At 46.6% G+C, this 72,089-nt stretch overlaps 1 protein-coding gene across 1 annotated transcript; it reads left to right on the top strand.

Moving 5' to 3' along the window:
* Positions 1–6,048: 6,048 nt before the first annotated feature.
* On the top strand, positions 6,049–56,483 carry LOC137539076 (ZP domain-containing protein-like). The gene is made up of 12 exons (XM_068261549.1): positions 6,049–6,098; positions 10,598–10,729; positions 20,474–20,612; positions 26,832–27,426; positions 30,075–30,216; positions 33,212–33,370; positions 39,957–40,009; positions 44,438–44,613; positions 46,487–46,878; positions 50,067–50,163; positions 52,428–52,611; positions 56,185–56,483. The coding sequence occupies exons 4-12, from the start codon at positions 27,051–27,053 to the stop codon at positions 56,322–56,324; spliced, it is 1,719 nt and encodes a 572-aa protein (XP_068117650.1). The 5' UTR covers positions 6,049–6,098; positions 10,598–10,729; positions 20,474–20,612; positions 26,832–27,050; the 3' UTR covers positions 56,325–56,483.
* Positions 56,484–72,089: the final 15,606 nt, after the last annotated feature.

Raw genomic sequence — 72,089 nt, forward strand, 5'->3', positions numbered from 1 at the left:
CACGGTGGCGTAGTGGTTAGCTCTCTTGCCTTGCAGCACTGGGTCCCTGGTTCGAATCCCAGCCAGGGCACTATCTGCAAAGAGTTTGTATGTTCTCTCCGTGTCTGCGTGGGTTTCCTCCGGGCACTCCGGTTTCCTCCCACATTCCAAAAACATACAGATAAGTTAATTGGCTCCCCCTAAAAAAAAAAAAATTGGCCCTAGACTTACACTACACTACTTACACTACATAATATAGACATATGGCAATGGTAGGGATTAGATTGTGAGCTCCTTTGAGGGACAGTTAGTGACAAGGTATATATACACACTGTACAGCGCTGCGTAATATGTCGGCGCTATATAAATAATAATAATAATAATAATAGTGGTAGTAGGAAGGCTAGTGATAGGTGTAGCGGTGGTGAGTTTGTGTTAGGTGTAGTCTAAGGCAAATGCAGGGGGGAGATTACAGCTGCCCAGAAAACCTTCTGCGACATTTTAGGGGCACCCGGTGCGACGGCTAAACTTTGCGCGTGATCAATAAAAGTGTTGGACGTACTAACTGCTTAGCACCCTAGTTAAGCATGCCCAAAGCTTTTAGGCGTGCTAACCGAGTTAGCACCCTATTGTGAATCGAGCCCCTTGTATTCAAAACAGATGAAAACTGTGCACTAAATCCTAAATTCAGATTAAAACAGAATGGAAACTGAAATAGCACATGGATGCAGCTAGCCATAAGTAAACTTACATCTCCATACAGCGGGAGGAGGTGGCAGCGCTTCTCAAGGCAGACTGCATCTGATTGACTAGCTATATGGATGTGCAGAGCCTAAATATAGGCAGGTTACACAACTTGCATTCAAAACAGATGCAACAAATTAAGGATGTTGGCTTCCAAAAACAGTTTGCGTGCAGTGTTCCATACTAGACTCTTCCACCGCGTTGAGGTAGCCTCAAGGAAGAGACCCTAACCTCTAATTAACAAAAAACATAGTGTGAACCTGGAGGCAGCTGGCCATAAAATGATTTACACATTTTTTGGGAAACACACACACAGACACACACAAACACACACACACACACACAGACTTACACACAAATACACACTGACCCACACACACAAACACACACAGACAATCACACACAGACTCATACACAGAAACACACACAAACTCACACACAGAAACACACACAAACTCACACACAAATACACCCAGACTCTTACACACACACACAGTACACACACACAGTACACACACACACACACACACACACACAAATACACCCAGACTCTTACACACACACACAGTACACACACACAGTACACACACACACACACACACTAATACCTTATCCTCCTTTCATTTTCGGCCTCTTTTGCTTGGTAGGAGAACTCTGGTGCATCCAGGGCCCTTCTGGAAAGGTCTCTACACGCCAAGCAGTGCCCTGTGTACTTCCAGGAGCATATTCAGGGAAGGCATTGGTAACTTACAAGAGATAGGAGGAGCAGGGGAGGAGCAGGAGCAAATGATCTAGACTTCAACAGCACCACATGGAACAGCTGTAGGTATAGAATGCTCACTGTGGGGGTGGGGCTTAAGCCAGATAATTGAGCGGCCACAGAACTGGAAACAAGCGCCAGACAGCAGCTGTAATGACAAGAGCTCCCCCATCCACTCTGATTAAATGTGCAGGTGGCGGCCTGGGGGGAAATCTCCCCCTTTCCCTCTGGGCCAATCCGCAACTGTCTGTAAGCTTCCCAGTGCCTGGCCTAGGGCCCCGGCAGTTCCAACCCCTGTCCCTGTACATACCCTGGACGTGCAGGAAAAAAACTCTTCCAGAGGTAACATAAACAGACTGTTAGAATAAATCTGCAACTCTCCAATGGCTCCAAAAAGCCTCCACTTTTATTTATAAGCAAAACAGGACAGACAAAATGGCTGAAGCGTTTCAGACAATTATGTGCCCTTACTCATAGCCTACGCAGGTATGAACAAACAAGGTATATGTACACAAGTAAAAACTCCTCCCACAGGAAGTGAGCCCATCCCTAAACGGGAAAGGGGAAGATGTTAACATACCAGACAGAAGAATTTGTGAGGAAGGAGGGAAGAAAGATAAATACAATCATAAAAATCAATACATCATGTTCAAATCCCAGCGCACATTTAAACTATCGGGCATACGGGTACCATGTGGAATATCCAAGCCACTTCACAGACAAGCAATTTGTGATTGTGATACAAATCCCCCCCCCCCACACACACACACATTTGACAATTAATCTTCTCCATACCCTTGAACGTGAAAGATCACATCTCTCCTCCATGTGTGAAAAAGAAATGTTTGGAGACATTCTCTGTGGTTGTTGCTGGTTGTAAGCGATCTTCTGTAGTGCTTGGATATTTTGACCCTCAGGAGCCTACTTGTGCAGCCCACGTCCTGCACTCGACATGGCGTGCAGGACACAACAAAAACAACGTATTTAGAATTACTTTTATTCAAATGGTAAGACGTACTTCCCATGACATGTACAGCACAATATCGGCACGTCGAGGCCCCACATCTGTAAGATCTCGCAGTGGTGAACTGAATAATAATTTTTCTTATATTATTATATTCTCTACTTAAATTGGCGACAAATATGGGCAGTGGCGTAGCAATAGGGGATGCAAAGGTTGCGACCGCACCGGGGCCCTTGGGCTAGACGGGCCCACTAGGGATCCACCTTCATCCATCTTAATAGATTTTTATTGGGGCTATGCTGATAATTAAAACCTCTATTTGTGCATTGAATAGTGGTAATCCTGAAAGGGAACCTTAACTTAGAGGGATATGGATGTTTCCTTTTAAACAATACTAGTTGCCTGACTATCCTGCTGATCTTTGCCTGCAATAGTGGATGAATCTAGTGGATGAATCACACACCTGAAACAAGCATGCAGCTAATCCAGTCTGACTTCAGTCAGAGCACCTGATCTGCATGCCTGTTGAGGGGCTGTGGCTAAAAGTATTAGAGACACAGGATCAGCAGGAGAGTCAAGCAACTGGTATTATTTTAAAAGGAAAAATGTATATCCTGTTCAGTTTAGGTTCCCTTTAACAAGCTGTTTTCTTACTCTGATTACACCTCACTGACACTGCAGCTGTCCTTGGTAGGTTTTGGGGCTCTATATCAATAAAGTGCTTGGGGCCCAATTTAAAACTCCCAATGGGGCCCCAAGCTCCTTAGTTACACCACTGAATACGGGAGCATATGAGGTGACGTATTGCTGTATTCCCTGACGTAACAGATGTTGGTCATATTCCTTGCTCAAGTAAACATCAACTTAAGATAACCCCTCCATGACAACTTCTGATCCAAAATGGCGAATTCTCGATGCAAGGATTGCTCTGTGGAGCAACATTTAATTCTTGGACAAGGGAGGGTCAATAATTGTTCTTGGGAGAAAAGATTATTGTTCAGAGACCCTTGGGCAACTTAATAATAAGGATCCCTATTTGGTATTTTCCAGTGACCCTACAGCGACTTTCAGGGATTTGCTTGAGGATCTCCTCTCCATTGGAGAGGCTGTGGGAGTTCTCTCATATATGGCAAACTTTTTGAAGGTTCGTGATTCATTTTTTCTGGTTTTTCACTATTTGCCTAAGACGCATAATAGGGTGGCCCTCCGGTTCCCAGAGTGGATGCTTACTAGAGCGAGACATATTGCCCACTCTAAAGATTTGACCAGCATGTAGAAAAAAATTATAAAAAATTCACTCCTGATACTGTTCTCTGATGACAAAGTGCATCAGGTGTTGGAGGGCGGTTGCAGGTATGCCTCCAGACAGGGGCCTTCTCTTGGTTCCATGCTGTCACCTAGTCTCTTGGTTCCATGCTGTCATCTAATCTCTTTTTTTCTTCACATCAGATATGTCTGACTTGGCTTGCCACATTGGGGCCTTATAGATGTGGGGCCTCGATGTGCCGCTATTGTGCTGTACACGACATGGGAAGACCAAGTACGTCTTAAAGTTTGAAAAAAAGTTTTCCTATATGACAGTATGTTAACTGTAATTCTCAATATGTTGTTTGTGTCTCCTGCACGTCATGTCGAGTGTAGTACAAGGGCTACACAACTAGGCCCCTGCGGGTCTGAATTTCCGAGCACTACAGAAGATCGCTTAAAACCACCAGCGACAATATGTCGAACGTCTCCAAACATTTTTTTTCACACATGAATGAGACATGCAATCTTTCATGATTAACCTCCCTAGCGTTCTGGACGAGCTGAGCTCGTCAAGAGACGCTAGAGGGCACTGCTCAGGCCCCGCTGGGCTGATTTTGATAATCTTTTTTTTCAAACATGCAGCTAGCACTTTGCTAGCTGCGTGTTTGCCCCGATCGCTGCCGCTTGCCACCGATCCGCCGCTACCGGACGCGAAAGAGGCCCCCCTCCACAGACCCCGTGCGCAGCCTGGCCGATCGCCGCCAGGCTGCGCTTTGGGGTGGATCGGGAGTCCCAGTGACCTTACGACGTCGATGACGTCACTCCGGTCTTCGCCATGGCGACGGGGGAAGCCCTAAAGGAAATCCCGTTTAGGTGTGGAGAGAATTACACATCAAATTTATGGGGGGCGATTTACGCATATTAGAAATTGCTTGTTTGTGAAACGGCTTCCATTTTCTGCTTAGGTACCCATCTGCTCGATGGTTTAAATGCACCTTGGAATTTGAACCTGATCTATTGATTTTTTTTATTGTATTTATCTTCTCCCCCCCCAACAGATTTTTTGTCTGGAATATTGACATCTTCCTCTTTGTTTTTTAGGGATGGGCTCACTTCCTGTAGGAGTTTTTTTTAACACAAAGCAGGTGTTTTTGGCACATGGCAGTGCGGAACAACCAAACTAGGTGCCGCCATCAGAGGTGTAGCTAGGGTTTTCAGCACCTGGGGACATAGACAGTTTTTGCGCCCCCCCTACTTGGACAAAATGTGTGTGGCCATGCAGCATAATGGGGACATGGTCATGGGTGGAGACAAATTTACAAATGCTGTTTAGATAGCCAGATGTACCCCCATCCCCCCAAAATATAGCGATATGTGCCCCCTTCCCCCCATTTAGATAGCCAAATGTGCCCCCTTCCCTTGTTCAGATAGCCAGATGTGCCCCCCTTTAAATTTCCAGATGCACCCCCATCCCCCATTTAAAAAGCCAGGTGTGCCCCCTATAGATAGCCATGTGTGCCCCCCTATAGATAGCCAGGTGTGCCCAGCTTTTTCTACTGCTGCTAATGCTTCTGTACTCCTCTACAGAGGGAGGCAGAGAAGCAGAGGCACCTTGGGCACTCCCACGTGCCTATCATGCATGTGGGGTGTGACAGCTCTGCTGAGCCCCCTTACAGTGCTGCGCCCGGGGACATGTGTCCCCCCTTGCCTACCCATAGCTACGCCTCTGGCCGCCATAGCAGTAATGTTATACTGCGCGAGCCGCATAAGGGTAATATAAACGCGTTGTCTTTGTGCAATTGAGAATACAAATCTAAACTAATTGTGTGGCATCTTACTGATGGTAAGACCTATACTTAATGTCATCTTAACCTGGTTTTGAATATGTTATGTTTTAGTTCTTGCACTTATTTAATTATCCCTTTACCCAACTGTGTTTTGGGTGGAAACTCGGGCCCACTGCCTTTGAGTTATACTGTTACATTACAGTTGACCCCACCCACATACTGTCATGGCCACACCCATCTTCCATCTCAGAGTACCCGGATCTTTCAGGATCTTAGCAATGCCCATGGTCAGAGTTGAAGAGATGGGATGGGAGTTGTTCTACCTATAAGGGCCTAGCATTTAAATCCAGTCCTTACCTCATTGGTCCCTTTTTTCAAAAATAAATAACTTCAATGTTTTCTAGGTTGAATTTAAATACAAAGTTGCTGCTGCTGATGGATATCCAGGCAATGTTTATATGTGGTGCTTTGATTACTGCTCCATGTATTGGGAATATGACCATGGTATTACACCACTGGATAACAGCACTTGGTATGCTTGGCAAAAAAATTCCTGGTTTCAATCAGAGGGATTCCTCCTTGTAGAATTTTACACAGACACATATTTTCATTTTGGGTAAGTTATACCTGATAAATTTTATTCTGTTTTCTTAGTTTTCTAAAACATGTATATATTGGCTAAAATTGTACATAAGCAAACATCCTAATTTCTCCAAACAGCGGCCTTTAACCACTTCTGAATCTCTGCATATCTACACCCCTTTAAACTTCACTTGCGGATCGGGGTGTAGATATGCACATCTAATGTGTACTGTTCACAGTGCACAGGAATAAAGTGTGGGGACATCTAGTGGCCAAATGTCAAAATACACCTACATAACCTGTAGTAGGGAAGTTGTTCTAAAAAAAACATAATCAATAGTAGTGATAACCGAAAACAATACCACTGTCAGTATTCATGCTTGTCACCTGTCACCTCGTATTAAAAAAGCCCAAACATTACATGCAGAATTAATCATGCTGAAGAATCATCTTCACTACAGTGGTCCTTTAAATATATACTATAATTAAATAATATTATGTAAGAAATCATGTTTTGGTTTATATTTTAAGTACGTAAACAAATTTATACCAAACACTCTTCACCAATCTTCACTATTAAAAAAGAATCAGAAATGTCCAACCACAGTTCTGTATTCATAGTCAACTCCAATTCAAGTGTTCAAAAAGTTGCAATAGATGGTCTATTGAACGGAATACTTCAGTCATCTTTAAATTTGCTCTGTGTGTGAACACCATTAACATAGCTTCTCTGCTCATAATTGATTCAGAGACAATGTTTGTACTTATTCAGTTTTTGGTTAATTAATTGCTTGTCTAAAGCTGTGTAATGTCTCCAAAATGTCTAAGAAAACCTGATAAACAGTATTTATTTTAAAGGGAGTCTGAAGTGAAAAAATAAAAAAAGCTGATACTAACCTAAGGAGGGGGAAGGCCCTGGGTCCTATAGAGCCTTCCTGTTCCTCTCCTGGTTTTGTCGTTCCTGTGCTGGCTCCCCCGATAGCAGTCTCCAACCGATGGGTCAGAGACTGCCCTCTGCCTCTGCAGGGGGAGCTTCACAATGTCTTCAAGAGCCCGAGTGCTCCCGAAGTTGGGGCGCTCCATACTGCGCATGCGTGAGTGAGCACTCGGTCTCCCAAAAACTTCCGAAGCTTCCCCCGCAGCAGCAGAGAGTAGTCTTCGACCCATCAGTTGGAGACTGCTAACATGAGTGCCAGTGCAGAAATGACAAAACCAGGAGAGGAACGGGAAGGCTCTATAGGACCCAGAGCCTTCCATTTCCTTAGGTAAGTATCTTGTTTTTTATTTTTTTCACTTCAGACACACTTTAATGACAGACTCACTTTAATGAATAACTTTGACCCTAGTTTGTACATAATAGTAAAATTGAATCTAGACACAAACAAGACCCGCAAAGCCTGACAGGGATAGAGTTTCTTGGCACTCTCAGTATAGTCAAGATTTGTATGGGCAGTAAATACAGTAATGAGATACAAAGGTCCCGTCAGCCAGTGTCTCTATTATTCAAAGGCCCACTTCACCCCTAGAAGTTCACTGTTAACAATATCATACATTTTCTCTGAAGGTTACCAAAGTACATAGAGAAAACTGCCCCACACCAAGCTCAGAAGCATCAACCTCAATGATAAAGGAACATTTGACATCAGGGTGAATAAAAGCGGGCGCTGAACAAAAGGCTTCCTTCAGATCCCTGAAGTCCTGAGAAGCTTGAATTGTATCAGCAGTTGCTTTTTTTTGAGAGATCCAAAAAACCTTGTGGAAAATCCCTTAATAAGGTTTTTTTGTAGTAATTGTCGAACCCCCTAAATCATAAAAACTTCAGGTCCTGAGACTGCGGCCAGTCAAGGACTGCAGATAACTTGGCTGCAGACTTTGAGATCACTTAACCCAAATAGGACACTTGCTGGACTTCAAAAATACATTTTTTGGGTTTGGCATAGAGCGGATTCCCCCCTTTAATCGCTGCAGCACAGCCTTCACTTGCAGACGATGCTCATAGATAGAGGATGAATACACCAAAATGTCATCAAGCTAAATTACCATGAACTTGCTGTCGAAATCTCTAAAAACATCATTAACAAATTTCTAGAATACAGCTAGAGCATTGCATAAACCAAAAGGCATGACCAGATATTCATAATGACCGTCTTGTGTGTTAAACACAGTTTTCCACTTATATCCCCTTGTTCTATGCAAATTAGATCATATGCTCCCCTCAAATCAAGTTTGAAAAATACTCGAGCCCCTAAAACCCGACTAAATAGATCTTCAATCAGAGGAAGGAGATAATTTTTATTGTTATTTTGTTTAACCCCCTGTAGTCAATGCAAGGCCTACGAGTCGACCACTATCTTTTTTTTCAGCAAAGTAAAACCCTGCCCCAGCTGGGGACGTGGATAGTCTGATAAAGCCCTTGGTTAAATTCTCTTTTATGCAATCACTTTATGGCCTGTTTTTTTTTCTCCTTGGGGGGGGGGGGGATTCCTAATCTTTTGGGCTGCTTCAGTAGCGTTATCATGGCCTGAATACAACACATTCTGCCACTAAGATTAGGGCAGGGTGGCCTTGTGGCACATTGAAGACCCAAGCTTATGGATCTCCTTGAATTAAGGAGACAAAGGGCTTGATTCACAAAAGAGTGCTAACTGTTAGCACGGCCTTTTTTGCGTGAATTTTTGCATTTTCGCAAACGCGTTATCGAAAACGATATCGGTTTCGCGGTAAAATTCGCATTTGCACGCAAAAACGTTATCGGTTCGCGCGAAAATTTGCGATCGCGCGCAATGCGAAAATTCACGCGAAAACGGCCGTGCTAACAAGTTAGCACTCTTTTGTGAATCAAGCCCAATGAATGCTACCTGTTGGGTTTCAGTCCCAGAAGCTTTAGGTCTCCCATAAAAGTACATGAGGTAAGCGTTCATGAAATTAGTGAACTTTGAACGATTACCAGTGAATTTTACAGGCAGGGGTAATTTAGGTTCAGCAGCTAGAGCCATATGAGGAGTTACTACTGGACCAGCATTAGGTGGATGATCAGGCATATTAACAGTAGAATGATTGACTTGTGTGGCATCCCCTTCAGTCACAGCTTTGGTCAGCTGATCAATTTTCTGCTGCATATCTTCCAAATTCTTTTTTAGGCCTGTGATAATGTAAGATATGGGGGATTTCCTGCCTTCAATATCAGTATCTACGTCACAATCTCCTGCACACCCTTTAGCCAGTGTGATGCATCCCCGCTCAATCGAGGGATGATCAGTGTTTTGTCCCAACGGTCAGTTACACCCAAGCCTTTTAAGTGTGCAAGATATAGACACTGATGAAACAGAAGGCAGAAGTACCACCAAACCAAACCAGACAACACAGACAACGATAAAGACAGTCCAGGGTCATACACTGAGAGATAATCTACAAAACCAGGGGATATCAGAAAAGTGGCAAATCAAGGCACGGTTTCAGTCCAGGCAGCCACTCACAAGAGTAGTAATGTCCAGGCAAATGATCAGTCCAGGCAGCAATTCAAAGAGTAGTCTGAGTCCAAACAAAAGTATCACAACAGTAGATCAATCAGATTTAGCGCACCAAACAGCTAGAGAAGCTAACAATATCATGGATAGTTAAATCTGAGTACAGGCAAACTTTTATATCAGCACTCACCAATCAGTGGCTGGCCACACACCGTATCCACGAATCAGATGCCCAGTCTTACTTCCTGGTATGCTCTTACAGCAGGCAGTACGCAATGTACGCTGGCTCCTGAGTGCATTGGTAGAGCACATTACTCTATGCACTCGTCTCCTGGAGCTGTCAGAATGCACAGGTGCACACACTCTGGCAGAGACGTCAAGACTGATGTCACAGATCAGCTGCTAGATGTGCAACTCTGTCTGCCACCAGAAGCCACAGAATCACAGCGGGCCCGGGAAACAGGTGAGTTCATGACAGCATTTTGATTATCAGTGTAAGAGCACTCCCTCATTCCTTCTGTGGTGCAATGTGATTTTTATCCAAGCAAAAATGTAGCGCATGCTGCCTTTTTCCTAGGTTTGCGTTAAATTAATTGGAACACAAGAAAATCACAAAATAAATGTGGCACTAGGTGATTTTCTTGCGATTTCCCTATATGATATTAAATCCATCCACCCATCACTGGTGAAAGGTGGAAATCGAAACTGCATTAAAGCGCATTTGCAATCATGATTTGCTGTGAAAAAAGGGCTGTTATTCTTCACTTCTTTTTTGGTAGTTATTAACTGAACCAGGGACAGTGGAGTTCTAATAACACACAGCTAGCATTCCTTTGTCTGGTGGAAGTCAGAAATAAACTCAAGACATTTTGGAGACTGTACACACATCCAACTGTGAGACTAATGTAGCTAAACTGTTCGCTAAAGGAAGTGAATTAGTAGTATTAAAAAAAATAGTATTATAAAAATGTACCAAATAGAAAAGAAGAAATAACATCACAAGTTTAATAAAACTAAAAAGGTGTCCTGAAATATCTGTATAATTTATCTCTGCTCCCATTTACAGCACAAATGAATACACTTGTGGACTTCATTATTGTTATTATTGGGCGCTTCCAGCTTTTGTGGATTTGGGAAAGAGATCTGACAATAACAGACTAAATAATCCCCCTGTGACTACTTCGATACCAGTTATAAGGTGATGTATACCACCACATTGACCAGTTTTTACTGTAGCAGACATGCAATTAGAGTAAAGCTCAACACACACCATACAATCTTGGTTGTACAGATTTACCAAATCTATGTAGTATAAGGTCCATTAGATTGAAAATACCTTTAATGATTGATTGGATAAGCTCTTATACTACATGAAAGTGATAAGATTGAACAACCAAGATTGTATGGTGTGTGTTGAGCCTTAGGCTAAGTTCACGGTGGACATCATGTTGCCTGTAAAAGCCGTAACAGAACGGGAAATCGCACTGCACTTGCCTTGCACACAGCCAATGAGAAGTATGCTTCATTATCACTATTAGCGCATGTGTTTTATGGTAACGCACTGCATGCAGTGCGTTGGGGTGTGGCGCGCTGTTGGACTGCACTCAGGGGCATAGGGGGGAGCATCCCCTGTGGCTGCGGGGGGCCAAGAGGTGTGGGGGGGACAACTACTAACCTTCCCTTTCTCTGACACTCCAGATCATTGTTTTTGTGACTACACATGTTATGGGTATGATGATCCTGATTGACATACATCTTTTATGGCCCTTGTATGATAAACTCCCATGTTGTGTGGATCACCAAGGGAGACAAGGGAAGGGTTGTGAACATTAAGGGGCCCCATCAATGTTTTGCTGGGGGCCCTGGCTGCACCGATGAAAAGCATTAGGATAAAATGGGGGCCTGGGCAAAATAGCGCTTTGTGTTCAATGCTGATGGTCACCTGGCTTTTTTATTTAGATTTGGAGGGGGCTAAAATCCACCAGGCCCCACCAAGCCCCTAGACTCCCTCTAGGACCTAGGCAGCTGCCTAGGTTTGCCTTGTGAATGTAGCCTATGTAGCACTCAGTCACATACATATACAAATCTCACCCTTACCTTTCATTTCTTTACCTTCACGCTCTCTATGTCTACTCTCACCACTTGCAGTCATTTATTGTGTTTTATGGCCCAGCATCTCCCTTTATAGAACACTTTTCAGCATGGCTTCTCTAGTTCCACTCCATCAATAAACCCTCTATCATTATGATCAACGTCAGTTTCCCCATAGACACTAACGACCCTGCTTCCACTACATTTATTTTGTTAACCTCCTCCTCTGTCTCCTCCCAGTGGCCAGTCCCTCAACCCACAAAGATAGCCAAACCCGGGATTGTGTCTTTTTTTGGTTCTGCTCTATCAAAAGCTTAAAAAAGTATACATTTTTTTTCTTTCAGATCACAACGGTCACAATCAGTTCTTCCCTTTCTTCACCTCTCTCCTCCACACTGTGCACACCTTTGTGTAGAAATACAACTGCCAAGCATTTGTGACACTGACCCTGAGGCCGGTTTCAGACTATAAACTGGCATTAGCAATGCAGGCGCACCGAATCGCACCGTCAAAAACTGGCCTTCAGAAAACACCGTGCTATTGCCCAGTGATCCCTGTCTGGTCATTGGCCAAGCAAGAAGTGATGCGCGAGTGACACGTGCTTGCCGTCACTTCCTGCTTTGGGTATGCGGAAGTGCACGGAAGCATATTGTTAAAATACGCTTCCGTGCATGTGCGCCGCGATGTCATGTCGGTGTTTGTTTCAAAATCCACGCGTCGCCGTAGACTAACATGGCTTCCAGGCCACAGCTTAGGATGCGGCAAAAATGTCACTTCCGTCGCATTGCGTCGCAACGTAGCAGTATGAACATCTCCAATGACTTTCATTGCACGGTGGTGGGGCACAGTAAAAATACCGCACTGCACCACCTCGTTGTGAAAGGGCCCTCAGACATGTGCCTCTGAAGAAGCTGTCTTAACTGCCGCACACATTAGGTGGCCATGGGGTACGATGTCTGGCTATTGCTCCTCCTTGGTAAGCTGCTCCATATGATGGTTTTTCACACTGTGATTTCTGTTGTACTGTAGCACCCTTTCTTTGTCATACACTTGGGTTTCTTGTTCATTTCCTGGTTTGCATGGTTTACCATTATTCTTCTCTAGTTATTTTGCACTTTCATGCAGGAACTCTGCAATACACTGAATATAGCCTGCTATTTATACCGCTGTGTTGTCTTTCATTGAAACTAGCAGCACTTTCTTTAATAACTACCTCTTTGCACTCATTACTTTTTTGTATGCATTACTACTCTTTGTTAATGCATACTGTTTTTGTGCAGGAACAAATAGCTTTGTACGCACTATGCACTTTAATATTATGATTTACTTTACCTAGGAGGTTGTGTAGAGGATTTCCTCTGACTAGTGTAGAGGAATTCATCTAACTGTTGACATAGTCTGACAACCATCTGCACAGCTGCTGATTAAAGGGAGTCCCCAACTTATGAACACCCAACGTATGAATGACACGCCAATACCAAAGGCCCACCGACACACTGCAATGTCAGGGACTCCCAGTCCTGTGCTCTCCCAGCACTTGTCTCGCGTACTTCGGGCTCCTCAGTGATGAGTGACCTCTTCTTACTTGCACGGCTCCCCCTAGTGCCAGCTTTTACCGCATATCGCATGTATTGACGCAGTCAGGAGAAGCCAGCACTAGGGGTAGCTATGTGGGTGAGAAAAAGGTCGCTAATCGCTGGAGGCGCCTGAAGCAGGTGAGAGAAGTGCTGCTGCTTCTGCTGTGCATATTCTGCACTCTGTACTGGGTTGGGGAAGAGCAAGACAGGAGGGTGGACATAATGAGGCAAAAGGGGGACACAGTAAAAGCACAGGGGGCAGAGATGGCACAGAGGGGGACACTGGAGGCACAGGGGGATGGAAAGAGGCACAGGGGGAGAGAGGAGACACAGTGTGGGGGGACAGAGGTGGCACAGGGGGACAGAGGTCGCACAGAGGGGGACACTGGAGGCACAGGGGGGCATAGAGGAGGTACAGTGGACAGAGATAGCACAGTGTTCTGTACTTAAGAATGGATTCAGGTTAAGAACGAATCTACAGTCCCAATATCGTTTGCTACAGGTACTACCTGTAAAATACTTGCCAGTGATTTTTTGATTTTCCCATAGTATGCTGTCTTATTGATTTTCATTGTTTTTAATTGTTGTGATGAATTAATAAATAAGAATTAATTTTGAAACTATCATATGATTTGGTGTGGAATGGTTTACATTTAAATTAGGTCATTCTGCACATTCCATGAATTTCTATAGTGTAATATTTATATTTCCCTGGGGCTTCCTTTAGCCCCATGTGGTCTGTGGGCTCCATCGGCGTTCTCCCCGGCTGCCCGATTGTCCTGTGATCACCTCAGGTAATTTGGACAGTCGCACTCTAATGCGCATGCGGCCAAGTGATGCATGCCCAGAATAATACGACTGGCCGTGACTGGCCAAACTACAGGAGCAGTCGAGTCCTAATCCCTAAATGTCCAGTCACTCATTCTAATTTTCTTTTCTGTAATGGATTTTAGTGGCTTCACCAAACATCTTTGGTAACAAATCTCCCCCCCCCCCCCAACAACTTAATCTATCTTAAGACCACTAAGACCACTTATCATCTTCTTCAGGCCTTAAAGACTTTTCTATCTAACATCCATTCTAGCTTTCCCCCTTTGCTTTTAAACTGCTGGAACAGTACATCCATTCAGATTTGTAATGATGCCCTTTAGTCTGTATAACAGTCCTGACTGAAGTGACCAATAATCTCCTGTTAGCAAGATCCAAAGACTGATTGTCCATAATCACACTTCTAGTTTTTTCTCTGCCTTTGACACTGCTGACCATTTTGTACTTCTGCAGACTCTTTCATTAGTAGGAGTCAAGGACCTAGAGCATTTGTGGACTTCCTGCTAGCTGTCCAGCTGGTCTATACCCATTTCAGTTTTTAGCATCACCTCTACACTGATGACACCCAGATCTATCTCTCAACAATTGACCCTTTTACACTGTTATTTAAAGACCTGACCATCTATTCGCTACAGTATTTCTGTATTAATATCATCATATTTTCTGAAACTCAATATCAGTAAAATAGCAACTATGATCTTTTCACCATTCCTTTCCACTCCAATATCTGAAGACACTATAAAACTAGAGAACCTTCCAATATCCTCAGTTTCCAATGCCTGCTCTCTTGAGGTAATATTTGTTCACTTTTGAACCTCCTGTTACCTCATTAACTACCTGCCATTACTTCCATCTCAGAAATATTTCCCATATTCACCCCTTCTTCACACAAAAAGCAAAAAAATGCTTGCCTCAGCTCTGAACTATTGCAACATCCTATTCATCCTATCAACGTATACTGCCACCTTTCCAGTCCTTACTAAACTCTGCCATTCATCTCATTCCCTTGTCTTCTTGCCCCTCTAATGTTGCCCCTTTTGGCAAAATCCCTCTATTGGCTGCCTATTACCCAGAGGATCCATTTCAAACTTTTCCAAACCCCTTCATGAGTTGTCCGTGCAATACATTTTCCCACTAATTTCCTAATTTCTAGATACCACTCCACCTCACGTGACATCTTCCTATCCTTCATTATCTCCTATCTCCTCTCACTCTCCATCAAGGACTTCTCACAAGTTTCACCCCTCTTTTAAAAAAAATATCTTCTAAAACCTTGGCCCATATGGAATTTACTTTTTCTCCCAGGTTTTCTCCGAGGTGGTATTTTCACACCTGATCGTTAGAGTTGGGCCGAAACTCCGATTTTAGGTTCGCGAACCGGGTTCGCGTACTTCCCCGGAAGGTTCGGTTCGCGTTAAAGTTCGCGAACCGCAATAGACTTCAATGGGGATGCGAACTTTAAAAAAAAAAATGTATGCTGGCCACAAAAGTGATGGAAAAGATGTTTCAAGGGGTCTAACACCTGGAGGGGGGCATGGCGGAGTGGGATACACGCCAAAAGTCCCCGGGAAAAATCTGGATTTGACGCAAAGCAGCGTTTTAAGGGCAGAAATCATATTGAATGCTAAATGACAGGCCTAAAGTGCTTTAAAACATCTTGCATGTGTATACATCAATCAGGTAGTGTAATTAAGGTACTGCTTCACACTGACACACCAAACTGTTCACTGAACAGAACAGGTATGCAGTGGCGGGTTCACTGAACAGAACAGGTATGCAGTGCCGGGTTCACTGAACAGAACAGGTATGCAGTGGCGGGTTCACTGAACAGAACAGGTATGCAGTGGCGGGTTCACTGAACAGAACAGGTATGCAGTGCCGGGTTCACTGAACAGAACAGGTATGCAGTGGCGGGTTCACTGAACAGAACAGGTATGCAGTGGCGGGTTCACAGAACAGGTATGCAGTGGCGGGTTCACTGAACAGAACAGGTATACAGTGGCGGGTTCACTGAACAGAACAGGTATGCAGTGGCGGGTTCACTGAACAGGTATGCAGTGGTGGGTTCACAGAACAGGTATGCAGTGGTGGGTTCACAGAACAGGTATGCAGTGGTGGGTTCACTGAACAGGTATGCAGTGGTGGGTTCACAGTACAGGTATGCAGTGGTGGGTTCACAGAACAGGTATGCAGTGGTGGGTTCACAGTACAGGTATGCAGTGGTGGGTTCACAGTACAGGTATGCAGTGGTGGGTTCACAGAACAGGTATGCAGTGGTGGGTTCACAGAACAGGTATGCAGTGGTGGGTTCACAGAACAGGTATGCAGTGGTGGGTTCACAGAACAGGTATGCAGTGGTGGGTTCACAGAACAGGTATGCAGCCAGGGACAAGCTAAGCCTAACTAATCTTTCCCTATGAGAGAGAGTGTGCAGCAGCTCGCCCTACTCTCACTAATGCAGGCACACGAGTGACCGTAATGGTTGCCGCTGCCAGCCTTTTAGTAGGGGGGAGTGGCTCCAGGGGCTAGTGTAGCCTAATTGGCTACACTGTGCCTGCTGACTGTGATGTAGAGGGTCAAAGTTGACCCTCCATGGTGCATTATGGGGCGAACCGAACTTCCGCAAAGGTTCGCCTGCGGGACGCGAACGCGAACCACGGAAGTTCGCATGGAACCGTTCACAGGCGAACCGTTCGGCCCAACTCTACTGATCGTGTCTTTTAAGCCACTAGCAAGCAAGAATGTACTCAGAATATTTTGATAATAGTTTTTTCGCCTAGTTTTTGGTACTTTTTCAATTGAAAAGGTATTTTGAACATAAGATGGAAAATTGTCTCCTAAAACTTAGGAGAAAAAGTGAATTGCATATGTCCCCTTGCCTCCCATGCTCTGAACCTTGAAACCTTCAAATTCATCCTTAAAACGTACCTCTTGAGACAAGCTTATAATATGTTTTTAGAGACATGGGCCCACATGCAATTACATTTTTCACCTGCGTTATCTCCTAGGAGATCATTTTCATCTTCTCTTTAAACTACCTTTTTACCATTTTACAATTGAAAAAGTACCCAAAAGTTAGTGAAAAAGTACTATCAAATTTATTTTGAGTATTTTCTTGCTTGCTGGTGGCTCAAAAGGCATTTTATGACAAGTTGTGAAAATATCGCCTAGGAGAAAACTTAGGAGAAAAAAAGAATTGCATATGGCCTATGGGGCCACATGCAAATTTACTTTTTCACCTGAGTTTTCTCCTGGGAGATCATTTTTCATCTTCGATTTAAAATAACTTTCCAGCACTTTTCAACTAAAAAAGTTCCAAAAAGTAGGTGAAAAGTACTATTAACATTATTTTGAGTATTTTCTTGCTTTCTGGTAGCTTAAAAGGCATTTTATTGACAAGTTTTAACACCTAGGATAAAACTCAGGTGAAAAAGTGAATTGCATATGACCCATATTCACATTTGCATGACATTGCAACACTTGGGGCTTGGTTCACAAAAGGGTGATAACTGAGTTATCACTCCTAAAAGCTTTGCACGTGCAAACTAGGGTGCTAAGTAGTTTGCACGTGCAAACTAGGGTGCGAACTAGGGTGCAAACTACTTAGCACCCTAGTTTGCACATGCAAAGCTTTTAGGCGTGATAACTGAGTTATCACACCTTTGTGACTCAAGCCCTTGCTGTGCTGAAACTACTTGTAGATTATCCTGCACCCTCACTTTCAAGAATAAACACATTCAAGAATAAAAACTCTTTTGTTTGGAACAGCATCATTCAATAGTGCATTACAATAAACAAAAGGCTGACATATAAAAGGGCCATATTTTGAGAGGTAACCCCCTCTTTTTCAAGCCTGCATAGCCTCTGATATGCTTTGTGCACATGAGACTATATATAGTCAAATACCTGTTCAGGACCCAATAAGCAGAGAGACCACAAGACTGTGCCCACCAATCACAATGTGACTGCTAACCAGAAGTGCAGTCTTGTGGTCTCTCTGCTTATTGGCTCCTGGATAGCAGCCTGACTATACATAGTCTTAAAAATGATGGAGCTGGGTCATCTACAAGTGGTTTCAAGTTCGACTACCTCCGTGCGGATAAGCACATCTTATTTGCTGGTTGTGTGCTGCCTACTCCATTGTTGTAACACTTGCTGTCTTAGCTCCCGGTACTTATGTGGCAATATTATTCAAATGAACATGCACTGGTGTAAGCCCAAAAACATCAGGCACTGCCCCTGGCCAGCACCAGTCTATGTGGCTGTTAACATCAGGGAGATACGGTACCATGCAAGCAAGGAGGAAAATTAATTCCTTGCAAATAAAGCACTCTTGTCCTAATGGAGGAAATGGGAGTAATACAAAGAAGTCAGTCTATTGCTTCTGTTTGACCACCCTCTTAATTAGAAGGCAACCAAAAAGTCACATTTTAGTCACAATTTTAGGTGTAACTCAAATTAGAAAAGTATAGGGGTCACTCTATGGGCTTGATTCACAAAAGAGTGCTAACTGTTAGCATGGCCGTTTTCACGTGAATTTTCGCATTGCGCACGATCGTGAATTTTCACGTGAAACAATACCGTTTTCGTGCGCAAATGCGAATTTTTATGCGAAAATGATACCGATTTTGCGCGAAAACGTTATCATTTCGCACGAAAATTCGCGATCACGAGCAATGCGAAAATTCGCGCGAAAACGGCTGTGCTAACAGTTAGCACTCTTTTGTGAATCAAGCCCTATATGTAAGTCACACAAAAACTTCTCATACTTATAGCCGGGATGTGGGTAAGAGCGGGGTCGGTTCTAGACTTTTTGCCCCTTGAAGCAATACATTGTGAAGACGCCCCTGTCCTCCCCCTACCCAACGTGTGTGTGCAAAGTTGGACTGGATAGGAGAGACACATTGATCTGTGCATTGCAGGCATTGGCACTACGCTTACCTCCCTCTGCTTCCTCCAAGACAGCATCTCCTCCCTGCTGGCCCGCAGCATCTGATCCCCAGGATGCTGGGTATGTGCTGCACCGGTGCCGCATCACTCTCCCACACTTAACAGATTATCGATGGGATCACCAGCCACATGTGAAGTTCTGCTTCCTCTCTGACTACAGCAGCGCCTCATGTGACCCGGCAGCACATAACAGGTTACATGAGGCACCACTGTAGCCATGGATAAAGGACGTTGGACGGGTGGTTTAGGATCCCATTGCTGGAGCACTGAGAGGAGGTGAGTGAAGCGGCACCGCAAATCTAGGGAGGGAGGGAGAGATGGGGAGTGCAAGGAGGGGGACATATGGAGAGGGGAGCCACCTCTTGTCGCCCTCTAATTGTTTCCACTCTGAAACGCATGATTGATGCTGCTTCATGGAAAAACCATTCTTGGGTCGGAGCACATCAGCAGTAATGTGTCTTATCACCCAATGCTGGGCTGAGGTAGAGGCTCCAGTCTCTGGGCACATGGCTTCAAGGGCGCAGGGAGGGGGCCAACATCTATCTCCCTCTCTCTCTCCTCAGGCCCCTCTTGCAATGTGTATGTCTAATACTGTATGGGAACACATCCAGCTACTGTAATGAGGGGAAGGGGGTCGCCTAATACTGTATAGGGGCACAGCTGGCTATAGTATTGGGAAGGGAGCCGGTACCAGGGGCACGTTTGCTACCTATACTGGCGTGGGCACAGTTCAGAGGGGGGGGGGCACACTTTGGGTTCTCCACCTCTAGTGCTGGAGAACCTTGTCCCGGCCCTGCTATCACCACAAGCAAATATCATGGGATCACTAAAGCAGGTCAATCAGCCAGTAATTAAAGGGTCTCTCAAGCAAATGTATGTTGCATAAACCCTTACCAGTGCACTGTGCAGAGGTGTATGGCTAGTGGAGTGTTTTTGGAAGAATGCCTTAAATGGTTAAAATTTATATAAAATAAAACATAGCATTATAAGTTTGGGTTAAGCAAATGATGCAGACAAGTCTACCTTAGGTGGATTGGCCAGGGACATAATAAAGGACATTTTCCACAGTGGGCTCTGCATAATGTTGTGCAGCTACACAGCAAGCCACACTGTTTCCTCTCCTGTTAGGAAACCTCTCCCCGATAATGTGAGATCTATGACACTTATTCTCCATTGCCTAATAATGCAGCGTTGCTTGAGAAGACTAATTATTCATGTATCAATACTAGTGTTGGTCATGTCTAGGAGAACTCATGGATAAACGGGTGATTTGTTTGATCAGCTGACAGATTTGTAAAGCTCTGATTTGCTGTGATCACATCCTGCTTTAGCACATGATCATGATTAGCAAATCAGAGACATACGGTACATATCTATCACCTGACCAAACTCATTGCATGCTTCTCCATGAGTTCTCCTAGACATGATCATCACTAATCACCACATATCATTTACATTTAGTATTATACATCACATTTGTTTTCTTGTTCTTAAAGGGTTCCTTGGAACTGTCCAGGACTGGTTAACATAACAACATATGACGTTGATGGAGATATTGTGAGGTGTAGATATGCATCCAGTTACTGGTATGAATGTGCAAATTGTTACCATGATCCACAGTTTACTATAGACCAGGTAAGTACAGTGGCAGTGCGATTTGGCATTTTTATTGAAGTGTGATAAAGGAATAACCTACCGAGTATGTTTTACAACAGGCAAGGCTATATTTATAATTTTTGCCATCCCATGTGTTTGGTATCTTATGCTCATAAATGTACAGCTACCACATCTCAGCAAATTTATGCCTGCTGACACTCAGTAGCAGTAATTGTTGGACACTATGGGAACTCCATCGGATCACATGATTTTCAGGTTGACCCGGGCCAAATTTAAACTGACATTTTGTGGTCAAATAAAGCAATGCCTACTAAATAGGACATCTGGCTAATGATGGGTTCCTCTTGTAACCTAATACAAGGTGGCAAAATCTATAAAACACCTGATCTGCTGCATGCTTGTTCAGGTTCTATGGCTAAATGTATTAGAGGCAGAGGATCAGCAGCGCAGCCAGGCAACAGGTATTACTTAAAAGGAAATAAATATGACAGCCTCCAAATCCCTCTCATTACAGTTGTCCTTTAACTGCTTGCTGACTGCTCCACGCCAATCGGTGTGGACACGGTGGTAACTTCAGAACCGCTCAATGCCAATTGGCGTGAAGTCCTGGGGCGGAGTTTTGCAGGAGGTTGCGCGCCGGTGCATGCGCATCTCTCCTTGAATAACAGAGCTCCGCTCCGTCATCAGTCTCCCAGCAATGATCGCCGCTAGGAGACTGTTAGACGGCGAAACCGCGATCTATTCACAATGTACAGCGCTGCGATCTAAGACGCTGTACTGGTAACAGCCGTGACACTCGTCTGTCCCCTTGGGAGGAACAGAGAGCGATCGGCTCTCATTGGTTGATGTCTATGAGAGCCGATCGCTGGGATTGGCTGCCGGGGAGAGGGAGGGAGGGTGGGGATTAAGATAATTAAAAAAATATGCCCAAATTTATTCTAAAAAAAACAAATAAGAAAATAAACAAACACCCCTGCAGCGATCAGAGCCCACCAACAGAGACCCCTCTTCCTGTTTCCGGGTTAATGTAAGCGCTTGGCTGCGCAGGCATACAATGGCGCAAGTGTCCCTGACACTACCTGCCACACACTGCTGTCGCAGGCTGTTGTAATTTATTAGCATCTTTGAATCAACAGCCGGCTCATCAACTTAGTGTGTGCAGGTATGGTAGGAATATTTTAAAAAATAAATAATTATTATAATTGCATGCATTAGGGGGCGAAATGAATTATGATAGCGGGCAGAGGGGGCGGAGACCAACGAGATTGACTTGTGTAAGAGGCAGAGCTACTTTGCACCGCTCTGCCTCTTCCTGCATGTTCATGGCAGCACAATCTGCGACCTGCAAATTTGTGGATTTTTGCATGGGTTTTTTAGGGGCAAAAAGAACTCGTTCTGCCGCAGGAATGCAGCAAATCAGCATAGAATTGAATGAAGTACATGGCTGTATAAGAAAATAAGATAAAAAAGACACTTCAGAGTCGCTTTAAGTACCAGAGAAATTTTCACATTTCAGTGCTCCTCAAGTTCATTAGTCAAAATCTTTAGCGCTACTTATTATCCCTATATTGTGTTTTTTTTCCTAGGACAAATTAGACTTTTTGTGGGTAATATTATTATTTCTTTTTTGTAATTACTTTATTTTCTATGCATTTTGAAGGGAAAAATAAGGGGAAATAAAAAAAACAAACCACACTATTTCTCAATATTTGTTCATTGTAGCTTTAAAATAAACAGTGCTACTGTACATAAAACCCACGCTTTTTCCCCTAGTCACTGCCTGTAACAGTGATCGTCCAAAAAAAGGAAAAGAGGCACAGGTTGGCTCACGGAACAAATGTTCTCTTGCACCAATTAGTGCTACCCTTAAGCCACCAGTGTGCAGGCACAAGAACACATGCACAAATGTTCCCATGTGACAGAAGATTGCAGGGGCGTGAGATTCACATCTTTGTGGCTCAGAAGGTGAGAAATTAGGATGTGAGTCTCATGTCCTAAAGTCCAAAGTGGTTAAGGCTGAGCATCACTTGTAATGTTTTTCTATGAGCTGCACAGCTCTCCACAATTGTTCTTGCTTCAACCCATTTCCAAAATTAAATTGTGGAAAACACATACAAAAATGCTATCACACTGAGATAAAAAAAAAAAAAAGTACCCAAGTGCCCAGCCTACCAGATTAACAATTGAAAAATTGGACAGCATGGGGCTTTCCCTTAAAAGTAATTGTTTAAGAAAAAGTGTATGGTCACTTAAAATGACAAACGACCTGAAAGGGATACTACCATATTTATTTCATTGTAACCACTTGAGGACCAGAGGTTTATACCTCCCTAGTGACCAGGCCATTTTTTTTTACAATTCAGCACTTCACAACTTTAACCGTTTATCTCTCGGTCATACAACGTAGCACTCAAATTAATTTTACCCCCTTCTCTTCTCACAAATAGAGCTTTCTTTAGGTGTTATTTGATTGCTGCTGTGGTTTTTTTCAATTATATTCAGGTCTGGGGTCTAAGATGGCAATTCCAGAATGTTGTACTTGTTCCTCTGCATTAATGCCTTAGTGGATTTTGAGCAGTGCTTAGGGTCGCTGTCTTGTTGAAACATCCAGCCCCGGCGCAGCTTCAGCTTTGTCACTGATTCCTGGACATTGGTCCCCAGAATCTGCTGATACTGAGTGTAATCCATGCGTCCTTCAACTTTGACAATATTCCCAGTCCCTGCCCTGGCCACACAGTCCCGCAGCATGATGGAACCACCACCATATTTTACTGTAGGTCGCAGGTGTTTTTCTTGGAATGCTGTGTTCTTTTTCCTCCATGCATAACGCCCCTTGTTATGCCCAAATAACTGAATTTTAGTTTCATCAGTCCACAGCGCCTTATTCCAAAATTAAGCTGGCTTCTCCAAATGTGCTTTAGCATATCTCAAGCGGCTCTGCTTGTGCTGTGGTTGGAGAAAAGGCTCCCTGTGCATCAACCGAATGGCTGACCGATGCACAGTCAGGCTCGGACTGAGCCACCGAACCACCGATGGTCCCATCGGTGGGCCCTGACTGCCCCGCCTCCTGGGGGCCCCAGAGCTAAGAGGGAGGGGGGCACAGCTTGGAAGGGGGGGAATTGGGCACAGAGCGGCGGGGAGGGGGGAAGCGTCCCCCCCTCCCTCACCTAGGGGCCCCCCCTTCCGCACACCCCCCTCCTCTAGAAGTGCAGCCAGCAGCGAGCGGAGAATAGCTACAGAGCTTCAGATGATGCTAGCTCCGCTCCGCATGCCACTGCTGCTGCCCTGCTGGTCACTGTCTGCTGTAGTGACGCTGTCCAATCACGCTCTCGCAGTACTTCCTGCGAGAGCGTGATTGGACAGCGTCACTACAGGAGACAGAGACCAGCAGGGCAGCAGCAGCGGCATGCGGAGCGGAGCTAGCATCATCTGAAGCTCGGTAAACTATTCTCCGCTCGCTGCTGGCTGCACTTCTGGAGGAGGGGGGTGCGCGGAAGGGGGGGCCCTAGGTGAGGGAGGGGGGGAGGCTTCCCCGCTGATCTGTGCCCGCTGCCCCCCTTCCAAACTGGGGGGGGGGGGGGACTTGCATTGTGTGGGGGTATCTGCCACCAACCTGATTGCATTGTGTGGGGGTATCTGCAGCCAACCTATTTGCATTTTGTGGGGGTATCTGCAGCCAATCTGTTTGCATTTTGTGGGGGTATCTGCAGCCAACCTGATTGCATTTTGTGGGGGTATCTGCCACCAACCTGATTGCATTGTGTGGGGGTATCTGCAGCCAACCTGATTGCATTTTGTAGGGGTATCTGCCACCAACCTGATTGCATTGTGCGGGGGTATCTGCAGCCAACCTGATTGCATTTTGTGGGGGTATCTGCCACCAACCTGATTGCATTGTGTGGGGGTATCTGCAGCCAACCTGATTGCATTTTGTGGGGGTATCTGCTGCCATTTGACTACTTGATGAATTATCATGAGGCATGTAACTACTTGAATATTTTATCTAAAATGTATCTGGGCAGACCTAATCTCTGTGAATAACACCGCTACTTATTTTGTGTTTTGTATTTTTTTTTTAAGTCTGCCCATGACTCATCATGACCACGCCGATGTTCCAGTGCGTGGTGACACCCATTTAGATTCGCTGCGCGCGCCGCATTTAGACATATCCCTACTGGAGACTGTCCTCAGAATTGCTCACAATCTATTCCCTACCATAAAGTCATGCAAAATTTCTAGAGTACATGTGTATGTGAGCCCAAAATGGTGGGGGGGGGGGGGGGGAGGGAGGAGGAGGAGAGGGGGGTGGGCTCCAGGCTGAAACTTTCTAGGTGGGCCCTTGGTGTCCCAGTCCGACCCTGTGCACAGTGACTCCATCTGCAGCAAGGTGATGTTGTAGGTCTTTGGTGCTGGTCTGTGGGTTGACTCTGACTGTACTCACCATTCGTCGCTTCTGTCTATCCGAGATTTTTCTTGGTCTGTCACTTCGAGCTTTAACTTGAACTGAGTCTGTGGTCTTCCATTTCCTCAATATGTTCCTAACTGTGGAAACAGACAGCTGAAATCTCTGAGACAGCTTTCTGTATCCTTCCCCTAAACCACGATGGTGAATACTCTTTGTCTTAAGGTCATTTGAGAGTTGTTTTGAGACTCCCATGTTGCTACTCTTCAGATACATTTTAAAGAGGAGGGAAACTTACAATTGATCCCCTTAAATACTCTTTCACATAACTGGATTAACCTGTGTATGTAGGTCAGGGTTCACTGAATTTACCAAGCCAATTTAAGTTCCAATAATTAGTTTTAAAGGTTTTGGCATCAATAAAATGACAAATTTATGCACCTGCCTAATATTATTTAAACAATTATTGCACACTTTCTGTAAATCCAATAAACTTCATTTTACTTCTCAAATATCACTGTGTCTGTCAGTTAAATGATATATTTAACTGACATTTTTTTTCGTAACAACCAATGATTTATACAGGAAAATCATGAGGATTAACAAGGTTGCCCAAACTTTCGCATCCCACTGTATATGTAGAAAAAACAGCCTGTCATTGCTGATCAGCCCCACTGTTTACAGTGATGGGAGCTCGCACTTCAGCGAGCTCCTGTCAAATCTCGCTCCTTGCGAGATGACACCATATGGAAGCGTGGAGGAACAACAGAGCCACTCTGCCGCTGCCATATGGCGTTAGGCAGTTGCAGAGTGGTTAAACCATGCAAATTAACTGGCTGTCCTGCTGATCCTCTGATGTGATTTATAGACCTTGAACAAGGGCACAGCTAAGGTCTTTGTGGCCCCAAGCCACCCATAATTTGTGGGCCCCCGCCACCAAATGAAGCAGCACGCAAAGCGCACAGTGCCAAAAAATGGGCATGGCCATGACATAATGTAGATAGCCAGGTATAGGTGCCTCCAGTAAAGGTAGCCTAGTATAGGTGGTTCCAGTATTGCAAAGCAGGGCTTTTTGGCGCAGCTATAGAAGTAATGCCATAGTCCGCATCCTGTGCACAGGGTAATTACATCTCCCTTCGAGTCGCAACAACTCGGAGGGGAAATAGTATTTAACACGTTCCCCCTCCCCCACCCCCGAATTTGTGCAGCAGCAGAGTGAGTCGTCATTTGGCTCACCCTGCACCGAAAAGCCCTGGCGCCAGGACGCCAGTTCCTAGGTTCCTCCAGTACAGGTAGCTAGGTATAGGTGCTCCCAGTATAGGTAGCCTGGCATAGGGGCCCCCACTATAGGTAGTCTGGTAGAGGTGCCCCAGTATAGGAAGCCTGGTATAGGTGCCCCCAGTATAGGTAGCCTGGTATAGGTGCCCCCCAGTATAGGTAGCCTGGTATAGGCACCCCAATATAGGTAGCCAGGTATAAGTTCCCCCAATATAGGTAGCCAGGTATAGGTGCCTGGTGGAGTTTACTCACCTGCTCCAGGCACGTGCTTCAGACACTACTGATCCATGAAAGATCAATAGGATGCCAGGCAACTGGTATTGTTTAAAAGGCGGTCAGTATGGCAGTCTCCATATCGCTCTCAGTTGTCCTTTAAATGTTAAAAGATTCACCAATTACCTCAGAAAAAAAAACAGGGGAGAGATGCAGCACTGAGGGAGAGGAGATAGGTGAAGTGGGCTTGCTGGGACGTGCCATGGTTTGTAGTTATGTCCTTGAATATATCAACATTATATGTGTGAATTTTCAATGGAAAATCATGTATTTTCTCATCCTAGGAAAGGTGTACTGTCTCATTCGCAGAATGGTCATCTTATGGAACATATTATTTTGAAGTCATTATAGAAGATTTCCCAAAAGAAGACATTTACCTTACATACAGCGATGGGACAGTCCGTTCCAAATACAGCCCTTATTACCACAGAAATAGAGAAGCACCAAAGAAATCTGACAGATATTACTGGGATGGATCAACTGAAACATATACTGTTACCTACATGGCAACTGCTGTTTCTAGTACCTCTGACCTCCCAGAAACCAGTGTGTTTTATGCTTCAAGTTCTGACTACATGGCAACTACAGCTGACGTTTCTGGTACTTTGGACTATACAATAACCGGTGTAACAGAATTATATACTTCTGAAGACATTACTTTAGATTCTGCATCTTCTGCAACAATTCCCAAGAGTTCAACTCCGGACTACAGCACATCCCAGGAATTCACAGCAGATACTGATAGTTCAGCTACCATTTTAACACAAACCACATCATATACAGACATTACAGGAACCACAGATATGACAGCCTCTATACTACCACCTTCAACAGAACTTGAAGCACTTAGTAAAATACCTCTTCAATTCATGATACAAGGTAAGATTTTTCTTTTTTTTTTGGTTACATGCAACTGTTCCGCAACATTTTCTTACAGTAATTTCATTTGCTGTTTCAGTTGGATTGGGTTTATTGAGAAAGAGACTCCTGCTTCTGCAAGTATCACTTATCTGGATAGGCCAGTTAGAGTAGGGTCACACTTGTAGTTAAAATGTATCTGTGGCTCCGTTTTTGGGCCCGTACCAAAACCGGAGCCACGGATACCAAGGTTAAAAATAGCAGCAGTCTTCACTCAGTTTCAAAAGGATCTGTGTGCGTTCCGGGGGACAGGGTCGGACTGGGACCCAATGAACTTAGCAGCATTGTAATTAAGAAACATTGCTACCCAGTAAAACTTTGCATAGAGTCCTCCTTTAATATAAAGTAATGTCCTAGTTACCATACATATGACATGGATTAGAGTGTGAGCTCCTCTGAGGACAGTCAGTGACATGACTATGTACTCTGTAATGTGCTGCAGAAGATGTCAGTTATATATAAATACATAATAATATGGTAGGATATTAGACTATGATTATGGTAGGATTCGATTGTGAGCTCCTGAGGACAGTCAGTGACAGGACTATGTCAATTAATCTAAGTCAATAAATCTAAGAATCTCAGAAGATGTCAATCTAAAATCAACTACCCGGTGGGTGGGCTAATATCAATTACCTGGTGGGTGGACTAATATCAATTACCTGGAGGGAGGGAGGGCTAATATCAATTACCTGGAGGGTGTATGGGCTAATATCAATTACTTGGAGGGTGGGTGGGCTAATATCAATTACCTGGATGGTGGGTGGTATAATATTAATTACCTGGAGGGTGGGAGGGCTAATATCAATTACCTGGAGGGTGGGTGGTATAATATCAATTACTTGGAGGGTGGGAGGGCTAATATCAATTACCTGGAGGGTGGGTGGGCTAATATCAATTACCTGGAGGGTGGGTGGTATAATATCAATTACTTGGAGGGTGGGAGGGCTAATATCAATTACCTGGAGGGTGGGTGGGCTAATATCAATTACCTGGAGGGTGGGTGGTATAATATCAATTACTTGGAGGGTGGGTGGGCTAATATCAATTACCTGGAGGGTGGGTGGTATAATATTAATTACCTGGAGGGTGGTAGGGCTAATATCAATTACCTGGAGGGTGGGTGGTATAATATCAATTACTTGGAGGGTGGGAGGGCTAATATCAATTACATGGAGGGTGGGTGGGCTAATATCAATTACCTGGATGGTGGGTGGTATAATATTAATTACCTGGAGGGTGGGAGGGCAAATATCAATTACCTGGAGGATGGGTGGTATAATATCAATTACTTGGAGGGTGGGAGGGCTAATATCAATTACCTGGAGGGTGGGTGGGCTAATATCAATTACCTGGAGGGTGTGTGGTATAATATCAATTACTTGGAGGGTGGGTGGGCTAATATCAATTACCTGGAGGGTGGGTGGTATAATATCAATTACCTGGAGGGTGGGAGGGCTAATATAAATTACCTGGAGGGTGGGTGGTATAATATCAATTACCTGGAGGGTTAATATCAATTACCTGGAGGGTGGGTGGTATAATATTAATTACTTGGAGGGTGGGTGGGCTAATATCAATTGCCTGGAGGGTGGGTGGTATAATATCAATTACCTGGAGGGTGGGAGGGCTAATATCAATTACCTGGAGGGAGGGAGGGTGGGCTAATATCAATTACCTGGAGGGAGGGAGGGTGGGCTAATATCAATTACCTGAAGGGTGGGCTAATATCAATTTCCTGAAGGGTGGGTGCTCGGGCTAATATTAATTACCTGGAGGGTGGGTGTTTGGGTGGGCTAATATCAATTACCTGGAGGGTGGTTGTTTGGGTGGGCTAATATCAATTATATTGCAAAACGAAAACGGTGTGTGCATCAAACACCAAGTGAACCCTTATATACCTGGCTTTGCCGATAAGGCCTAATTAGCTTATTCATGAGACACTGTTCAAGCAAATCTGCATTCGCTTTTGCATGCCAGGATATGCAGGGTTTTGCCTACGAACTCACCGCAAAATGTTTGCCCTGCGGGGGATTAGTTCACGCAGCAATTAGCACTTATCCAGGATTGCCACGTGGAGGCCCTCCCAGGACCCAGGAAAAGGGGGGCCAACAGGGCACTCCAAGCACACTCACTGTTTAGAGACTCTGCACGTGCCCTCCTGGGGGGGAGGTTAAGAAGTGCGGGGCGGCCCCCCCAAGCGCTGCCACAGCCAGGGAGGGCCGCCCGCACCCACCTCCCAAAGGATAGGACCTACCTTATTTCAAGCATGATTTGTAGTCACGCCCCTGGACTCAAGCATGGGAATGGGGCTTGTGGCTTGGGTTTTACAGGCAGTACATTGGCATTTTAATGGTATTTACGCAATGGACATATATTACAAATAGCGCAACTTGCATTGTCTACGTGCATGTTGCTAGGCTAATACAGATTACGTCAGTTTAATAGATAATGGTAAAGTTGCCTTACCCATAGGGATTTTTCCGCCATTTTGTGTATACCCCATAGTGTGAACATGGCCTAAGAATTCTTATTAGTTCTGGACCACCTCTCCATTTTTTCCTGTTTCTGTTGCCCTGATCTTGATAATTATGACTCTGTTTTTACAGTTGCTGAGGCAGTGCCATCATGTCATCCTGGAGACTACATACCAGCGTTTCTGCCACCAACCCCTCGCCAAGGGGAGACGCTGCAGGCTAAAGCTGGAACTAAATTTCAGATCAGTCTCAAAGCATATGCACAATATGACAGGTATGAGACCATAAAGTACAAAGTATTTTTTTAATCATCTTTATGTGTGTTGTCAACTATATTTAATTATCTAGTGTTTCTAATTTTTACAGCATTCTTCACATGGGTGATCAGGATAAATTTGTACGCTGAGGCCAATAGAATATCAATACAGTGATGTTACTGATACTGTACTATTATACTTGTGTTTATTGGGGTGTATTTGCTGTCCCTAAATGTTGCCTTTCTCTTTCCTAACACTTGAGTACATTTAATAATGGCATGGATAAATGTGGGCACCGGGTTAAGCCAAAAGACGGCCCATCCTGTTCCCTGTTCCAACTATACTTCTGCCCTTGCAATAATATATTCCCGTATTGACTACCTAAATATGTATCTCCTACGTAATTTGGTCTCCAGGGATTGCTGGCATCCAAATTTGTCAGTGAATGCTGCTCCCATAACATAAAATCATTCCTGATGCTTAAAACTACCCCCCCCCCCATACACACACGTTATTTCATATCTAATGTCCTTCCTTATGACAAACTCTAAATTCTAAACCCTAAATGATGCATCCTAAGCTTCCGCAAACAGTGCCTAAACTAGACTGAAACTCATCTTGCACCATCTTAGTTTCCATAAGTGTATTTCTACTTACTGCAGGGCTTTCCTCTGGATCAATTCAATACAATTGGGATGTTTGTGAAATTAAATTTGATGGGCATGTGTATTTCTGTTTCTTTTAGTCTGTAAAGTCTGTAAATCTATTGCCCAGATTTTAAGAGTTGTCAGTAGGTGACAGAATGTTGTCACATATCATATCAGACCTTAAAGGAGCCTTATCAATTAACATGTTTTTTTCAATTGAGATAGGTATTGTTTGGGAAGTGCTGCTAAGTACTGGTGTATACATTTCAATGCTTATCTGTTCGTTTACTGGTATCAAAGTCCTTTCACACTTCACTGATGGCAAGTCTGGCCAAATCTGACAGACCTATGAACCATGAGGCGAGGGGGAATCCCTCACACTATCTGTTAAACCTGTGTGTGAGAAAGATCTTACTGGTAGCTGTCTGTCTCTGAATGAGCTGTCTGCAGAGAGCAGAGGAAATGTATCTTTTGTGCAACATAAACATTTGTAATTGTGTGTGAAACCTGACACCAGAGGCTTTTCATATAAAGTAATTCTGCAGTCTCACATGCAAAAACAGTGTAAGATTGAAACAGAGATTCGCTGCAAATGAAACATTCCAAATCTACACAATGAATTAAAGCTTCTTCCTCTGATATTTAACATGAAAAGTAGGAAAATGTTTACACAGCTACTTAGACATTATTTGTACATTGTCATGTTAGAACCCTTGGTTTGATAGTGTTCCTTTAACCATTTCAGCCCGCGGGGATTTTTCACCTTATGCATCAGAGCAATTTTCACCTCCCATTCATTCGCTAATAACTTTATCACTTCTTAACACAATTTATTGATCTATATCTTGTTCTTTCCACCACTAATTAGGCTTTCTTTGGGTGGTACATTTTGCTAAGAATTATTTTTTTATAAATGCATTTTGACAGGATTATTAAGAAAAAAATTGAAAAACTTCATTATTTCTCAGTTTTTATCCATTATATAAAATAATCCACGCTACCATAATTAAACCTATGTATTTTATTTGCCCGTTTGTCTCGGTTATGACACCATTTAAATTTTGCCCCTATCGCAATGTATGGCACCAATATTTTATTTGGAAATAAAGGTGCATTTTTAACTTTTTGCGTCCATCACTCACTATTTACAAGCTTATAATTTTAAAAAATGTTCGTAGTATACCCCCTTCATATGCATATTTAAAAAGTTTAGACCCTTAGGTAACTATTTATGTTTATTTTTATTGTAATTTTTCTTTTTTTCATTAAACATTTTATTTGGATAATATTTTGGTGTGGGAAATTAAGTTAATTTATAATGTTATTATATGTGTAAATTGTAGTGTAAAAAATATGTAGATGTAGTTTTGCTATTTGGCCACGAGATGGCAACCTTGAGTTTATTTTTTTCTCCTTGTGCTTCTCGAACACCAGAAGCACAAGGAGAACGCAGAAAATGTTATTTGCAGGAAGACTGAAGCCTCTAGTAAGAGTGCTTTGGTTTTTCAGCTGGGGACATGGATCGGTGATCGGGAACCATGTTCCCGTTCATTGATCCCAGGGCTACCGGGGCCAGCACGGGGGCACGGGAGCATGCCGAAATGCGGCACCGCAGCAGAGCAGCCGCCTGGATGTAAGGATCACATCCGGGTGGCAGAAATGGTTAAAGGGAGTTTTAGAGAGATAAATTAATTGGCAGTCATCAGCAATGCACAAAGGCTCTCCATCTTGCAACTTGCAGGACTTAAAGAGAAACCGTGACCAAGAATTGAACTTCATCCTAATCAGTAGCTGATACCCCCTTTCCCATGAGAAATCTTTTCCTTTTCACAAGCGGATCATCAGGGGGCTCTGTATGGCTGATATTGTGGTGAAACCCCTCCCACAGTGGGATGTCAGGACCATGGTCCTGACAGTTTCCTGTCTGGGAACCTCATTGCATTGAGGGAAATAACAGTTGTTTACAGCTGGGTCCAACTGCCAAAAAAGCAAGCAGCATCTCCTTCCACTGACATCACCTGCCAGCAGTAAAAATGTCACCATGTGATAAATGTCAAAATGTAAATCAGCAAGAGGAAAGATTTTACAATGGGAAAACACTGACTAAATCAATTATACATAATTATTGTAAAAATGAAGCACTTTTTAATACATGATTTTCACTGGAGTTCCTCTTTAAAGCAAACATGAACTGAACATAAACTAATGAATTAAACAATGGGTTTGTCCTCCTACTCCTTAATATTTATTTTTTTCAGAATTACACATTTTTATTTTTTGTTTTAAAGCTAAAAAAAATAGGGCTAATGCTTTAATTGTCTAAGCTGAATGATACATTGTCTTACAATATACATTTTACTTCTAGTATACATGACTTTAAGATTAGTGGCCCCTCAGGAATATCAAAAGGAAATCTCCAGACACTGCGTTCCAACATAGCAAGCATGATGCTGGAATGGACCCCTGAAGAGAAGGATGCTGGGGAATCCTTTCCTATTTGTTTTACTGCAGAAACACAAAGCTGGTCAGTATTTTATTAGGAAACATGTATAGATTTATTTTGTGTGTATGCATGGATACGTGTGTATGTATATATGCATTTTCTCTACATAGTGATTATATTCAACATTATGAATACCTGAAATATATTTTAACGTTTCTTAAATGGTACACATAAAATATGATTTCTTTCATATTCACCACTCTGTGGTAGTGGATGGTGAACCAAAACCAAAACATTTGGCAGGCTCACATCAGCAGCTTTAGTTCAAAAATCTAATCGTTAAGAGCAGTAAAGATCAGATTACATACACTATAGACTAGGTATGTACACACCTAAAATCAGTGTCACCCAACAATCATGGCTCGATCATTAGGGCGACACTGTGGGGAGTGTGCACTATGTGGCTCAGCTATAGCTGAATAGTGTGTGTATTGCTCGATGGAGGAGGGGGCAGAGACTGTTCTTCCATGAAGCAACTGGAATCACATGCTTCAGGGAGGCAACAATTAGAGGGTAACAAGAGGCAGCTCCCCTCCCCAAATGTCCCACACCTTGCACTTCCTGTTTCCCCCTTTGTAGATGCGTAGATGCGCTTCGCTCACCTGCTCAAAGCATTCCAGCATCCTGTATCCGTGGCTACAGCTGTGCCTTACGTGACCTGTTACATGCTGATGGGTCACATGAGGCGCCACTGTAGTCAGAGAGGAAACAGTACTTCACATGTGGCTGGTGATCTCATAGGTAATCTGCTGAAAGCGGGTGAGTGATGCGGCGCTAGTGCAGCACATACCCGATGGAACCAGATGGAATTTTTGGGATCTCTCTGCTATACTGTACATGGGAGGCTTTTAGGCATGCAGATCCTGTTTGACCCACTTATTAGAAAGCCCAATATGTTTAATTGCAAAACATTGTTAGCATTATATAAAAATATATAGTTTATAATACTTTAAAAAAATCAATGTAACAAAATTTAATTTTACAAAAAATGTTTTTACTTTTACTTTAAAATTTATGATCTCATCTAGTAGGTTTTGTTTTTTCTTTTGTTTATTTTTCACTATTCAAAAAAAAGGTTTTATTAAACAGTTTAAGGAAAGGTTACAACATAACATCATCAAATCTGAATAGGTGCATGAATCAATCCAGTACATACATAGGAAGAAGATAAAAAGTAGGTTACTGTAGCATAAGATCAGTTGACATTGTTTATATGATAACCACATAACAGAAATGAAATAGCAGGAGTATCTAAGGGCATCATATATTACCCTCGGTGATATGGTGAGTATATTATATGTGGTTGCTTATAGAATGGAAGGGTAAATAAGCGGGTGTATATGGGAAATAGGAAGGTAGGGCCTTAGTTTTATAAATGGACGGGATTGTGTGATGTTGCACTAGGCTTAGGGACACCTTTGGGAGTTGTGTGATGGGTATGATCATAGTTCTACCCTTTGTTTGAAATCTTCTGAGAGTTTGAAGTGTTGCCACACTGCCCAGGTAATATTATATTTCTCAAGCTTATCGGCAGCAGCGGAAACCAACTCTTCCATATCAGCAATTGCGTCAACCCTACAGACCCACTCAGAGAGCGTGGGGGGTGTGGGGGACTTCCAGTGTAGAGGTATTAGTGCACGGGCTGCATTGATTAGATGTAGTAGGATTGATTTCTTATAGACTCTTACAGAGGTGTTGGTATCGTGAAGCAGAAGGCAAGCAGGGGTAAATGGAAGCTTATCTGTTGTAATATGTTCCAGGAGAGCATGGATCTTTTTCCAGAAGTTTGAGATGCGTGGGCACTCCCAGAAGATGTGGATAAGGGAACCTCCAGGTGCATCGCACCTCCAGCACTGATCTGGGATTGAAGGGAATATTTTATGTAATACATGTGGCGTTTTGTACCACCTTGTAAGGATTTTGTAGCCCAGTTCCTGGACATTAACGTTCAGGGAGCCTTTCTGATTAAAAAGAATGATTTGTTGCCACCTTTCATTATCAAAAGTACAGTTCAGGTCTCTTTCCCATTTACTTTGGAATGTGGTATTTCCTTCCCAACCAGCCCCAACAAGGATTTGGTATATGGAGGAAACGAGATGTCTATGTGGACCCTCACTGGAGACCAGGCTTTCAAACAGTGTAAGTGGTTTGGACCAGAGGCTTTTAATCTTAGCCGTTTTAAGGTAATGGGAGATTTGTAAGTATTGCCACCAGGTGAGTGGGGGAGAGTCGGGTGTTGTGTTGAGTTCTGCTAATGGTTTGATTTTCCCATTACCAATAAAGTCTCGGACTCTATGAGTTTGAAGTTTAGAGTGATGCATAAGAAAAGGAATCTCATTAGCTATTGTGAACTCAGGGTTATGTGTAATGTGATTTGTACGTAGGTGTGTTTCTTGGAGAAAGGCGAAATTTGCTTTCTCTCTTCTCAAGAAATCAAAAATCATGGCCCTTTTCTCCGGTGTGTTCATTCCATTAACATTTAAGGACACCATTTTCCATGTGAGGGAGTTTGATCTCGTGACCTCCATATCAGGTATATGTTTGTTAATATTCCCAAAGATCAGTGCTGGTGGGTAAAATGTTGCGGGAAGGGTTAGAGCAATGGGTAAGCTGGAAGTGGGATTTCCCTTGTCCCTCCCCAGGTGTCCCTTGCCCCAGTTCAGTGAGGCCGGGAAGTGCGTTTGGTAGAACGACCTACCAAGGGGATTCAAAGGGGGTAGAAGAGGAGGAAACAGGCAAAGGAAGAGGCAGAACATAAGAGATGAAAGGTATGTATACAGTAACCTATTTGTAGAGGAGATTATGAATCTAGGCGTCCCACGTGAGTGCAGCATGGAGTGCTGCACTCACCTAATGTGTGGGTAACCGTGTCAGTGCGACAAATAGACACACTGTTATGGGTTGTGAAAGGGTTCCGAGGTTATAGGAGCTATGCCCGTGTGTGTCATGTCTGCAAGGAGTAGAACCTGTTTCCAGGCTGTTTGTCGAGCAATTTAAAGCTAACTTAGTGACATGCTATGAATAACAATTATAAACATGCGAATAACAACATAACGATCAAATATAAGCATATATATAAAACTTCCAGGGGTAATGAACAGCATCGGAATAATCCCTCCCTCCGCCTCCCAGAGGGTGGTCGGCCTCAGGTTTAAACAACAAAGAGGCAGAGCATAGCACCAGCTACTGTCCAGCGACTTATGTCGGGAGTATAGGATATTATGTCCAGGGCACAGGCTTACGTCGTAGGGTCTTGCATTGTCTTATAATTCTACATTTCACTGCCCCCAGTTCTATTCTTGCATAACATCCCCAAATTAAAGAAAACATGTTCTGTTGCTTTTAAAGGGGTACTATCTTAAAGTAGTTGGAGATAATCTTAACTAACAATTGCATAAGTATATGCAGCAACATAGCTCCAAAAGGGTAATTCTAACTCCGAACAAACCCGCTTGACATAGCCGAGGAGAGTGCCATATTAGCTAGGGTCAGGGCCAAATAGTTACGTTCTCTTGTGTCTGGCCTGGGATTCAGCGTGTGTAGTAAGAATCTGGATCTGCGAGGGAGTCAGGATCATAGACACCAGTGAAGGGTCACCATTCTAGTCTCTGTTAGAGGTATCCGAGGTGTGGGAGGAAACTGAAGATCTCCGTTGAGTCAGCTCCGTAGCCGTGAGGAGGCCTTGAGATGGGCCTGCCGAGATGGCGTCTTTAGCATGGGCTCCATATTCTCCCGCAGAGGTTAAGTCTGGAATTGACATTTCTCCATCCCAGTTAGGAATGTCCACCGATGATATACCGAGATCGTTGCAGAAGTCATTCAGGCCAGCGGCTGATCTAAGCACCACTAAGCGATCACCGTGCAATACAGAGAGGGCAAAAGGGAATCTCCATCGATAAGCAAAACCCTTATCTCGTAGTATTTGCAGAAGAGGTTTAAGGGCGCGTCTTTTAGCAAGGGTGATCGCAGATAAATCCTGGTATAATGTAATGATGTGATCGTTAAAGCGTATCTCTTCATTATTTCTAGCCGCTTTCATGATATCTTCTTTCTGTTTGAATGATTCAAGGCAGCAGATTATATCTCTCGGTTTATCGCTTTCCAAACCTCGTGGTCTTAAAGCTCGGTGGGCCCTGACCAGTGGAAATTGTGACTCCGCGGGTAAGTCCAGTAGGTTAGCAAAGATAGATTGTAGGGCCGGGTCTATCTCATCAGAGGTTACTGATTCCGGGAGGCCTTTTATGCGGATATTACACCTCCTGCCTCGGTTGTCTAGGTCTTCCAGTTGGCGGGAGTGGGCTGCGATTCGGGCGTTTTGTCCCACCGCTAGTCTGTGTAGCATGGTGATTTGGGCCCCCTGGGTAGAGTCCGAGGCTTCTAGGGCCTGCAGCCTCCCGCCGAGAGCCGCCACGTCTTGACGTACCTCTGCTATCGCTGACTGGAAAGATGATTTAATATCCGCCGCCATCGCCTGGAGGTCTGCGAGGGTAGGAGCGATTTTCTTTGCTTTGTCTTTAGGTAGGTTAAGACCTGTGTTCGGTGGTGAGGCGGCAATAGCGTCTTTGACGGGCGCCATCTTGGGAGTCAGGGAGTCCGCGTTAGTGCTGCGTTTTGTGCGGAATATCTCAGGAATGGTGTGTCCTTGTGGAGTTTGGGACGGTGTCTGTTCTTCCCTGGCAGCTAGTTGTTTACGGGTGCTCCTCATTGCTCGGCAGAAGCCGTGGAAAGGCTCGTTTAGAATGCTTCGTGCAGACGTAAGACGGGAGCTCAGAGCTTAAGCGGCCATCTTACTCGGGATCCAAGCCACGCCCCGTTTTTTCTTTTGTTGAAGCAAATATCACTTATCCATATATGCTCCATTCATTCATGCTCCATATGTTTTTTATTGATATAATCAACTCCTTTCAATATACCATATATACTCAAGTATAAGTCTAGAAATGTATGTCTGACTCACTAAATAAAAGTATAGGGGTCGACTTATACACGAGTCACTGGCAACACTGAGTAATGTGTGTACTATAAGTGACATTCCTATTTGCAGCAATTTACCCAGTGGGAAGTGACACTTAATAAAGGAAAAACCAAAAAAACACAGGTCTGAAATCCTGGCCACAACTATTAAAAAGGAAAGGGGCAGGGGGAAGATACTAGGCTGCAGGAAGGGGAGTGAATATTTGCTGCACTTGGGTGTCTTAAAGAGATATTGGTTGCACTTAAGGGACAGTGATATTTTATGGACAAGAAAATAATAATTAAACCTTTTGATTTTGCCTGGTTAGCATCCTTATTACTCGTTTACCAGATAAAAATAAAAAACGTTTTTTTTTTTTTTTTCTACCTATATAATTTGTTTGGCTAAAAACGTTTTTTTTTTTTTCTACCCAGATAAAAATAAAGAATTGATTTTTTTATTTTATGCCTGGCAGTTGCACTTTAAAAGGGTCAAATATTGGAGTCAACTTATATACAAGGTCAACTTATTTTCAAGTATATATGTAAGTCTCTCCAAAGCCATCTAGTATCAAGTGATTCAAGCTGAATACATGTTTATACAGTACATGCATGTAAAGGTGTCTATTTCGATACAATTTTTATTGTACAATCTTACCACTTTTATGTAAAAAGTGTATTGGGATAGCAGAAAGCTCAGCACCCGACCAGGGACTTTAATAGATAGTCAGCATTACCAAGGCAATACAAATGTGGTCTCACCTGTCCCTCTGGTGTTCAGCAGCTCCAGCAAGATGTGCTCACAGTGTAGGGGAGCGAAGCGATGCTTTAGTACCATCCATAGAAAACACAGACCAGGCACTGTCCCATAACTGGTTTGTTGCATAAAAGACCTCTTCACATGGATATACATAGCCAAGGGTGAGGCAAGAGAGGCGAGGTGGGTTACAGGGAGAAGCAGGATGGAACAACAGCCATTTTATGTTACTACAAAGTTTGGTCATGTGTTTGGCCCGGACAAGCATGTGACCAAGAATTGTAGTAACATGAAATGGCTGTTCTTACATCCTGCTTCTCCCTAAACCCACCTCTCCTTTCTTGCCTCACCCTTGGCTATGTATATATCCACATGAATTGGACTTTTGTGAAATAAACCAGTAATGGTACCGTACCGGTCTGTGTCTTCTATGAATGCCACTTCTATGTAATATGAGGAACTACCAAACGTATGCATTTAAAGTATACTCAGTTTACTCTTTTACTAAATAGTTTTTGTAAAATTGTACAATAAAGATTGTATCATTGATGGGCACCTTTAAGAAACACGAATCCTTTTTTGATAGTGTGGCAGTTGCAGGGAGAGAATATACGGGGAAGTAAAACATGGTGGTGTATCCATATGTTCCACATTCCTCTGCTATGTACTGCCATGTTAGCAAATCCACATTGGGCCTTAGTGTTTTTCCTGAACTAGGTGATCAGGTGAGTATAAAAGGCCAAATTACTCAGTCCAAGCTGTCCTGCCCTTGGAACCATATGACCGGGGTAGGTTGAGCAATTACTGAAATAATAATTCTGTACTGTAAAGAGACAATTTTGTGTACTCAATTTTTTGTTTATTGATAGTGTAATTGTCCATATTATTTTTCATTAGGTACCAGTCAGAAATGCAATGTGTTATTGTACTGGTTGTCCCCACAGCTTTAGGTAAGACCATTAACTCATGACATTTTAATTTTTTATTGAGAAATTTTATTTATTTTACATGGCCGGAAAAAACAACCATAGTATAAAAACAAAAAAAGAACAATCATGCACACATTGATTGAACCAATGCTAATACAGTTACATAGTTGGAGGTAAAAGATAATAGTGATAGTATCTTAAATGTATATACAGTTCATGTAGGCAATTAGTACTATATCAGCAAGACATAGGGCTCTATTCACAAAATTTCTCATAAATGACTTAATCACCTAAATAATAAAAAATAACCTTTCAGCACATTTACTGTTTCAATAGTTTTTTTATTAAGGATTTTCAAAGGAAATACAGTCACAGTAATAATCACTCAAAGTAAGTTGTTCCTGATTAACTTCATTTCAGTATTACTTTTCTTACCTTTATTATATTTTTGCTCTTTGGGAGCTTAAGAATGTAACATAGATAAGATGAAAACAGAGGAAAACAGGTGAAAAAGCTTTGTGAATCATGGCCATAGTCACTAGTCAGCATTAGGTGATTCCAAAAAATCCTATTAGCTAGAGCATATTTGGGTATCACTGACTGTAATATTTATATCTAAATTAGGAATCATTGTTTCAAAAGAGTTCACTCATCTACACCTGAATTTATCAAATTTAGTGAGACTACAACATATCGGATAGGGTAGCTTATAAAAAGGCAGGGCCAAATTGACTAGCTTAACCCAGTCTTGCATGGAAGGAGCTCCAGAGGATTTCTGTCCCATAACAATGCATTTCCTAGCATAATGAAATAGTATCTTGGTAAGCAGTTTTTGAGAGGACGAGTAAGAGCTATCATCAAGCATACCCAACAAGCATGGTTTAACCACTTCACCACTGAGGGGTTTTACCCCTTGAGCACCAGAGCAATTTTCACCTTTCAGCGCTCCTTCCATTCATTCGTCTATAACTTTATCATTATTTATCACAATGAAAAGAACTATAGCTTGTTTTTTTTCGCCACCAATTAGACTTTCTTTAGGTGGGACATTATGCCAAGAATTATTTTATTCTAAATATGTTTTAATGGGAAAATAGGAAAAAATGTGGGAAAAAATCATTTTTCAGTTTTCGGGCATTATAGTTTTTAAATAATACATGCTACTGTAATTAAAACCCATGAAATTAATTTGCCCATTTGTCCCGGTTATAAAACCGTTTAAATTATGTCCCTATCACAATGTTTGGCGCCATTATTTTATTTGGAAATAAAGGTGCATTTTGTTTCAGTTTTGCGTCTATCCCTAATTACAAGCCCATAGTTTATAAAGTAACAGTGTTATAACCTCTTGACATAAATATTTAAAACGTTCAGTCCCTAAGGTAACTATTTATGTATCTTTTTAATTGAATTTTTTTTTTATTACAAAAAAAAATAAAAAAAAATTGGGGAGTGTGGGTGGTAATGAATTAATTTTTTGTGTAAAACTCATGTATTTTAATATGAAAAATGCTTTAGGGTGTAGTTTTACTATTTGGCCACAAGATGGCCACAGTAACTTTTTGTTTATGCGACCTGCAAGCATCGGAAGGACGCTTGCAGGAAGTGCTATGAGGCTATTTTTTTTTCACAATGATCGCGCTGCAGGTACTCACCTCGGGTGGGGGAAGCCTCCGGATCCTAATGAGGCTTCCCACGCCGTCCTCTGTCCCACGACCCACGGGGACCTCGCTGCAGCCCTCCGTACAAGATGACATCATTATTTACCTTCCCGGCTCTTGCGCAGGCGCTCTGACGGCTGTCGGCTCCGAACTACACGGAAATACCCGATCGCCGTCGGGTCTGCTCTACTGAGCAGGCGCAAGTTTCCGGCGCCTACGCAGTAGAGCGGACCCGACTGGGATCGGGTATTTCCGTGTAGTTCGGAGCGGAAAGCAGCCACAGCGCCCCCGCTGGAGCCAGCAAAGGTAAATATTGATTTTACAGTCGGGTCTGTCGCCGGCTGTTCGGAGGGCTGCAGCGAGACCCCCGTGGGACAGAGGACGGCGTGGGAAGCCTCATTAGGATCCGGAGGCTTCCCCCACCCGAGGTGAGTACCCCCCAGGGGATGTTTTTGAGGTTACAGAGTCTCTTTAAAGTGGTCTAACACCCAGCATTTCAACTTTGCTTTAAAAGATTGCTTACAGCTTATAAACTTATGTCAGATTTTTTTTTTAGCAGAAATTCACTGAATAGATTAAACATGACATTTTAGTGCTGCATTTAGCTAGAAATGCTTCTCGTGCTTGCTTGTTTAGTTACAAATGTATCTATCTACAATGTAACAAACAAACACTGCTCTGAGAGAACAAAGAGGGCTTCCCCGGCAGGCTTTTCAAAGGTCTATTTGTATATCAAATAAAGATACATTTTGTAACTACAGATAAGAACGGATGCGGATTCCTAGTTAAATCCAACACTAAAATGTCATGTTAAACCCATTCAGTGAATTTCTGCTTAAAAAAAAATCTGGCATAATAGTTTGTAAGCTGTAAGCAATCTTTTAAAGCAAAGTTGTAATGCTGGGTGTTAAACCGCTTTAAGCTAGTTCCAAGGTGTAGAGACCAAGGACCTGACACTCAGCTTAGGGAACTGTGTTACCATCTGTGTTATAATTCAGACTAGTTCCAGTGTGCTGAGACCACGGACCTCGCACCCAGTCTAGGGAACTGTATTATCATCTGTGTATACTCCAGACTAGTTCCGGGGTGCTGAGACTAAGGACCTCGCACCCATAATAGGCATTGTTTGTTACACGTTATGACTTATAGCCTCCGACTACTCCTCTGTCTTCTGATTCGGTACCTCGCATATCTGATATTCCGTTGCCAGACCCTGCTTGCCTTGGATACCGAATCAGCCTTCTGTCTTTGTACTTTACCTGTCAGTGTGTTGCCGACCAGGCGAGGCTGACCTTGAGAGCCATCTCTCCTGTTAATGGTGGCCACTAATGATCCAATATTTTTCATCCAATCTTACCAAATCTATGTAGTATAAGGGTAAATTGAGTGAATATACTGAATGGATACTTCAGGCAGTTACCTTATATTACATAGAAATGGTAAGATTGGATGAAAAAGATTGGATCATTAGTGGCCACCTTAAGAGATAGTCTCCAGACCAGACAGTGACATCCACCGTCAGGTGTCACTCACTCTCTGGCCTTCCCTATCCTCAGCCTGACTCCTCCCCTTGAGGAGCCTCAGGCTGCTGGAAGGTTCCTGTGTTTTCAGAGCAGTGTCTCTTTACTGTCAATTATCACCTGCTCAGCAGGTGCGTTACTCAAAGTATTACTGTTACACCAAACACTCACATACCTATAGGTGTCCAGAGGTTAGCAATATATCTGTATTATCGGTGATTCTGCAGATCATCAATAATCAGGTATATATCTGCATTCTTGGTGATACTGCAGATCACCAATAATCAGATTCTCTCTGCGGGCTGACACCAACCGTTACACAAATCAGATTTTTTCAATACTGCCAGAATAAAATCACATTTGAAGGTGTCAAATGCATCTAGCAAAAAAAATCGAACTGGAATTTTAATGGGCATTGTAAAGGTTGGCATAGAGACTACGAATATTTGTGGCCGTAGATTGACCGGGTATGAAACCGGTTTGATCTGGTGAATAAGGTTACAATCACGTCATATAAGGTGATAAGAACTCTGAAGAAGATGTCGGCATTGCAGCACCACCGGTGGATGAAGAGGAGGAGCCAATCCAGCCACCCAGAGCAAGTAAATATAAAGAAGCTCACTGCGCCACTATGTACAGCTGCATTAGGCAGCTGAATGACATATGCAGTTTGAAGATTCTCTGGCCCCCATCATCTGTTTCAAGGTAATGCGTGCAAAGTGGCTATTAGGTTTAACAAAAGAAGTAGGTAAGTATGAAAGCCCCCTGCCACTCTGCACACGCTGGGGAAGGCACCCTTCCCAGTGTGAGGGTGTGGGATGAATACTCAGTTCTTCTCATCTGGCAAAAGCTTCACAGCTGTTTTAATCTTTTCAAAGCCACATGGAGCTTGCATTACTTATGGAAAATAAATATTATATGTCTTGTTTGGGCGTACGTATGTATGTGTTGCTGGTGAGTTAAGCGCAGGGTAAGCTAAATGATGGCTTTCCCTGCTGCCACAAACCCCCCCCCCCCCGGCAGCGTAAAATACTATTTCTTCCCCTGAGTTGCGACAACTCAGAGGGAGATGTAATTCGGGGTCCGGCAACCGCTGCTAGGGGGCACCTGGTTAAACCACCTGCTTCGTTGTTTGGCACTAAAACAGTTATTTTAGCTGGCAGCTAGAAGCTTTGATTTACTAGATTTCCTCCCTGGGTCACCTGACATGTCTACTCAAACATTGCATCCTCTCTTATAAATAATTTCTGCATTTTCCATTCTTCAAGGAAACACCACGTTAATGTGTAATGAAAACACCATGACTTTGATAATAGAGAAGACTCGGAACACTGAACTGTATGAAGGACACATGCACCTGATTGACCCTGACTGTCTTATCTCTTCCAATGATACCCATTTAATTGCAAGTGTTGAATACAGCTCTTGTGGTACTGAGATTGAGGTAATGTTAAAGCACAACCAACCATATGAAACACTTCTTATGTAGAATTTTTTGCTGGCTTTTGCCAACTTTAATTTTGATGGACATTTTAATGTTTTATGACCTAATTCTTCTAGAGACTTCTAACTATTACTATTTACACAGAGGTTTGTCCCATATCAGTTGATGAGTTCTCAGTAGAAGTAGTTTATCCAATGGCACAGACCTCACATCATTGTGCATGACAATGCATAGAAAAAAAAAAAAAAAAGAAACAGCAGCCTGTTTGCAGAATGCCAATATGTTTTTGTGTTGAGATGTTCTAGTTCTGGATGCTGCCTGTCGAATGGCTGAATTTGGTTACATAAGTCTGAAGGCATCATATGGCTCAATGACTGTGTACCAAAAGTTTGCTTTTTTAAAACAGAAAGAATTTGTGATAATTTAGGTTGGAGTGAGCTTGAGATGTCTCCCAGTGCATCACTGCTGAATATATGCAAATTGACAGTGTAGCATAATATTCCACTTTCTTATTCAGTTAGAGACTCGAGTTGACATCTTAAATAAAAGCAATTAGTATAGAACTGTGAACTCAACACCTGTTGTCCTCATATTTTCATCTTCTTTTTTGTTACATTTTAAATAGGTAAGGAGTCAAAACTGACTCCTTTACCTATGTAAATTGCTGGAATCTGGGGTATCCTTAGTAAAGGAGGCTCCCAGGTGCCAAAAACAGCTTGCCGACACCGGCGATAGGTCTTTTCGCCTGCTCAGAGCAGGTGAAAAGTTAACATCAATGTTTGGTGGGAAGCATCGCTTCCCGGGAGGTAAAAATGCAATTGCATAGGGGGCTAGGAACTCACTGGGCGATTATATTGCCCAAACGAGTTCTTTTCTGCCCCGGGGGTGTTAAATGCAATTGCATTAGGCGACCTTACTGACGCCTAATTTAAGAACTCACCAGCACTTATCGCTGGTGAGTTTGGTAATTGCTTAGGGCCCCATGTGTCAGCTGTCCATGAAGACAGACCATCAGAATCCATCTGCAATGTCAATAATGGTGAATTTGATATTTTACACTGCCTGATAAGTTGGTCAAAGTGGATAGGTGCTAACAAGTTTGATTACAAAGAACTTAGGCTACTTCCTCATATTCAACACTCAGGCTCAGGCTTTTACAACCCACTATTATTTTTTGATAAAACAAGTTTCAGTTTCATTTCGTAATTCCTATCACTTTGATTCTTGAGGCCCAATCGCTTAAAGGGAACCCGAGGTGAGAAGGATATGGAGGCTGCCATATTTATTTCCTTTTAAACAATGCCAGTTGCTGGTAGTCCTCCTTATCTTGTGTTTCTAATATTTTTAGCCATCGAAATCTGAACAAGCACACAGAAGATCAGGTATTCTGACTAAGCTGACTCAGGTTTTACTGGATTAGCCATGTGCTTGTTCCAGGGTTTTGACTCAGAAACTACTTATGCCAGAAGATCAACAGGGCTGCCAGGCAACTGGCATTATTTACCAGGAAATAAATATGGCAGCCTCCATATCCCTCTCGCCTCAGGTTCCCCTAAATTGAACCTGAAGTGAAGAAACTCATTTTAGGTGGTTAGATGCATACCTAATTAGAGGCAAGGCCCTGGATACCATAGACCCTTCCTTCTATTTTTCACAGTACAAGTCTCTATTAAATTATATTGTTACTTTGATCATGCTGTTTTTCAAACACATTGCTTTACTAAGAACATTGGCAACAAGCTGAGTATTTGCCAGGCAGACCAATGAAATATTGTGGCAACTTTAATCAATTCAGAAATTGGTCACACTCAGATAGAAACATGATCATTGATACATGCAATGAATCCACTATTTTATTTGCATATTTCCCCAGGAAACTGATGAAGATATTGTATTTTTGAACCGCATCACTTCATTCGATGGTCATTCTGCCATCACACGGAAGAACCAGATAGTCATTCCTATGAACTGCTCCTTCCCTAAAAAGAGCCGTATTTCTACTTCCTTCCATGCTCACAGGGCTGATTATGAATTCATAGAGGCGGGATTTGGTCATTTCAACTACACATTCCAGTTCTACACAGATGACCAGTTTGTGGAGGAGCTTAGCCAATATCCTTTAGAAGTATCTCTGAGGGATCCACTGTACTTGGGAATCCAGGTGTCATCATCCATACCCAACGTTGAGCTGTTTGTGGAATCCTGCAGGGCCACTCCACATGACAATCCCAATGATCCGGTCTTCTATGACATCATACAGAATGGGTATGGCTATAAATCTCTTAATTTCTGTAATAGATAGATTGATAACATTATCATATTTGTTACAATCATGTTTTTTAGAATCATGTTAAAGAGTACATGTAATCTTACTTACTTCAGTAGGAGGAAGCCTCTGAATGGTTTAGAGGCATCCCTGGTCTCCCTATGCCCCTCCTGTGCTGCACTAGGACCCTCTAAACCAGGGCTCGTCAACCCTGTCCTTAATGCTGGATACACACGGTGCGTTCCCGCACTCGATGTGCCGATCGATTATTTCCAAGCATTTCTGAGCGCATTTCGATGATTGTTAGGTCGATTCTCATGTAAAGTATGCCAAATCGACCTAACGATCCATCTAAACGCGAATCGGACATGTCGGAAATAATCGAGCGGCCGCAAATTGATGGGAATCAAGCGGCGCATTGAGTGCAGGAACGCACTGTGTGTATCCAGCATAAGTAACACTAAAGGTGGCCATACATGGTACAATTTTTCAACTAGATAATTTAGTTCGATTATTCCGTTAGATCGAATATAAAGATTTTTCCAGCATGTCCAATCATTTTTCCCGAAAAAACGGGATAATCGTTCGAATTTCTTGATCGAAAAAACATTTTTTTTCAACTTTCATTTAATTCGATCATTTAGATCGAATAAACGGGAAAATGCAAAGTTTTTATTGTACCGTGTATGGCCATTATAACAGTGAATGTTTTGTGGAAATCTTTAGAGGGAGTTAATCAGCTCTGTGCTGATACACTAATTACCTCACCTGTGAATGTTTGTGGTTTTCTGCAAAACAAGCACTGCTGGTGGTATTTGAGGACAGGGTTGGGATGCCCTGGTCTAAACAGAAAGGCAGCGTTTAAGACACTTTTATAACATGGTTCCCATCCCAGTTTAAAAATATATTTATAGATGTCCTTTAAAATCTAATCATGTGGTGCATCCCTTTTAGATCACCTTACCTTCTTATGCTACCAGTTTACACTGGCTTAGCTCAGGTTCTCTGTTTTTTTTTTTTTTAAACTTTTTTATTTCCATGAAAAGTCAGAGGAAATAGATTTTTACATAGAAAAGTATCCAAGAATATATATACTCCAACATATACATATTAGAACATATTTTTAAGCAGCTATAAACATAGATATGCATCAGTTTGAGAGATAAATCTGACATTTCCATGGGTTTTACCCCTTATATATATCTATATGCTACATTGCAAGAGAAAAATGTATATACAGGTATAAGCAAAAAAGAAAAACTTTACATATGGATATAGAAACCCCCCTCAACCTTACCCACCCACCCCTCCCCCCAAAAAGAAAAACACACAGCCCCAGACCCCCCCTAATAATTCCGGTCATATCGGAATCAGGAGGGTCTAGGACTGCCCATCGCAGCCATCTCACTCTCATTGCATAAGGTAGATGTAGTAATTCCAGGTCTAGATAATTATGGATATCCATAGGACGAGAGCTGATAAAGATACTATCACTGTATATGTCTTCTGATAAGCTACTCGGTTAAGTCTGAGTCATACGTCGTCATCACTGATTTCCAGGGGTCCCAGAGAACTCGCAATCTTCCCCCTCAGGTACCATGTGGTGTAAGTAAATGGTCTCATTTTTTGCTTTATTTCTGCTTTAGGAGCAAATTGTATGATAAATGGTCTCCAGAGCCTAAAGAACTTTTTTGTGTTAACCTTTTTGGCTTGTTCTGCATTGAATTTAGCTATATATAGCAGCTTACGCATTAACTCCAGTACCTGTTTCTGAGAGGGAATTTCCGAGTGTATCCATCAGTTAAAGCGGAATATAACCCTGCATTTCAACTTTGCTCTAAAACATTATTTACAGCATATTATATGCAAAAAGCATTTTTTTTTTAGTAGACCAGCATTGGAAGGGTTAAACACAGAGGTTTTAAGTTCCGTGCAGACGTTCAGATAGTTACATTCTATTTAGTTAGATGTATCTATTGATAAACAGTTACACACTCTTTGGCTGTCCTCCAAGCTCCTTCTCAGTGAGAGGGATGAGTCACAATAAACACTTAAAAGATACATATTTGTAAACAAAAAGTATCTAACTAAAGTTCGGATGCGTCTGCAAAAATCTCCAGGGACTTTAAAGCCCTGTGTAATCCTTCCAATGCTGGTCTAGTAAAAAAAAAAAAATGCTGGTTGCATATAATATACTGTAAATAATGTTTTAGAGCAAAGTTGAAATGCAGGGTTATATTCCGCTTTAAGGATGCACTTTTTTGCCGCTAAAAGAAATAGATGTTCTAAAGGTTTTAGAGGAGTTAGTTTCAGTGAGGGCTGTTGAGGAGGTTCTCCGCTTTTAATGATTCCTTAATTTGACTGCAGAGCAGTTGAATTGCTTCAGCTGAAAGTCCCTCAGTTTTCTGCTATTCTTCAGAAGCTCCAACAATCTTCAGCCACACTCCTGTGTCACAGAGACAGCCCTGAATGAACATATTTTTACTGAGCAAGTGTGAGTACTAGAACCACACATTCCCAGGAAAAGGAAACACTGATGCACAGAGGAAAGAAGGTGTGCATGAGCACAGCTCATTCACTCCTCTCAGTTGGCATGGGTGGTTAACGAACACCTGCTCAGGAAAAGAGATTGAGGACTTCCTGTTAAATGGATGACAAGAATCATGAAGAATAAGCAATGCTGGAGCAAACTGTGAGCACAGAAAGGTAAATTAATCCAATAAGGAGCCAGCACCATAGCAATATAATTGGACTGCCACTTCAGGTTTGCTTTAATGACCAAATCCAGGGGAAAAAGGATTTAATTTTGTTTATTGTGGTAGAGGGCTTAGAGCCTCTTTTGGATAGTTAAAGGGAACATTGAAGAGAGAGGAATATGGAGGCAAATATTTCTACGAGTGACATGGACAGCAAGACATAAAATATTTTTGTAGAGTGAAGGAAACCATTGGTTTCTATTACTAAGCCTCTTTTCCTCTACCAGTAGGCCACTAGATTTCATGTTAAAGCCACAAAGCTCCACAAGGACCCCAAGGACAGGAAGTGAGGAACAGTTTCTCTAACAGAAACACACTGATCAATAAAACAACCGTACATTTCTGTAACCCCATTCTGTGCTATACAAAGCTATAATCTTATTTTCTTATTCCTGAAATGTTCCATGAATTGCTGGTATGTTTACATGCAGGTGTATACTGGATGACACTGTGATCTCCTACCCAAAGGCAGACACACAGTTCCACATTACCATGGAGTCTTTTGCTTTTATTGGATACCATGAAGAGGTAAGTTCTACAAACAGCATGCGGGAGCTTTTTCACATAGTCTGGAATAAAGAAAATTGTGAAAGGGGGCGAGTTTTAATGCTTGTAGAAACCAAACCATTTTCATATTTCATAAGATAGCTTCTGATCTGCTGTTACAAGTTAGTTACTTTTTGGAATGTGATCTTTAAGAGCTCACTTTACTTGGTGACCATTTTGAAGGTATTCCACTACTGTTCTGAAGGGTATGTGTCCTTGCATCACCATGAAAGGGGTCTGTTTGTCTACTTCCCCCTTCCCAAGCAGGCAGAGAACTGGCGATTCAATGGACAGGTAGAGCGGCTCAATGCTTCATACGAATCATTGCAAGCAGGCAGAGAACCAGCGACTGAATGGACGGGGAGAGCGACTCAATGCTTCATACGAATCATTGCTAGCAGGCAGAGAACCGGCGACTGAATGGACGGGGAGAGAGCGACTGAGAGCTTCCTCCCGGAATACCTGCAGGGCACAGGGATAGTGCGGGGACCTTTCTCTAGTATCTTCGCCGGAGGAATAGAGGTTAGGTGGCGTGAGCTTTCTCTGGGATATGGCAGTTGGGGGACAAGTAAAAAAAAAAAAGGCTATACCATCTGTTATTTACAACATCTGACCAGGCCACCCCTATGAAGGCATTACAGTTACAGACGTCCGTCAGCGCAAGTGTGGGCACTGATGTATATAGCATACAGTGACAGTTGAATGTTTAAAGGACCATACTAGAAATTAAAATAAATGATACAGGGAATCTTCTGTAGGCTTGGTGTAACTACTGTGGGGGTGTTAAAAACTGAATGTTTCACGATAGTGGTCCTTTAATTTTGCAAATAAAGTCTTGTAATATGTGATATAGTGTTATTTTATATATTTCCGCCATACATTATACAACGGACACAATTTAAACATAATAAGTGGGACAAATGGGCAAATAAAATGTGTGGATTTTATGTATTGATGCACATTTTATTTTAAAAACTATAATGGCTGAAAACTAAGAAATAATGCTTTTTTCATTTTTTTGTTTCTTATTATTCCCTTAAAAATAAAATAATTTTTAGCAAAAAGTGCCACTCAAAGAAAACCTAATTTGTGGCGAAAAAAAACAATATATAGATCATCTATCCACCCAAAATTGGTAAAATTACCAATATTCTACTAGTAAATTCCAATAGTAAAATATCAGTAACAATAAAGTTATAGGTGAATGAATGGGAGGAGAGCTGAAATGTGAAAACTCATTCTAATGATACTGTATTTGCCATGGGTTGATAGATTTAGGCATAGAGGCGGTTTAATAGTTTGGTGTGGGAGCCTAGTTATGGTTAGGCACCACTATGGGGAGGGGGGGGGGGGTAAGATTAGGCTTCACCAGGGAGAATTAAGGTTAGGCAGCACCGGGGAAGAGGGGGGGTTAAATAACACCTGAAGTGACTGCCATATTTATTTCCTATTAAGCAAACCCAGTTGCTTGGCTATCCTGCTGATCCTCTCTCTCTAATACTTTAAGCCCCAGACCCTGAACAAGCATGCAGCAGGTCGGGTGTTTGACATTTTTGTCAAATCTGATAAGATTGGTTGCATGCTTGTTTCTGGTGTGATTCAGACACCACCACGGTCAAATAGCTGAGGGTATGGTTTGACTTAGGCATTGGTGCAGGGAGGGTTCTGTGTGGGGGTAGGGCTAGGTTATAGTAAAACATTGGTAAAGATTACTGATATTTTACTATTGGAATTTACTAGTAGAATATTGGTAATTTTTCCAATATTTTAATAGCAGCTATATTCGGTGCCCATTTTACTGGGCGCCTTTTTTACATGTAGGCTAGCTGCAGTGCTGGTCACAAAGAATTAATCTCTCAACAGCAGAGGAGGTAGGTAAGAAGCATCAGCTCTGTGCTTCTCCCCTCATGTGAACTATAATGGGAGAGGAGAGGAACTTGGACAGCTGTCTAGTCTATATAACTACAATGTCATCTCAACAAACAATGGAACTAGAGGATTAAGCCAAGCAATTCCAGCACACTTATTGCCAAAAACATGAAATGTGTAACGCACAAAACTTAAATACACCTCCACATAAACTTAAAAACACATTCTCAGTACAAATACACCAATTTAATGATCTCCAATTTTCATAAAAAACAGAGTATTGTTAGAATATATTTGTCATTGTCAATATAGTACTTGAACAGAAAATAGAATCAGATACTGGTTGCTCTTGCCTATATACTAGTTTTCTGTTTTAGGTGTACATCAGCTGCACTGTCATACTCTGTAAGGTGGGAGGACCTACACGCTGTTCACAGGGATGTGTGAAACGCTCCCCGGGAGACAACCAACGGCGTAAGAGATCAGCAGGATCTGAATCACAACAGCACTCCATTTCCCAAGGCCCTTTGAGGTTAAAGAAACCAGCTGAGATTAACTCGGGTAAGAACAATGATATGTGCTGATCTGAAAAATCTTCCATACCAGTATATAGGGTGAGGGTGATGGGCTGGGCCAGTCTTAGTTCACATGATGCTCCATCACTCCAAGTCACCTGCAACAAATAATTCTCTCCATTTCCATCCATTAATGATGGAAAGCTGTCCAGGCACAGATGCACCAAAGAAATTCCAAAACAATAGCACTACCACCACCATGTTTCACAGATGGTGTAAGGTCTGGGGCCCACTCCAAAGTGCAAAGCGCTATCGCAATCGCTATTGACTTGTGGTAGCGATTTGTAAGCAATTTTAGAAGGGATTTTGCTGCTCCTATACAATACATTACAGTGCAAATGCTCCCAAAATACTGCATGTCCTGCGATTGCGATTTCCCTAATCACAATCGCTCCAGTGGGATCCGCTCCATCCAATTACATTGGCAAAGTGTTTTGAGAAATCGCTGGCGATTGAAAGTGATCCCAAAACGCTACCAAAAATTCTCTAGTGCTAAAGCTATTATGCTGAAATGCAGTATTTTTCTTTCTCCACATCCTCATTTACGCCAAATCATTTTATTTTGGCTTCATCCAACCACTACATTTACTTCCAGTGTCCTTTAGGTTGTTCTTATGGGGGCCATACATTAGCCGACCAACCAACCAATCGACCATCCAATTTGATTATCATAATCGAATTGGATGAAAATTGGTGCTGCCAAGTGGATGCCCAACTGACAAAGCGACCAATTTCAGACAGAAATTGGCCGAACGGTCGATCGCGCATGCTGGAAAATGTCGGGCCGAAGTTGGTTGGTCAGGTGCGTGGCGGTACAGCGACCGAATTGCGAACGAGCGATGAGACGACAAAACCCCAACCGCTGCAATGTATAAATGTATGTAGTGTGTGTGCATTTATACATTACCTGTCCGGTGTCAGCCTCCACGCGGTTTCCGTCCATCTTGCCGGGTTTCGCATACACGCCGGCGGCGCATAGCGTCTGACGTCAGACGCTATGTGCCGCTAGCGTGTATGCGGAGCCTGGCGAGATGGACGGAAACCGGGTGGAGGCTGACACCGGACAGGTAATGTATAAATGTACACACACTACAAGAGACAAACTTATCTCTAGTCGAATCTGCCCATACACTACAGGCCGATTCCTGTCCGATTTCAGCATGAAATCATCAGGGAATCGGCTGAGCCCGCCGCGTCCACCCGGCCACTGCCCCCAAAATGTATAGTGGCCGGGTGGACGCGGCGGGCTCAGCCGATTCCCTGATGATTTCATGCTGAAATCGGACAGGAATCGGCCTGTAGTGTATGGGCAGATTCGACTAGAGATAAGTTTGTCTCTTGGTCGCATCTGCCCATAGATGCTTTTGCAAACTGTAGACAGCAATATTTTTTGGGGGGGAAGGGAGAGCAGTGGCTTCCTTCTTGCTATCCTGCCATACACACTATTGCTGTTCAGTGTTCCCGATGGTGAATATCAGCATAGGACAGTGTAAGACAGGCAGTCAGTTTCTTTGAAGTTACCTGGGTTTACTTTGTGACCTTTCAGTCTATTGCATGCCTTGGAGTTATCTTTAACGGTTGATAACGTCTTCTTGTGCATTTTAAAGACAAAAAGAAGAGAAGATTTGAACAAATAAGGTAGCCATACACTGGTCGATTTGCCATTAGATCGACCAGCTGACAGATCCCTATCTGATCGAATCTGATCAGAGAGGGATCGTATGGCTCCCTTTACTGCAAACAGATTGTGAATGGATTTCAGCCTGAAACCGATCACAATCTGTGGAGCCGCCGCTGCCGCCTGTCCCTCCCCCCCGCGCATACATTACCTGACGCTGGCTCCCGGGCATCTTTTCCGCATCTTCTCCACGCTGCACCTGCTCCATCCCGGCGCTTCCTGTGTCACTCCGTGACCAGGAAGTTCAAGTAGAGCGCCCTTTATTTGAACTTCCTGGTCACTGCAGTGACAGGAAGCGCCGGGATGGAGCGGTGCAGTGCGGAGAAGACGCCCGGGAGCCAGCGTCAGGTAATGTATACCTGATCGGATCGGCCGCCGCTAGCGACGCGCTCCCTACCCAGGGGCGATCGAGGGTAATTTCCCGCACGGCGCGATCGACGGACCGATCCGATTTCGGGAGGAAATCGGATCGGCGGGTGCGATTAGCGCGAACGATTGCCAGCAGATTCGATCCCAGGATCGAATCTGCTGTCGAAACGGCCGCGAATCGGGCCAGTGTATGGCCACCTATACAGTTTCTCAGATTTCACTTACTATTTTAAAATATAAAAAGTGCTACTGTAAATAATAAACCATACTCAAAACTGGCTAATTATCCTATTAATTATAAATATTCAAATTTGTTGCTACCAAGGCATGGTGATGATATTAAATAGGTGTATTTTCTGTATTATGTAGTTTTTTTCTCCTAGTACTGCATATCTAAAGGTTATTAGATGTTTTATATGCAGGCGTGTGTGGTTTCAGAAGTGGGTGGGGCAATGCAGGGTAGCTAAATTATATTTTTAAAGCAATACCCCCCCCCTTCCCCCTTTTTGTTATAGCTTATCCAAGTGAACTAGTGGTTTCCCTTTAAATGTAGATCTTTTCCTGGGGTGTAGTGGAGCTTTGCCTGGGATTTAATGTGCCCTCCCTCCCCTTCATAGATTGTTCCTGTGTAGTGTAGTGGTCCCCCACCCCACACTTCCACTTTAAAGGATATTCAAGGCAATTAATAAAATATATGTTTACTTACCTGGTGCTTCTTCCAGCCCCTAGAAGTCACGTGTCCCTCACTGCAGCTCCAGTCATCTCCTGGGTCCCGCTGGCAGCCTCTGAAGTATTGCTGACCCCCAATGGGTTGGTGTCTTCTGCACATGCATCAGGAGCATACTGCGCCTGGGCAGTAGTATAAAAATTGTTCTGGGGTTTACAAACTTTCAATCACCACTGTAGAACTGAACTGACTTGATTATGTGGAAAAAATGGAAAATTTTCCTTTAACAGTCTGCGACCGCCTAACGCCAATTGGTGGCCGTAGAGTGGCTCCCCCAGGACCATCCAACGCCGATCGACGTCAAGTCCTGGGGCGGAGATTAGCGAGAAATGCATGCGCATCCCCACTTAGTGACGCACCGCCAGTTCGAGATCAGCCTGCCAGCCCGCGATCGTGGCTGGCAGGCTGTTAGAGGGGAAAAAAAGGTTTGTTTCGGTTGTACAGCGCTGCGATCTAGCACAGCGCTGTACTGGGGACAGCCCTGTCACTTGGCTGTCCCCTGGTGTGGCTCACAATGTGATCCCCTCTCATAGGCTGATGCCTATGAGAGGTGATTGCAGTCAAATTAATTTAAAAAATGTCATTGCAGCAGCAATCAGCTGCCACCAACAGAAAGCTCTGTTGGTGGCAAGTAAAGGAGGGCAGATTCATTTGCGTGCTAAGTTGTATGGCTGCGCAGCAAACTGTTAAAAAGGCTTTGCATGCAATACGTTTATGAAGGAATTTTGGACTTTATAATTTTAAGTTGTGACAGTAGTATTGTACTATGTTTTTGTTTCCTGCAGACGTTGCACCGCCTCAGGCTCTGAACATGAACACACTGGTGATCTCTGTGTCAGGAGTGGTGATTGTAGCACTGGCTGCCTTCATTGTTTATATAATGGTGAAGAAATCAACAGGTTCCACCAACTATGAGAAGCTCTAAGCAAAGGTGTTCAGTACAGATTGTATGCAGAACAATAGCAGAAGTTTCCATGATAGAGCCTGAATCATATTTCCAGAACTTGTAAAGTCTCTGATCTTGGAGAATCTTCAAATGAGCATTGAGCTGTATCTTCCAGATGCAGCACATTGCTTTGTTTTCTCTTTCTGTAGTAATGTACCCTTTCCTAATAAAATGATAGTCTTTATTCATCTGTATAGAACTGAGGCTGGGCGCAGGTGCAGATCAGTTGACATCTTGGCAATGGGGAAAACTAATCAATGCATCACTTTCTATAGATCCCAATCAGTATTCTAGCAGCAGTCTGTTTAGGATCTATTGATACCACCGCCAATCTGTAGTTTTTGTACTGCTGTCTGTCTCTACTATGGGGTTGCCATCCAGATTTATAAAAAAAACAAACAAACAGTGGGCGAGCGAACAGACCCCACCAACAGAGATTTCAGAAAAGGTAGAGGGGGGATCACTTGTGTGCTGAGTTGTGTGGCCCTGCAGCAAGGGCTTAAAGCTGCAGTGGCCTAATTTATAAAAAATAGCCTGGCCACTAGGGGGGTTTAAGCCCGTGGTCCTTAACCACTTTACCCCCGCGCGTACGTATTTCTCCGCCCCTTTTTCCATCCTTTAACAACCAGGGACGGAGAAACACGTACTTTCCGCGTTCCCGACGCTGCCCGCGCTCCCGCTCGTAAACACGCCGCCCGCCGCTAGTAAACACGCCGCCGCCCGCTCGCCCAGAGATCAATGAACGGGAAAATCCATTCCCGTTCGTTGATCTAAGCCCCGCAATGATCAGCTGCTCTCCTATGGGCAGCGCGATCATTGTGAGAAAAAACTCACGTGTCCAGCCTCCTTATACTTCCTCCAAGCTTCCGGAAGGAAGCTTGGAGGTCGCATTAAAACAAAAAGTTACTGTGGCCATCTTGTGGCCAAATAGTAAACTACACCCTACACATTTTTCACATACAAATAAATGACTTTTACACATAAAATTAACTCATTACCTCCCACACTCCCCATTTTTTTTTTTTTTTGTAATTAAAAAAAAATTAAAAAATTTACAATTAAAAAAAATACATAAATAGTTACCTTAGGGACTGAACTTTTTAAATATTTATGTCAAGAGGGTATAACACTGTTACTTTATAAACTATGGGCTTGTAATTAGGGATGGGCGCAAAAATGAAAAAATGCACCTTTATTTCCAAATAAAATATTGGCGCCAAACATTGTGATAGGGACATAATTTAAATGGTTTTATAACCGGGACAAAAGGGCAAATACGTTTCATGGGTTTTAATTACAGTAGCATGCATTATTTAAAAACTATAATGGCCGAAAACTGAAAAATAATTATTTTTTCCCCCACATTTTTCCTATTTTCCCATTAAAACACATTTAGAAAAAAATAATTCTTGGCATAATGTCCCACCTAAAGAAAGCCTAATTGGTGGCGGAAAAAACAAGATATAGTTCATTTCATTGCGATAAGTAATGATAAAGTTATAGACGAATGAATGGAAGGAGCGCTGAAAGGTGAAAATTGCTCTGGTGCTCAGGGGGTAAAACCCCTCAGTGGTGAAGTGGTTAAGTGGTTGAAGAGAACCTGAAATTAAAATAAAAAGTCAATCACACACAGGTCATACTTACCTCTTGTGTAATCTACTCCTCAATCTCTTTCTCCTCTCCTGAATCCCATTTGTCCACTGTGATCAATGGAATTCTCTGTCCTCCATTTTAAAAATGGCCTTTACCCCATAACAGCTTTGTGTGAACACAAATTCACTTTAAGGCCTCATTCACATCAGACGCAGATGACCGTGCGATCAGACTGCAACGCGTACGATTATATGCCATCTGCATTTGCATGCTTTGCTTGCCTGATCCCATTCACTGTAGTGAAGTGGTCAGCTGTGTGTTTTGACAAAAGATGCGCGCAGCATGTGTTCGAGCACCGCACTGGTATGGAATGGAACGCATGCAGTGTGAACATCAGACAGTGCAGTCTATGCACTTCTGATGTTCGTGCATGTCTGCCTCCTGCACGCGTTGCCAAAAATACGGACGGCAACGCGTGTAATGTGAACAGGGCCTTCGGGAGAATGCAATTGCCATTCTCATACAGCACTGCACCGTTTACCTGTTCTATGTCTAGCATTGATATTTTTTTTAAACCTAGTTTCATTGAAATAAAAACATTTTGTTAGTTTTAGATTAAGTTAGTAAGGTTTGTTTTACTATCTGGTTGTTTCTGCCGTCTGTATTCTCAGTAGTGTTGGGCGAACACCTGGATGTTCGGGTTCGGGCCGAACAGGCCGAACATGGGCCAGATGTTCGGCATGTTCGGCCCGAACGCCGAACTCAATGGAAGTCAATGGGACCCCCGAACATGCCCATTTTGGGGGCCCTATGGGGTCGCAGGCATAAGGGGGGAGCATGCCCCGATCGCGGGGGGGTCGGAAATTCCCCCCACCCCCTCCGCTAGCGCTCCCCCCTCTGCCCGCTTCCCCATAAAAAAAGTTTGAGGCAAGTTAAATAGTACTTGGTGGCTGGCCTGGCACTGGCAGTGGAGTGAGGAGGAGGAGGAGTCCGAGTAGCAGAGTGACGCGTTGAGGCCGGGCAGCGGGCGGTTCCGCCCTTTCTCTGACCTCACGTCCTCTACGTGATGACGCATACGAGGGTACGCGTGACGCGTACCCTCGTATGCAGAGGACGTGAGGTCAGAGAAAGGGCGGAAGTACCACAAGGGTACTACCGCTGAACCGCCCGCTGCCTGGCCTCAACGCGTCACTCTGCTACTCGGACTCCTCCTCCTCCTCACTCCACTGCCAGCCACCAAGTACTATTTAACTTGCCTTAAACTTTTGTATGGGGAAGCGGGCAGAGGGGGGAGCACTAGCGGAGGGGGTGGGGGGAATTTCCGACCCCCCCGCGATCGGGGCATGCTCCCCCTTATGCCTGCGACCCCATAGGGGGGCCGTATTGCGGCATGTTCGGGCGAACAGGGCCCTGTTCGGCCGAACAGAGGCCCTGTTCGGCGGCCATTCAGTAGTTCGGGACGAACCCGAACTTAAAAGGCCGAACACCATCAGGTGTTCGGCCGAACTCGAACATCACCCGAACAGGGTGATGTTCTGCAGAACCCGAACAGTGGCGAACACTGTTCGCCCAACACTAATTCTCAGTGTGAAAGTTACTCTTACTGCCTGCCCCTGGGACATCCATGGATTTCCATGCCATTGCTGTGAACCATAAAAGTCCCACAGGAGGGAAAATGAGAGACAATAATACAAATTTGGCTTGGCTCTTCCTCATGCAACAAAAAAACATTTTATTTGATACTTTGTCTGGGGCAGATTCTAAAAAAAAAATAGTGAAAGAAAAAAATAGGGCAAAATAGCTGAAAAACTGGAGCCCAGATCAAGGATTTGGATAGGTCACACTGAGCACGTTGCATCACTATTGCCCAATTGTTTGTTTTGTAAGGTTTGCATACTTCTCACTTGTCAGGACAGGAAACCTGCATTTTCCAGATGATCATATGATGCAGCAATAAATACATAAGAGGGGTTTGGACCGTTTTCAACACAATTAAAATAACATTTTTGACTGAGCAAGTCTTTAGCCTGTAGAGATGAATGAGGCCTTTCAGTGTTGGCAAAAATGAACACATTTCACTGGAGAGACCTCAGAGGAACAAGCAGCTTCTGCGAGGTTCAGCACACTGATCATCAGAACTGTAAACATTTTACTTCCTTTATGAAAAAATAAATACAATTGAGTAGCCCCTGCTTTAGGCGCTGGATCTAAGTATTATTAAGCAATGTTTGAATAAACAGTAAGAATAAAATCATACATTCTGAAAATTGATGATTTTTTGTATAATTGTAACTCACTGGCCTCTATTAAACCACTGAAGCAAATTTATATTTTTATGTTGTCTTACTTATTTTACTAACTGGTAATATTTGTCTTTTCCTGTGGACTGCTACTGGAGTGCCCGCTCCCTAAAGGTCATTCAAATAAACTGGCATTGCAGTTCTCCCAGGTCATTACTCAGATGTCTGCAGTTAGGCCCCCCATGGTCCTCACCGTGTAGCAGAGATGATCAGATACCTAATATTCGAGTTCGGATAGTGTCATCCAGCTCGCCTGCCACCCCCCTCCACAAGGGGGCGCCGGTCCTCCCGAGAGCTAGCCTGCCCCACGCGCTACCGCCGCCTGCCACCGGGGGGCGCCGGGGCTCTCAGGAGGACTGGCGCCATCCGGCGGTGGGCGGCGGTAGCGCAGGGTGGCCCGGCATCCGGGAGCCCCGGCGCCCCCCGGTGGCATGCGGAGGTAGCACAGGGGGGGTCAGGCCAGCTCTCAGGACGACCGGCGCCCCCTGGTGGCGGGCGGTGGTAGCGCTGGGCAGCCCGGCACCCGGGAGCCCCGGCGCCCCCAGGTGGCCGGCGTCGGCAGCGCGGGGGGTCAGGCTGGCTCAACAGAGGACCGGCGCCCACCGTTGGCGGGCAGCGGTAGCGCAGGCGGGGGACAATGCCCGCGGCTAGCGAGGCCCAGCTGCCATAAGAACTGGATGTAGTCAGGGCAGAAGAGTTCCAGGTGCGGGCCAAGCTGGCAGGAGGAGAGGGGGGTGTGGTCAATGCCCGAGTCCAGCGAGGCCCAGCTCCCATAAGAACTGGGTTTAGTCAGGGCAGAAGAGTTCCAGGTGCGGGCCAAGTTGGCAGGAGGGGGGGGGGTGTGGTCAATGCCCGAGTGCAGCGAGGCCCAGCTCCCGTAAGAAGTGGGTGTAGTCAGGGTAGAAAAGTTCCAGGTGCGGGCCAAGCTGGCAGGGGGGGGGGGGGTGTTGGGGGATGGGGTCAATGCCTGAGGCCAGAGAGGCCCAGCTCCCATAAGAAGTGGGTGTAGTCAGGGTAGAAGAGTTCCAGGTGCGGGCCAAGCTGGCAGGAGGGGGGGGGGGCGCGGGGGGTGTGGTCAATGCCCGAGTCCAGCGAGGCCCAGCTCCCATAAGAACTGGGTTTAGTCAAGGCAGAAGAGTTCCAGGTGCGGGCCAAGCTGGCAGGAGGGGGGGGGTGTGGTCAATGCCCGAGTCCAGCGAGGCCCAGCTCCCATAAGAAGTGGGTGTAGTCAGGGTAGAAAAGTTCCAGGTGCGGGCCAAGCTGGCAGGAGGAGGGGGGGGGGGCGTGGGGTGGGGTGGGGGTTCAATGCACGAGGCCAGAGAGGCCATGCTCCCATAAGAATTGGATGTAGTCAGAGAAGAAGAGTTCCAGGTGCGGGGCAAGCTGACCGGAGGAGAGGCCGGGGGCATGGATGAGGTCCCTGGCAGAGGCCACCACTCGGGCACTCGCAGGGCAGTCGGATCGAGTTTGGCGGCAGCCAGGGTCCTCCGTCCCGGAGGCTCCGATGAGAGCGGATCTGGCCGGCCGCGCCCAGGCAGGGCTCCACAGCTTCGGACAAGCTAGGCACCGATCCCCCCTAAATGGGGGGTGGGTTCCGACCGTCCATGACCCGAGCCCGCCACCCTCGGGGAGAATGTCAGGAGGCGTTCCTCCGCCGAGAAAAGTGCCTAAACTGGAACCTGCTAGGGGGTAAAATGTCAACTTTTTTCCCGCACTGGAGCCTGCTAAGGGGAAATATCAAATTTTTTCCGGCTAACTTGTCCTGCCTGAAGCCTGCTAAGGGGAAATGTCAAAGTTTTTCAGGCCAGCCTGGCCCGCCTAGAGGTTGCTATGTGAAAAATGTCAAAGTTTTTCCGGCCAGCCTGGCCCGCCTGTGGGGTCGCGGGGCAAGCTGTCTCAAAAGAGCCTGCTCAACCCTCACTGATTTCGGGCGACTCCGGGACCTCGCTCCCCGGAGGTCCCCTGGAAGTCCCGATGAGAGCGGATTTGAACGCCCGGGCCGACCCAGAGTTCCATGAGGTCGGGTGACTTTGGCGGCCAGGCTGGGTGCGGCGCCCCCGGGTTCCGAACGCAGCAGACCCGAGCCCGCCACCCTCGGGGAGAATAGCAGCGCGGCGCTGCGGGGCAAGCTGACCGGAGGAGAGGCCGGGGGCGTGGATGGGCTCCCTGGCAGAGGCCACCACCCGGGCACTCTCAGGGCGGTCGGACCGATTTTGGCGGCAGGCGGGCTCCTCCGTGGCGGAGGCCCTGATGAGAGCGGATTTGAACGCCCGGGCCGACCCAGAGTTCCATGAGGTCGGGTGACTTTGGCGGCCAGGCTGGGTGCGGCGCCCCCGGGTTCCGACCGTCCATGACCCGAGCCCGCCACCCTCGGGGAGAATGTCAGGAGGCGTTCCTCCACCGAGAAAAGTGCCTAAACTGGAACCTGCTAGGGGGTAAAATGTCAACTTTTTTCCCGCACTGGAGCCTGCTAAGGGGAAATATCAAATTTTTTCCGGCTAACTTGTCCTGCCTGAAGCCTGCTAAGGGGAAATGTCAAAGTTTTTCAGGCCAGCCTGGCCCGCCTAGAGGTTGCTATGTGAAAAATGTCAAAGTTTTTCCGGCCAGCCTGGCCCGCCTGTGGGGTCGCGGGGCAAGCTGTCTCAAAAGAGCCTGCTCAACCCTCACTGATTTCGGGCGACTCCGGGACCTCGCTCCCCGGAGGTCCCCTGGAAGTCCCGATGAGAGCGGATTTGAACGCCCGGGCCGACCCAGAGTTCCATGAGGTCGGGTGACTTTGGCGGCCAGGCTGGGTGCGGCGCCCCCGGGTTCCGAACGCAGCAGACCCGAGCCCGCCACCCTCGGGGAGAATAGCAGCGCGGCGCTGCGGGGCAAGCTGACCGGAGGAGAGGCCGGGGGCGTGGATGGGCTCCCTGGCAGAGGCCACCACCCGGGCACTCTCAGGGCGGTCGGACCGATTTTGGCGGCGGGCGGGCTCCTCCGTGGCGGAGGCCCCGATGAGAGCGGATTTGAACGCCCGGGCCGACCCAGAGTTCCATGAGGTCGGGTGACTTTGGCGGCCAGGCTGGGTGCGGCGCCCCCGGGTTCCGACCGTCCATGACCCGAGCCCGCCACCCTCGGGGAGAATGTCAGGAGGCGTTCCTCCGCCGAGAAAAGTGCCTAAACTGGAACCTGCTAGGGGGTAAAATGTCAACTTTTTTCCCGCACTGGAGCCTGCTAAGGGGAAATATCAAAGTTTTTCCGGCTAACTTGTCCTGCCTGAAGCCTGCTAAGGGGAAATGTCAAAGTTTTTCAGGCCAGCCTGGCCCGCCTAGAGGTTGCTATGTGAAAAATGTCAAAGTTTTTCCGGCCAGCCTGGCCCGCCTGTGGGGTCGCGGGGCAAGCTGTCTCAAAAGAGCCTGCTCAACCCTCACTGATTTCGGGCGACTCCGGGACCTCGCTCCCCGGAGGTCCCCTGGAAGTCCCGATGAGAGCGGATTTGAACGCCCGGGCCGACCCAGAGTTCCATGAGGTCGGGTGACTTTGGCGGCCAGGCTGGGTGCGGCGCCCCCGGGTTCCGAACGCAGCAGACCCGAGCCCGCCACCCTCGGGGAGAATAGCAGCGCGGCGCTGCGGGGCAAGCTGACCGGAGGAGAGGCCGGGGGCGTGGATGGGCTCCCTGGCAGAGGCCACCACCCGGGCACTCTCAGGGCGGTCGGACCGATTTTGGCGGCGGGCGGGCTCCTCCGTGGCGGAGGCCCCGATGAGAGCGGATTTGAACGCCCGGGCCGACCCAGAGTTCCATGAGGTCGGGTGACTTTGGCGGCCAGGCTGGGTGCGGCGCCCCCGGGTTCCGACCGTCCATGACCCGAGCCCGCCACCCTCGGGGAGAATGTCAGGAGGCGTTCCTCCGCCGAGAAAAGTGCCTAAACTGGAACCTGCTAGGGGGTAAAATGTCAACTTTTTTCCCGCACTGGAGCCTGCTAAGGGGAAATATCAAATTTTTTCCGGCTAACTTGTCCTGCCTGAAGCCTGCTAAGGGGAAATGTCAACGTTTTTCAGGCCAGCCTGGCCCGCCTAGAGGTTGCTATGTGAAAAATGTCAAAGTTTTTCCGGCCAGCCTGGCCCGCCTGTGGGGTCGCGGGGCAAGCTGTCTCAAAAGAGCCTGCTCAACCCTCACTGATTTCGGGCGACTCCGGGACCTCGCTCCCCGGAGGTCCCCTGGAAGTCCCGATGAGAGCGGATTTGAACGCCCGGGCCGACCCAGAGTTCCATGAGGTCGGGTGACTTTGGCGGCCAGGCTGGGTGCGGCGCCCCCGGGTTCCGAACGCAGCAGACCCGAGCCCGCCACCCTCGGGGAGAATAGCAGCGCGGCGCTGCGGGGCAAGCTGACCGGAGGAGAGGCCGGGGGCGTGGATGGGCTCCCTGGCAGAGGCCACCACCCGGGCACTCTCAGGGCGGTCGGACCGATTTTGGCGGCAGGCGGGCTCCTCCGTGGCGGAGGCCCTGATGAGAGCGGATTTGAACGCCCGGGCCGACCCAGAGTTCCATGAGGTCGGGTGACTTTGGCGGCCAGGCTGGGTGCGGCGCCCCCGGGTTCCGACCGTCCATGACCCGAGCCCGCCACCCTCGGGGAGAATGTCAGGAGGCGTTCCTCCACCGAGAAAAGTGCCTAAACTGGAACCTGCTAGGGGGTAAAATGTCAACTTTTTTCCCGCACTGGAGCCTGCTAAGGGGAAATATCAAATTTTTTCCGGCTAACTTGTCCTGCCTGAAGCCTGCTAAGGGGAAATGTCAAAGTTTTTCAGGCCAGCCTGGCCCGCCTAGAGGTTGCTATGTGAAAAATGTCAAAGTTTTTCCGGCCAGCCTGGCCCGCCTGTGGGGTCGCGGGGCAAGCTGTCTCAAAAGAGCCTGCTCAACCCTCACTGATTTCGGGCGACTCCGGGACCTCGCTCCCCGGAGGTCCCCTGGAAGTCCCGATGAGAGCGGATTTGAACGCCCGGGCCGACCCAGAGTTCCATGAGGTCGGGTGACTTTGGCGGCCAGGCTGGGTGCGGCGCCCCCGGGTTCCGAACGCAGCAGACCCGAGCCCGCCACCCTCGGGGAGAATAGCAGCGCGGCGCTGCGGGGCAAGCTGACCGGAGGAGAGGCCGGGGGCGTGGATGGGCTCCCTGGCAGAGGCCACCACCCGGGCACTCTCAGGGCGGTCGGACCGATTTTGGCGGCGGGCGGGCTCCTCCGTGGCGGAGGCCCCGATGAGAGCGGATTTGAACGCCCGGGCCGACCCAGAGTTCCATGAGGTCGGGTGACTTTGGCGGCCAGGCTGGGTGCGGCGCCCCCGGGTTCCGACCGTCCATGACCCGAGCCCGCCACCCTCGGGGAGAATGTCAGGAGGCGTTCCTCCGCCGAGAAAAGTGCCTAAACTGGAACCTGCTAGGGGGTAAAATGTCAACTTTTTTCCCGCACTGGAGCCTGCTAAGGGGAAATATCAAAGTTTTTCCGGCTAACTTGTCCTGCCTGAAGCCTGCTAAGGGGAAATGTCAAAGTTTTTCAGGCCAGCCTGGCCCGCCTAGAGGTTGCTATGTGAAAAATGTCAAAGTTTTTCCGGCCAGCCTGGCCCGCCTGTGGGGTCGCGGGGCAAGCTGTCTCAAAAGAGCCTGCTCAACCCTCACTGATTTCGGGCGACTCCGGGACCTCGCTCCCCGGAGGTCCCCTGGAAGTCCCGATGAGAGCGGATTTGAACGCCCGGGCCGACCCAGAGTTCCATGAGGTCGGGTGACTTTGGCGGCCAGGCTGGGTGCGGCGCCCCCGGGTTCCGAACGCAGCAGACCCGAGCCCGCCACCCTCGGGGAGAATAGCAGCGCGGCGCTGCGGGGCAAGCTGACCGGAGGAGAGGCCGGGGGCGTGGATGGGCTCCCTGGCAGAGGCCACCACCCGGGCACTCTCAGGGCGGTCGGACCGATTTTGGCGGCGGGCGGGCTCCTCCGTGGCGGAGGCCCCGATGAGAGCGGATTTGAACGCCCGGGCCGACCCAGAGTTCCATGAGGTCGGGTGACTTTGGCGGCCAGGCTGGGTGCGGCGCCCCCGGGTTCCGACCGTCCATGACCCGAGCCCGCCACCCTCGGGGAGAATGTCAGGAGGCGTTCCTCCACCGAGAAAAGTGCCTAAACTGGAACCTGCTAGGGGGTAAAATGTCAACTTTTTTCCCGCACTGGAGCCTGCTAAGGGGAAATATCAAAGTTTTTCCGGCTAACTTGTCCTGCCTGAAGCCTGCTAAGGGGAAATGTCAAAGTTTTTCAGGCCAGCCTGGCCCGCCTGGGGGGTCGCGGGGCAAGCTGTCTCAAAAGAGCCTGCTCAACCCTCACTGATTTCGGGCGACTCCGGGACCTCGCTCCCCGGAGGTCCCCTGGAAGTCCCGATGAGAGCGGATTTGAACGCCCGGGCCGACCCAGAGTTCCATGAGGTCGGGTGACTTTGGCGGCCAGGCTGGGTGCGGCGCCCCCGGGTTCCGAACGCAGCAGACCCGAGCCCGCCACCCTCGGGGAGAATGTCAGGAGGCGTTCCTCCACCGAGAAAAGTGCCTAAACTGGAACCTGCTAGGGGGTAAAATGTCAACTTTTTTCCCGCACTGGAGCCTGCTAAGGGGAAATATCAAAGTTTTTCTGGCTAACTTGTCCTGCCTGAAGCCTGCTAAGGGGAAATGTCAAAGTTTTTCCGGCCAGCCTGGCCCGCCTAGAGGTTGCTATGTGAAAATGTCAAAGTTTTTCCGGCCAGCCTGGCCCGCCTGGGGGGTCGCGGGGCAAGCTGTCTCAAAAGAGCCTGCTCAACCCTCACTGATTTCGGGCGACTCCGGGACCTCGCTCCCCGGAGGTCCCCTGGAAGTCCCGATGAGAGCGGATTTGAACGCCCGGGCCGACCCAGAGTTCCATGAGGTCGGGTGACTTTGGCGGCCAGGCTGGGTGCGGCGCCCCCGGGTTCCGAACGCAGCAGACCCGAGCCCGCCACCCTCGGGGAGAATAGCAGCGCGGCGCTGCGGGGCAAGCTGACCGGAGGAGAGGCCGGGGGCGTGGATGGGCTCCCTGGCAGAGGCCACCACCCGGGCACTCTCAGGGCGGTCGGACCGATTTTGGCGGCGGGCGGGCTCCTCCGTGGCGGAGGCCCCGATGAGAGCGGATTTGAACGCCCGGGCCGACCCAGAGTTCCATGAGGTCGGGTGACTTTGGCGGCCAGGCTGGGTGCGGCGCCCCCGGGTTCCGACCGTCCATGACCCGAGCCCGCCACCCTCGGGGAGAATGTCAGGAGGCGTTCCTCCGCCGAGAAAAGTGCCTAAACTGGAACCTGCTAGGGGGTAAAATGTCAACTTTTTTCCCGCACTGGAGCCTGCTAAGGGGAAATATCAAAGTTTTTCCGGCTAACTTGTCCTGCCTGAAGCCTGCTAAGGGGAAATGTCAAAGTTTTTCCGGCCAGCCTGGCCCGCCTGGGGGGTCGCGGGGCAAGCTGTCTCAAAAGAGCCTGCTCAACCCTCACTGATTTCGGGCGACTCCGGGACCTCGCTCCCCGGAGGTCCCCTGGAAGTCCCGATGAGAGCGGATTTGAACGCCCGGGCCGACCCAGAGTTCCATGAGGTCGGGTGACTTTGGCGGCCAGGCTGGGTGCGGCGCCCCCGGGTTCCGAACGCAGCAGACCCGAGCCCGCCACCCTCGGGGAGAATAGCAGCGCGGCGCTGCGGGGCAAGCTGACCGGAGGAGAGGCCGGGGGCGTGGATGGGCTCCCTGGCAGAGGCCACCACCCGGGCACTCTCAGGGCGGTCGGACCGATTTTGGCGGCGGGCGGGCTCCTCCGTGGCGGAGGCCCCGATGAGAGCGGATTTGAACGCCCGGGCCGACCCAGAGTTCCATGAGGTCGGGTGACTTTGGCGGCCAGGCTGGGTGCGGCGCCCCCGGGTTCCGACCGTCCATGACCCGAGCCCGCCACCCTCGGGGAGAATGTCAGGAGGTGTTCCTCCGCCGAGAAAAGTGCCTAAACTGGAACCTGCTAGGGGGTAAAATGTCAACTTTTTTCCCGCACTGGAGCCTGCTAAGGGGAAATATCAAAGTTTTTCCGGCTAACTTGTCCTGCCTGAAGCCTGCTAAGGGGAAATGTCAAAGTTTTTCCGGCCAGCCTGGCCCGCCTGGGGGGTCGCGGGGCAAGCTGTCTCAAAAGAGCCTGCTCAACCCTCACTGATTTCGGGCGACTCCGGGACCTCGCTCCCCGGAGGTCCCCTGGAAGTCCCGATGAGAGCGGATTTGAACGCCCGGGCCGACCCAGAGTTCCATGAGGTCGGGTGACTTTGGCGGCCAGGCTGGGTGCGGCGCCCCCGGGTTCCGAACGCAGCAGACCCGAGCCCGCCACCCTCGGGGAGAATGTCAGGAGGCGTTCCTCCGGCGAGAAAAGTGCCTAAACTGGAACCTGCTAGGGGGTAAAATGTCAACTTTTTTCCCGCACTGGAGCCTGCTAAGGGGAAATATCAAATTTTTTCCGGCTAACTTGTCCTGCCTGAAGCCTGCTAAGGGGAAATGTCAAAGTTTTTCAGGCCAGCCTGGCCCGCCTAGAGGTTGCTATGTGAAAAATGTCAAAGTTTTTCCGGCCAGCCTGGCCCGCCTGTGGGGTCGCGGGGCAAGCTGTCTCAAAAGAGCCTGCTCAACCCTCACTGATTTCGGGCGACTCCGGGACCTCGCTCCCCGGAGGTCCCCTGGAAGTCCCGATGAGAGCGGATTTGAACGCCCGGGCCGACCCAGAGTTCCATGAGGTCGGGTGACTTTGGCGGCCAGGCTGGGTGCGGCGCCCCCGGGTTCCGAACGCAGCAGACCCGAGCCCGCCACCCTCGGGGAGAATAGCAGCGCGGCGCTGCGGGGCAAGCTGACCGGAGGAGAGGCCGGGGGCGTGGATGGGCTCCCTGGCAGAGGCCACCACCCGGGCACTCTCAGGGCGGTCGGACCGATTTTGGCGGCAGGCGGGCTCCTCCGTGGCGGAGGCCCTGATGAGAGCGGATTTGAACGCCCGGGCCGACCCAGAGTTCCATGAGGTCGGGTGACTTTGGCGGCCAGGCTGGGTGCGGCGCCCCCGGGTTCCGACCGTCCATGACCCGAGCCCGCCACCCTCGGGGAGAATGTCAGGAGGCGTTCCTCCACCGAGAAAAGTGCCTAAACTGGAACCTGCTAGGGGGTAAAATGTCAACTTTTTTCCCGCACTGGAGCCTGCTAAGGGGAAATATCAAATTTTTTCCGGCTAACTTGTCCTGCCTGAAGCCTGCTAAGGGGAAATGTCAAAGTTTTTCAGGCCAGCCTGGCCCGCCTAGAGGTTGCTATGTGAAAAATGTCAAAGTTTTTCCGGCCAGCCTGGCCCGCCTGTGGGGTCGCGGGGCAAGCTGTCTCAAAAGAGCCTGCTCAACCCTCACTGATTTCGGGCGACTCCGGGACCTCGCTCCCCGGAGGTCCCCTGGAAGTCCCGATGAGAGCGGATTTGAACGCCCGGGCCGACCCAGAGTTCCATGAGGTCGGGTGACTTTGGCGGCCAGGCTGGGTGCGGCGCCCCCGGGTTCCGAACGCAGCAGACCCGAGCCCGCCACCCTCGGGGAGAATAGCAGCGCGGCGCTGCGGGGCAAGCTGACCGGAGGAGAGGCCGGGGGCGTGGATGGGCTCCCTGGCAGAGGCCACCACCCGGGCACTCTCAAGGCGGTCGGACCGATTTTGGCGGCGGGCGGGCTCCTCCGTGGCGGAGGCCCCGATGAGAGCGGATTTGAACGCCCGGGCCGACCCAGAGTTCCATGAGGTCGGGTGACTTTGGCGGCCAGGCTGGGTGCGGCGCCCCCGGGTTCCGACCGTCCATGACCCGAGCCCGCCACCCTCGGGGAGAATGTCAGGAGGCGTTCCTCCACCGAGAAAAGTGCCTAAACTGGAACCTGCTAGGGGGTAAAATGTCAACTTTTTTCCCGCACTGGAGCCTGCTAAGGGGAAATATCAAAGTTTTTCCGGCTAACTTGTCCTGCCTGAAGCCTGCTAAGGGGAAATGTCAAAGTTTTTCAGGCCAGCCTGGCCCGCCTAGAGGTTGCTATGTGAAAAATGTCAAAGTTTTTCCGGCCAGCCTGGCCCGCCTGTGGGGTCGCGGGGCAAGCTGTCTCAAAAGAGCCTGCTCAACCCTCACTGATTTCGGGCGACTCCGGGACCTCGCTCCCCGGAGGTCCCCTGGAAGTCCCGATGAGAGCGGATTTGAACGCCCGGGCCGACCCAGAGTTCCATGAGGTCGGGTGACTTTGGCGGCCAGGCTGGGTGCGGCGCCCCCGGGTTCCGAACGCAGCAGACCCGAGCCCGCCACCCTCGGGGAGAATAGCAGCGCGGCGCTGCGGGGCAAGCTGACCGGAGGAGAGGCCGGGGGCGTGGATGGGCTCCCTGGCAGAGGCCACCACCCGGGCACTCTCAGGGCGGTCGGACCGATTTTGGCGGCAGGCGGGCTCCTCCGTGGCGGAGGCCCTGATGAGAGCGGATTTGAACGCCCGGGCCGACCCAGAGTTCCATGAGGTCGGGTGACTTTGGCGGCCAGGATGGGTGCGGCGCCCCCGGGTTCCGACCGTCCATGACCCGAGCCCGCCACCCTCGGGGAGAATGTCAGGAGGCGTTCCTCCACCGAGAAAAGTGCCTAAACTGGAACCTGCTAGGGGGTAAAATGTCAACTTTTTTCCCGCACTGGAGCCTGCTAAGGGGAAATATCAAATTTTTTCCGGCTAACTTGTCCTGCCTGAAGCCTGCTAAGGGGAAATGTCAAAGTTTTTCAGGCCAGCCTGGCCCGCCTAGAGGTTGCTATGTGAAAAATGTCAAAGTTTTTCCGGCCAGCCTGGCCCGCCTGTGGGGTCGCGGGGCAAGCTGTCTCAAAAGAGCCTGCTCAACCCTCACTGATTTCGGGCGACTCCGGGACCTCGCTCCCCGGAGGTCCCCTGGAAGTCCCGATGAGAGCGGATTTGAACGCCCGGGCCGACCCAGAGTTCCATGAGGTCGGGTGACTTTGGCGGCCAGGCTGGGTGCGGCGCCCCCGGGTTCCGAACGCAGCAGACCCGAGCCCGCCACCCTCGGGGAGAATAGCAGCGCGGCGCTGCGGGGCAAGCTGACCGGAGGAGAGGCCGGGGGCGTGGATGGGCTCCCTGGCAGAGGCCACCACCCGGGCACTCTCAGGGCGGTCGGACCGATTTTGGCGGCGGGCGGGCTCCTCCGTGGCGGAGGCCCCGATGAGAGCGGATTTGAACGCCCGGGCCGACCCAGAGTTCCATGAGGTCGGGTGACTTTGGCGGCCAGGCTGGGTGCGGCGCCCCCGGGTTCCGACCGTCCATGACCCGAGCCCGCCACCCTCGGGGAGAATGTCAGGAGGCGTTCCTCCGGCGAGAAAAGTGCCTAAACTGGAACCTGCTAGGGGGTAAAATGTCAACTTTTTTCCCGCACTGGAGCCTGCTAAGGGGAAATATCAAATTTTTTCCGGCTAACTTGTCCTGCCTGAAGCCTGCTAAGGGGAAATGTCAAAGTTTTTCAGGCCAGCCTGGCCCGCCTAGAGGTTGCTATGTGAAAAATGTCAAAGTTTTTCCGGCCAGCCTGGCCCGCCTGTGGGGTCGCGGGGCAAGCTGTCTCAAAAGAGCCTGCTCAACCCTCACTGATTTCGGGCGACTCCGGGACCTCGCTCCCCGGAGGTCCCCTGGAAGTCCCGATGAGAGCGGATTTGAACGCCCGGGCCGACCCAGAGTTCCATGAGGTCGGGTGACTTTGGCGGCCAGGCTGGGTGCGGCGCCCCCGGGTTCCGAACGCAGCAGACCCGAGCCCGCCACCCTCGGGGAGAATAGCAGCGCGGCGCT

Source organism: Hyperolius riggenbachi, chromosome 11, assembly GCF_040937935.1.
Source record: "Hyperolius riggenbachi isolate aHypRig1 chromosome 11, aHypRig1.pri, whole genome shotgun sequence".
Taxonomy (NCBI): Eukaryota; Metazoa; Chordata; class Amphibia; order Anura; family Hyperoliidae; genus Hyperolius; species Hyperolius riggenbachi.

Bases quoted from the DNA above. Each gene is read 5' to 3' on its own strand.
- LOC137539076 (XM_068261549.1), top strand. From the start codon at position 27,051: ATGGCAACTGCTGTTTCTAGTACCTCTGACCTCCCAGAAACCAGTGTG. The intron at 30,217-33,211 runs GTATGAGACCAT...TTTTACTTCTAG, and splicing joins GCATATGCACAATATGACAG to TATACATGACTTTAAGATTA. The intron at 46,879-50,066 runs GTATGGCTATAA...GTTTACATGCAG, and splicing joins TATGACATCATACAGAATGG to GTGTATACTGGATGACACTG.